We start from the raw sequence: 72089 nt of genomic DNA on the forward strand, positions 1-72089 counted from the left end.
TACATTATCAATATGTTTAGTTCAATTGAGCACTGCTGGCTGTTCCTTGGGAATAATGACACTGGTTTGCATGACCACTGGCCTGCAAGTGTCATTTCCTTCACATTTTGCTGGATCTTCCAGCTCTCTTGTTTGTTCTTCAGCTGTTAACTCTGTGACTCAACACATTAAACATGTTCATTTAGTTTAATACTATTTTTTCAATCAAATACTTCCAGTTGTTTATTCATACCTACTTGACTTTATGTTTCTAATATTTTCATTTATCTTTGTAAGTACATAGAATATTTTTTTTGTGTGTACATAGGGTATTTTAATTTTATTTTATTATTTTTGTGTGGGTGGTACTGGGGATCAAATCCAGAAGCATTCTACCTTCAAGCTACATCCCTAGCTTGGTTTTATTCCTTATTTGGAAACAGGACTTCACTAGGTGGATGAGCGTTTCACTACTTTTTGAGGCTGTCCTTGAACCTGTAATCCTCCTGTCTTAGCTTCCCAAGTACCAGATTATAAGTGTCTGCCATCAAAGCCTTGTTCTTTGTGCTTCATTAATTCTATTTCCTTTTGTGCTATTTCTATTTTTTCTCTTTGTATCTTTTCTTCCTATGGTTCATTATCCTCAAATGTCTCATGATTTTCCTATTCTTCTGGACTAGGCATGTGTTGGTCAGTAGTATCTCCCTAGTAATTGGTTTGCTCTCCCAGACACTAGACTAAAACTCAGGGTAGAGACTTTCTTTTTTAATTTTAAATTTATTTATTTATTTTAAATTTTTTATTGGTGCATTATAGTCATACATTTTAATGGGAGGGTAGAGACTTTCTAACAGACCATTTATTTAATAATTTTTTAATCACCCTTCTTTTACAAATACAAGGAAGACTTGGTGTCTATTTCTAGAAAATGGGTATTGATTATGAATATCATAGTTGTTGATATAGCTTACGTTGTGGCTCAAAAGACTTGTAAAGTAAATGAGAACTAGAAAGGTACTACATAAAGAACATTGGGAAATCAAATTAAGCCAATTCTATTACTTTTTTATGACTTCTGCTCTGACAGTGGTTTTAAATAAATATATCCTACAAAAGTTACTACATATATTCTACATAAGTTACTAGAATGTGGCAAAAATTATTAACTTGATTTTATTATAAAATACTTAACAGAGGTTTAAAATTTATTTACATATCTTCCTAAATAGTTTCTATAGTCACTCCTAATTTTTAGGACAAACCAGAAAAAAAATTTTCTAGTCCACAATAAAAAAGTTTGTCTAATTAATAAACAAGCAAAAAAGCAAACCAGCAAACCCTACTAGTTAAAACAAAATTTATGAGTTACAATAAACTATGAAAATTGGTAAATTGGTTACCTGCCATGATATGACTTTTATAGAAAGAGGAAATGGAAACACAGGCAATTATGAATATTAGACATCAGACTAGGGCAACTATAGTAGTCAATTTTCTGTCCAGTAAGCAATGGTAATATTTGGTCACATGTGCCCCCATATCAAGGGTAAAATATCCACTTTAAAAGGGAGCAAATTTCATGGGACATTTACAGCCTAATGGTAAAGGACAATCTTGTAAGTGAACTAAAGTTTCAGAGCCGACTCTTCATAGCTATATGGGCTTGAACAAGTGGTTTCACCACTCTGTTTTTATTTTCTCATCTAGAAAACAGAATATACAACTGCATATACTCCTATAGGGATGCTGCGGGGATTCAAGCAATTTATGTAAAATACATGGCAAATTATTCCCATTCTCAAAATATCAGTGATTATTTTACTGAGTGAACAAGAATATCCAATGAGATGTATAGATATTTTAAGTAAAGTGGATTCAAGCAGCTCAAAGAAACATTTTATTTCCTTTAAAGCTATTGAGTAAACATTTAACTCAGGGTCAGTAGATAGAATGCAATTCGAAGTCAGTTTAGAGTTCTGAGCAGAGAAGTGATATGTTCAAAGTGAGCACACACAAATAGGCAGAAAATAGTTCAAAAAGCAAAATATCAACCACTATTATATGAAAAAACAGTTGATACCATAAGCCAGAAAGCATCTTCAGAATGTTTATTTTTTAAATATCATTTGATATAGCACAGAACCTAGAATTTATTCTTAAACCTAAAAACTGTGGCACTGCAGAAAGAAGATAATTTATGTTTTACAATAGGATATAACTTTTGATAATGGCAATTCAATATAAACTTATGTAAATCACAATAGTATAGATTCAGAATAATAATCAAAGAATTCTGAGTCTGGGCCAAAACAGGAATTCATTTTGCTAAGAGTTCCATGCATATTTTAAGTTAAGGAATAGCTTATGAGATTAATAATTGTGATACTGTGACATAAGAAATACATATTTTGTACTCCATCTTCACTTCCTTGCCAAACCTCCTGGTACCTGTAATTTCCTAAGTGACAAGAGTAAAAGGAGTACTTTTTGTGTATGTGTGATATTTTCAATTTTTCCCCCAGTTACTGAAATAGTCTCAGAACCATAAAGTTTAAAAGAATATTTTTTTGTCTTGTGTTATTCATAACAAGATCCTTTCAAACAAATCTAAATTTATTATATTAAGTTGTCCTGGAAATCCCCAAAAGGCAAATTACTGGCTGCCCAAAAGACAAACTCTGTGATTGGAGGTTTGCAGTGTTGAGCCCCACACTCCAGTCTCCACAAAGACAAAGAGGAGTTAGAGATTGACTTAATTACAAGTTACCAATAATTTATCAATCATTCCTGTGTAATGGGCTCCCTAAGATCCCAAAAGGATGGAGTCAGGGGAAACTTTGGGGTTGCAGAATACATCAAGGTACCAGAAGGTGCACCAGAGAGGGCAAGTAAGTCTGTGCCTCTTCCACTAGGCTTTGCCCTGTGTAGCTCTTTCATGTGATTATTTATAAGTAGAATCCTTATAAAAAATCAGTAATCACAATTGAATATTTCTTTGAATGTTTTGAGCTATTCTATAAAGTGATCACACCCAAGGAGAAGATCATGGGATTCCCCAGTCAGTCAGAAGTCAGAAGGGAGACAGAGACTTATGGTGGCACCTGGTATAGAGGTAGTCTTGATGACTTAACTTGTAGGATCTGATTCTAATTCCCTATACATAGCACCAGAATTTAGCTGAATTGTAGAACCCCCAGTTAGTGTTCACAGAGGCGTGGAGAATGCTTAGTATTGAATACACACACACACACACACACACACACACACACACACACACACACTTGGTGTCAAAAATGTTCTGTGTAAGAGTGAAGAGAAAAACAGAGAGATTTTTCTTCTAAAATCTAATAATGTTAATATTTGAGTGAGAACAAAGTAAAAAATAATAATGTGAGCCAATTTTGTGTGGAGGGGAATAGGAACAATAATATTTGCATCCTAATCTATGAAGTCATAAAAATGCTATTGCATAGCAAGATTTTATTATATAATTTTGTCTTTTAGTAGCAATAGAATTAATGTTGCTAACATGACCACTAAAATGGGAAGATTATTCTAGATCTTTTGGGTGAGTCCTATATAATCATGTACATTTTAAAAGCTAAAAACCTTTCTATGGTGGGTCAGAGAGATGAATAGAGAAGGACTCAGCCTGATGCTGGGGGCCTTGAGAATGAAGAAGGAAGCTGAAGCCAAGAAATATGGTGACCTCTAAAAATCTAGAAACTCTTAATGGACAGTCATCAAAAAAATAGAACTTCAGTTGTATTAGTCAGCATTCTCACAGCCATAATCTAAATAACTGATCAGAGAAAGGAAGACTTATTGGCTCACAGCTTCCTTGGAGATTTCTGGGTCCAGTCCTTGTGAGTTCCGGGACCACAGCTCTCAGGGCATGGTGGCAGGAAGCAGAGAGGGAGCACAAGACTTTGCTCCTCACATCATGGAGACCAGAATAAACAGAGAGCTAGGGGAGGAGGAACCATATATAGTCCTACCATATGATCCAGCTGTACCACTCCTGAGTATCTTTCCAAAGGGACTGAAATCGGAATATTATAATAATATATGTATATCCATGTTTATAGCAGCATTATTCACAATAGCCAAATCATGGAACCAACTTAGCTGTCCATCAACAGACAAATGAATTACAAAATTATGGGATACACACACAATGAAATTCTACTTAACAATAAAGAAGAACAAAATTATATAATTTGAAGGGAAATGGATGGACTTGGAGAACATTATATTAAATGAGATTAGCTAGTCACAAAAAGTGAAGGGCCATCTATTTTCTCTCATATGAGGAAACTAGAGAGTAATCAGGATACTAGAAGCCTTTAGATAATAGAGGAGAAACTACAGTGGAGTAGAGGTGGGGAGTGGAGGAGAGTGGGAGAGTCAGTGAAAGGACTACTTTCATTGACATTCTGTACATATGTGAGAATACCAATGTCAATCTCAATACCCTGTATGGGGAAGGTGGAAGTAGGGAGGGAGCCAGGGTAAAGCCAACCACCTGTTGTGAGCATGTATGTCACTATCGCTATTAATTACATCATGGTGCAAAACCATAATGTACTAATAAAAGTACAAAAAATTCTCAAGGTGGTAGCCCCAAAGACACCTTTCCCAGTCACATTCTACTAGCCCAGGCCAACAACCAGATAAATCAATCATGATGCATTTATTTACTGCTGAGATGAAAAAACTCACAATTTTACTATTTAAACTCTGAATATTGATAAATAAGCCTTTTAGGAGATATTCTATTATCTAACTATAACATCAATCCTAAGACCACAGGGAGCAAGATTTTGCCAACAACCCAAATGAGCAAGGAAATAAGAAATGCAGACCTGACAACACCTTGAATTTAGCCTGATGAGAACATGTGGTATTTCTGATCTACAAAAATAAAAATAATAAATTTATGTTGCGTTAAACCATTAAAGTTGTTACAGCTACAGTAAAAAAATAAATAAAACTAGGATAAGAGAGAATTTTGAAAGACAACTAGCTAAACAATGAAACTCTCAAATTTTTTTTCTTTTAACAATTTTTTATTGAACATAAATAGTATACATTTAAACTATATTTGGTGCCCCCGCCCCCGTTTTCCCTTCCCCCCTCCCACCAATGGTTGTCCAGGTTAACAATGTATTATTCATAATTTTACACATGTTCAGGTGTAGACCCTCATTAATCAAGATCAGCCTTCCTCCTCTCCTAGATAGTTTCCATTCAAACTTAGCTAGTATTTCCCCTCCAATATCTGGAGTCCCACTGGTATCCTTTGTGTTTCCTAGTTTGGGCATATTAGAGGAAACATATGTATCTTCTCCTTCTGTGCTTGGCTGATCTCACTTAACATAATGTTCTCTAGGGCTTTCCATCTTCTTGCAAGTGATATAATTTTGTTCTTCTTTATGGCTGAATAGAATTCCATTGTGTGTATTTCCCACAGTTTTGCTATCCATTCATCTGTTGATGGTGATCTGGGTTAGTTCCATATTTTGGCTATTACAAATTGTGCTGCTATGAACATAGGTATGCATATGTTGCTGTAGTTCTCTGAATTCAACCCCTTTGGAAAGATACCTAGGAGAGGTATAGCTGGATCATATGGCGGATCTATTCCCACCTTTCATAGGAATCTCCACACAGATCTCCATAGTGGTTGAACTAGTTTGCATTCCCACCAACAGTGTAAAAGAGTTCCTCTTTCCCCACATCCTCGCCAGCATTTGTTGTTTGATTTCTTTATGCTTGCCACCCTGACTGGGGTTAGATGGAATCTCAGTGTAAAAACTCTCAAATTTTATTACAAACATATAGTTGGTAAAACAAATGGCAGAGGTTTATGCTAGGTCCTACAAATAATCTCAGAACAGATGCTAACATTTCTGTTCTTAGGCAGACTCTTCCTCTTCCATGAATACTACCAGGAAGTTAGTCCATACAGAAGGAATTTACTGTAATCATGTTTTAGGAGGTGGATATGTCAAGGACACAAAGACAGAGGGGAAGAAGAGCTGTCAGGTATTCAAAGCCTTGTATGACTCACTGCCAACTTTTTCAGATGTAAAATTATATATATATATATATATATATATATATATATATATATATATATTTTTTTTTTTTTTTTTTGTAGTACTGGGGTTCCTGGAAGCCCTTCTACCTCCGGGCTACACTCCCAGAGGCCTATTTTGTACTTTTTTATTTTTGGAAACAGGGTCTCTTAAGCCAGCGGGGATGGCTCCGAACCAGCACGATTCTCTTGTCTCTGCCTCTCAAGCGCGGGGATTACAAGCGTGCGCCACCACGCCCGGCCGAGATGTAAAATATTTAAGAGGTTTAATTTCTACATATTCTAACCATTCACCAAATAGCAACTGCCACCTGATTCACATCCAAATGCCAAACCAATAATTTTTATTCTACTATGTGATATGCAGAGAATTTTCTCCAAGCTCCATACTGGGTTATATTGGGTACATTACAATGGCTTATCCTAACCATGGCCCAAATTAGTGCATCATGGATGATCAAGAAATTCAGGTAAAGCTAAGAGAGTATCGCCTTTTCTTGGCAATGGGGCTAGTTCAGGTTATGGCACCCTGAGGCTTGTTCTTGGAAGTACTGGGACACATGCAGTTCTTCCTATTTTTGTGGTATAGAAAATGATCTGGAACTATAGCCCTTGCTGTGGAGAAGAAAGTCACATGAGAACAAAACTTCCCAAACTAAAAGTTGAAGACAAAGATCATGTAAAACACAGATCTGGAGGTCTAGTGAAAAAGGAAAACAGAAATGATCCTCCATTCGGTCCTACCTCTACACTAGTTAGTGGCATGAGCCAGAAAATCTCCCATTTCTTATTTGAGTCATTTAGGGCAAACAGTCTCAAATTTCCAACTAACTGGACTAGTTGACTCTAGTGCTCCAGAAAGGCCACAACTTTCTAAGGAAATGATAGAGGATCTAATCTTCCCCCATTTGAGGAGAGACAGGGACTCCCAATAAGGTTATATTGCTGGTACTAGTTCATGTAACTTGGGGTTGAATACATATAAATGTATATTAGCCACGCACAGATTTTCAATTAACTAAAATAACTTTATAAAATAATATAACCCAATCTTTTATAACACCAATTATTTTGAATGCAGCCCAATTTCCTCATGACAACCTGAGTAGATAATCGGCTAAGCTCTGTCCCATAAAACTTCAAGATAATAAACAAATATTGTTGAAGTCACGCTATCTGTGGTCATAACATAGCCACAGAAAGCAAATATAGCGGGGCCTCTGGCCCGACCCTGGGCAGGTGGGCAGGCGCTGGCGGGGCACCCTTCAGCGACCCCCTCCCAACCCGGAAGGACCCTGTGGTCCGGGCCTCTGGCCCCAAACCTGGGCGGGTGGGCAGGCGCTGGCAGGGAACCCTTCGGCGACCCCCTCCCCACCTGGAAGGACCCTGTGGTCTGGGCCTCTGGCCCCGACCCTGGGCGGGTGGGCAGGCACTGGTGGGGCACCCCTAGGCGACCCCCTTTCCACCCAAAAGGACCCTGTAAAAAAGGAAAAGAAAAAGAAAAAAGGAAAATATCAGAGAGGGGTTAAGGAGGCCGTAGCAGATGCCAGGATACTGGAGATAGAGACAAAACTTATCCAAATGAACTGGAATAATTTGAAAAATTCCCCGCTAAGGAGGACTGCTTCTCTACATTGTTAAGAATCTTGGACATCACCTGTAAGGAGAGAGACTTTAGTGGAGACCAAGGAGAAAGCTGGTGCTGAAAGCAGTCTCCACATTGGCGGTGGAGACTTGTATTCAGGAGAAGCAGAAATCGGAGCCTACCAAGCTTTTATATATATATATTTTTTTTTTTGAGAAATTACACCAAAGGTTGAATGCTACCATCACGCATGCTTAGGAATGCTGGACAACATTCAGAGTGGAAAAAGAGCTTGGGAAAGATTTGAAATGGTGGAGGCAGTGGCAATGGCAGTGCCCAGTACTCAGGGGAGGCAGAGATCTGATGCATTACACCTGGAACCTTTGAAGTAATGACCCCAGAGGCAGAATGCCACCACCACGCACCCTCAAGAACGTGGGACAAATAGTTGGGTGAAGAGGGTGCTCGGATTAGAACCTGCCAAGGGGTAAGGCCAGCGACGGACACAGCAAAGCTGGGATTGGAGCCTATTGTGAGGCAAGGCCAGTGCTGGAGCCTCTGAGGCCGGGATCAGAGCCTACTGAGGGGTCAGGCTGGTGCTGGGGCCAGAGAAACCGGAATCAGATCATGCCGTGAGGCAAGGCCAGTGCTGGGGCCTTCGAGGACGGGATCGGAGTCTGCCGAGGGGTTAGGCTGGTGCCAGGGCCAACAAGGCCGGGATCGGAGCCTGCCGTGAGGCAAGGCCGGTGCTGGGGCCTCCGAGGCTGGGATTGGAGTCTGCTGAGGGGTCAGGCTGGTGCCGGGGACAGCGTGGCCGGGATCGGATCATGCTGTGCCGTGAGGCAAGGCCGATGCTGGAGCTTCCGAGGCTGGGATCAGAGCCTGCTGAGGGGTTAGGCCGATGCTGGGGCCAGCAGCCAGCATCAGTGCCTTCCATGAGGCAAGGCTGCTATTGAGGCCTCTGAGGCCTGGATCGGAGCCTGCCTAGGGGTTAGGCCAGTGCTGGGCTAGCAAGGCTGGGATCGGAGCCTGCCATGAGGCAAGGCCGGTGCTGGGGCCTCCGAGGTGGGGATCGGAGCCTGCTGAGGGGTTAGGCTGGTGCCAGGGCCAGCGTGGCCAGTATTGGAGCCTGCCGTGAGGCAAGGCTGGCGCTGGGCCCTCCGAGACTGGGATCAGAGCCTGCTGAGGGATTAGGCCAGTGCCAGGACCAGCGGCCAGCATCGTAGCCTTCCATGAGGCAAGGCCGTTATTGAGGCCTCCGAGGCCAGGATCGGAGCCTGCCGAGGGGTTAGGCCGGTGCCAGGGCCAGCGAGGCTGGGATCGGAGCCTGCCGCAAGGCAAGGCCAGTGCCAGGGTCTCAGAGGCTGTGATCGGAGCCTGCTGAGGGGTTAAGCTAGTGCTGGGGCCAGCGGCCGGCATCAGAGCCTTCTGTGAGGCAAGGCCGCTACTGAGGCCTCCGAGGCCTGAATCGGAACCTGCCGAGGGTTTAGGCTGATGCCAGGGCCATCGGCTAACATCAGAGCCTGCCATGAGGAAGGCCAGTGCTGGGGCCTCCGAGGCCAGGATCAGAGCCAGCTGAGGGGTTAGGCCAGTGAAGGGGCCAGCAAGACCAGAACCAGGGCCTCCCATGAGGCAAGGCCGCTGCTTGAGCCAGCGAGGTCTGGATCAGTCCACCGGGTAGCCAGGCTACAGCTGGGGCCATCAAGAGTAGGATCAGTATTTTCCATGTGGCATGCACAGAGAAATATCGCAGAAAATTAAAGACAGATGCTTCCCCTAATCAGCAATAACTAGGAGGAAAGGGGCTACAGGAAGTGGTCGAGCTATAGAAAGGGCCCTATAGTGAAGCAATTAAGGTGACCAATCAGAGGGTATGGAATAGAGGAGGATGGAGCCTCTTTAAAACCCAGGAGGTACATAAACAAATGTATCAAAGTTAATCACCAAACAAGCATGGGATCGAGGGAGTGGGGGGAATGGAATGGGTACTGGATGAGGGCTAATTAGATGATGTGTGCTTGTATATCCTCTCAAGTCTTGTATTCCAATGTTATGTATGATTATAATTCACCAATAAAAATAAAAATAAAAATAAAAGAAAGCAAATATAGCAATTGGTGGAATAAGATTTCTAGTACATACTTGATCTTGTCTGTACTGTCATTGCTGGAATTCCCATAGTTTCCTTTAGTCATAACTGATGGCAGAAAATATGATTTTGATCATACAATAATCATCAGAGTCTTTGGCTTTATTATATTATTTCTGTGGGAAAATTTGCCTTCCTTTGTCATAAACTAGTAAATTTTGTTTATCTGCTTTACTTTCTAGCAAGAATGGTTGTAGGATCCAGTATGCTACCTTCATTTATAGTGTTCTGATCTGTCTTTTTCCTGGGACTTCAAGTGTTATTTAACCTGCCATGAAGAGAGGAAGAATGTTTTAAAAACTGCCTGAGCCAGGGAGAGTTACTTTTTAGTGGAAGTGCAAGAGTAGAATAAACCTACCACTGCACAGAATATGGGATATGATACCTGTAGGACTTATCTAAAATAGCTAAAGGACAGCAATACTTAAGACATCAATTTCCAAGGTAATTCTGGTCTTATCAAAACAAAACTTATTTCTCTTTATTTTTCTTCTCTTTCCTTAACAATATGTACTGAAGAAGTTGGCACAATGAGGAATTAAGAAGAGAGCAAAAGGAAAAAGAGAATGGAAGAAAAGGAAATGAAAGGAAGGGAGGATCTGAGGAAAGTTAAATAATGCCTACTCATGCCATCCACTGTGCTTAATATTTTACATGAACAATTCTATCTAATTATTGTTAACTGAGTATGATTTTTTTCATTTTACAGGAAAAACCCACAGGCTGAAAAAGGCTGACTTAACTATCATGAGAATAAGTGTTTCCACAGAGATTTCTATGCGTTTTTTTTTTACATTAAGTCATGTTCTAAATTGTTTTCATTGGATGTGTTGTTATGTTATTGGCTTTTTTTATTTTAGGCAATTATCATATGTGATGAGATTATTATGCATGTTTCTCAGAAATCCTTATTAAATTCCAAGAAAGAAAATGTATTAAACTACAAATATTAATAAGCATAATTATCTAATTTTTAGAGAAAAAGTATTTAAAGTGCTGAAGCATAATGAATGTGGTAGCTGTAATAAGTTAACCAATTTTAAAAGCATAATTTTTCCATTATTTTCTTTCTAAACTGAGGCTAAAAATCATTATGACAGGCTCCAAGTTCTCTGCTTGGCACCTACTATTAGATATTTACCACAAAACTCAAGCTGTAAATGGTATCCTTGTAGGTAAAGATAAAACTCAGAAAAATATGACAATTTATCTTATTGTATAAGTTTGTTCTACTAAAACATCCATATGAATAGACCATTCAGTGTTATAGTTCCACTGCAACATGAGAGAAAAAAAGGAATTTATTTTAATATAAGGGAATGAAGATATTTTAACTGAAAAAGGTGGCTATAGAGTTGGACTTGAGCTTCAGTAAATGGAGAGAAAATTCTCTAGAACAAACAAAAATAGTCAATACGTGTAATCTTCCTAAAGAAATTTGAAGGGAAAAGAGGCAAGGGCATAGGACCTCTCATTCTGGTTTCAAGGGAACTTTTGCCATCCAGGAACAACAACAAAAAAAAAGTCCTGCACTTCAACTACTGCTGAGAAGACATCTGCCTCAGTGGCAAAGTTCCCAGGATCAAACTCAAATCTGTCTGTTTCTGCCTTTCCTTATTGCTGTCTCCTGGCTATGTCCCTCTTTCTCTCTGTTTCTTCATCTATACAATGAGAGTGATGATACCTACTGGTGGCATGGCTTTGAACATTGAAAAGACAATGCTGCCCACTAACTTAGAACAGTGGGTGACCTATGATAAACAATAAATGGTGGTTGTCATTTGGTCCTATTATCAGAATTCATATAGCATAGCAAAGCAGTGACATGCTTGGGATCTAGAGCCAGGCAACTTAGGTTCAAATCCCATTTCCCTACTATGTATTAGATATGTGTTAGATCTTGGGAAATGTATAGTCTTAAAACTCCATGCCTCACTTTTCTTCTCTTTAAAAGGAAGATAATAGTAAGCACTTCATAAGGTTTTGATGAGTATTAAGAAACTTAATAAACTATGAAGGACAATTCTTGAACTACTGGTAATTGTTATATTTTAAAAATTAATAAGGAATTCTAAGAATAAAATTTGACCCTTATCTCTCACCATATATAAAATTTAACTTAAAATGGATAAGATATTTAAATGTAAGGCCCAAAACTATTTTGAAAAAACACTAGAAATAGAGAAATAGGGAAACAGGTTCACAATGTTGGTCTGGGCAATGATTTTCTGTATTTTCTGTACATGATCCTGAAAAGCACAGACAAAAATAGATGAAAGGAATTATATCAAACTAAAAAGCTTCTGTACAACAAAGGAAAACAATATAAAGGATGGGAGAAAACTAATTGCAACTGTACATGTAAAGGGGTTAATATCCAAAATATGTAAGGAACTCAACTCAATATCAAGTCCACAACCCAATTTAAAAATGGGAAAAAATCTTAACAGACGTTTTTCTAAAGAAGAAATACAGATGGCCCAAAGATATATAAAAAATATTTAACATCACCATTCATCAGGGAAATGAAAATCAAAGCCACTTACTCTAATAAGAATGTGTATTACCAAAAAAATAATAATGGTGAGACTGTTGATGGGAATGTAAACGAGTACAGTCATTCTGGAAGACAGTATGAAAGTTCTTCAAAAAACTGAAAACGTTGAAAACTGCTAAATGATCCAGTTGTCTCACTACCACATTCATATGCAAAGGAAAAGAAATCAGTGTGTTCTGACATCTGTACTCCTGTTTATGATAGCGCTATCCACAATAGCCAACATATAGAATTAACCTAAGTATCTATCAACAGATGGATGGACAAAAAATAAACTATTCAGCTATTAAAAAATAAAGGATAGCCTGTCACTTGTAAAAACTCAGATGAACGTGGAGGAGATTATGTTAAGCAAAATAAAAAGGCACAGAAAGACATACACCACACAATTTCTTTCATATGTGGAATCTAAAAAAAGTGATCTTAAAGAAATAGAGAGTAGAAAGGTGATTACCAGACGCTGGAGTGAAGGTTTTGAGGAGATGTGGGTTAGAAATATGTATTTATACTTATGAGAAATAAGCTCAAGAGATCTATTGTAGAGCATAGTGACTACAGTGAATATTAACATACGGTCTTTTTAAAAAATGTTGAGAGTGGTTGTTTAGTGTTTTAACTATGAAACAGGTAGCTACATGAGGCAATGCATTTGTTAACTAGCTAGATTCAGTCATTCCTCAATGTATACATGGTGTTCATCATATCCCACCAGTGAATACATATAGTTTTATATGTCAATTTTCTTTAAATAGAAAAACTGCAAAGAAACCTAAAAATTCTAAAAACAAATAAATAAATGAGTAATCCAAGTTAGAACCATCTAGCACCACCTAAGAGTGACACTAACAGGTCTGCTTTAATGAAATAGCTCCAAATACAAGTGTATTTAAGACTGTACCTTCTTTGAAGAAGATACACAAGACCTGACCCTAACTTTACTCTGACACTACCCTAACTTTACTTCAGCCCCATTTTATTTTTTTGTTTTGAAATAGAATATCACTAGGTGGATGAGAGTCTCACTACTTGCTGAGGCTGTCCTTGAACCAGTGATCCTCCTGTCTCAGCACGTGAAAGCTTTGTTCTAAGGCCAGGTCTAGAAATACTTCCTGATAATATTCCATTGCCCATACTTGACAATGCGGTCCTAATCCAACAGTGCAAAAGAAGCTGAGAATTGTAGTTTCCCAAAAAAGACATAACTTTACTAAATACCTGAACAGTCTCTGCAGTATTTTGTTCACTCTGCACTTAGCTCCTTGTGAACAGTGACTGATTTATCAATCTTACCAACATATTGCCAACAATAATCATGGATCAATAAATAATGATTAAGTAAATAAATAAGAAAGATCATCCCTTCTTGTTTCTGATAGCTTACTCTCTGGGCTATAACTTATTAAAAATCTCCAGAAATGTGCTTATTTGTATTTTGCTTTAATAGAATAGATAATTCTCTTCTTTAGAATCATCTATTAGAATTAGAAGCCGTTTTCGTGGCTTCGCAGGCTGGGATCAGGGCCATCTCCCCTTGGCTAGTCTATGAATCAGGGCTGTCGCAGTTGGTGAAGTCAAGCCAGAAACACAGTAGCCACCGGGTGCTATAGGCCAGAGAAGCATCAGCAGTGTGTGAGAAGGTGGGCTAGGGCAAAGAGTGAAGGATTCTCAACCATCATCTGGGAGAGAAAATTCTGATGGGTAAGTAGTAGAGGTCACAGAACCTACAATTATCCTGATATCAAAAAATAATAACTAGAAAGGATACAAGGCATTCACTAGATGGAAAATGTGACCTAGTCAAAATAATGTTCCTTAATAATGGCTATTGATCTCTTAGGGTGAAACCCCATTATACTTCATTTAATCTCCAAATCTCCAATCCAGAACAGAATCACTCCCAGAATATGTTGGCAGAGTCACACACTTTCTTGTTTAGCAGTATTTTTCTTTTTCTTGCTTGCCATCCAAAAAGGGCATGAAGTATCCTCTACTACTGTCTTCAAGTCTAGCCCACTACTTCACATTACATATGTACCATGAGTACAGATTGTGATATAAAACAAAGCTGAGGCTGAAATCTTTGTCTTCAAGTAATGTGTCAGCTGATCATAGAGAGAGAGAAGGTACTAGATAATATAATAAATAACTAGGCCACAAGCCTAGTACATAAGTACCTAAGTGTATAAGTCAGGGTGAACCTCAGTGTCCTAGTCAACAAAATGAAAGTATTGATTCAGATGATTTCTCAGTCTAAGAATCTAGAATACTTCGTTCTGTGCTTGATAAATTATGATTCAGCATTTCAGAGTCCTGTTTGGTACAACACAATCAAAAGAGCTTACCAATGAACAAATGAGAAAATTTTCTACTAAGGATAATGGAATATGTGCCTATTAATTTGGTAGCTTTTCTTTTTTACCTATTGGAGCCTTTTTAAAAATATATATATATTTTTAAAAACTCTCTTGTCCATGATTCAGAACCTCTGAATACACAAAGTGTTAAGTGGGTCCCACAGGCTGGATGTCACTTGATGGTCTGTTTATGCCTGTCCTGAGTGCCAAACGGACAACTCGATGACTGGTTACCTCTCTCATCCCTTATGAGATTACCTCACATTCATGGGAGGTTTTATCTTCTATCCTGTAAATGTTTATAAGTGTGAATTGCTTTTATTATTTTCAAATAGGATCGATCGTTAAAGTCAAGCAGACCTGGGTTTGAATCCAAAACATACAGCTTTCCAACTCTATGACCTCTCTTGAGCAAGGGGTTTTAGAATATGTATATAGCTAATACAGACTGGGTACAAATTTTCTGGGATAATATATATAGGGAATCTCCAATATGGTAGGCACCCAAACCACAGAAGTTGAGTTTATTTGTTTGTAAATGTCATTAGAAAAAAAAAAAAACCTATAGGTTGTGACAGATATCAAAGGGATTTGGTTAGGGAGATGACAGAATGTAACCCAAGCCTTAAATGTTTGAATTCACAGAGAAGTGGGAGAACATGCCTCAGTCAGGAAGAATGAGGAAAGAAAGGCAGACAAGTAGAAGGTAGAGTGATGCATTGTTTGAAAATAGGGAAATAAGCAACCCTGGTACAAGTAAAGCTCCATGTACGGGCAGGGGCAGGGACAGGATACTTTGCCTCCTGTCTCAGGTATACCTTACACATTCCATAAGGAAAAGTATCATTAGCTATATTTTGCATGCAATGAAATAAAAGTTTGAGTCTAAGGCTATATGGTTTATATATGACATAGACTTTGGAAATACATCTACCTGACTCTTTCCTTTTTTCTATCATCAACCTACCCCCACCCCCAAAGACTGTCTTTAAATGATCTTGTTAGACATTACTGCTTGTATTTTACTCTGATCAGAGTTCTGAAGGGATGCTAGAGACTGTTTCATTACAGATTCTAGCCCTGCAAATTATATTAGTTCTAACTTGTCCAGGATATGTGACTGCTTAAGGGTAGGGAGTCTTCTGACTTCAGTCATTACTTAATCTTTCCCTCCATGCCTGTGTCTCCTTAAATTGTACATGATGTTTGTTAGATTACTATTTTGAAGGATAAAGAGTTAATGCCCCCACTTAGCATAGCACCTATATTCTTCAGGTCCTTTCTGGAGATGCTGCTATATCTCACTTATCAAGTAGCTTTAGTGTTTGTAAAAATAAAAGTGTTCCAGGTAAAACAATATGTGCAGGGAGATAGATCAGCCAGCACAAGGCTATGTGCTGTAACCATGGAGATTGTTTTATAATTTATATTTAAGAGATACGGTTTTTTAAAATCCTTCTCAAGAGGTCCGTATCCTTGACTAATGCCAACAGTGTCTCTCCTCTCCTCCAGCCAATGAAATGCAGCAGTTTTAATTGAGTACCACCCTCCTCCCCCATCCTCCTACTTCAAGCTCTCATCGTTTCCAGCTTGGATTTTATTTTCAGCCTTTTTGACCTCATTTCACTGCTTTCTGTCACCAATACCCTATTCCAAAATGTACTTCTCTCTATCGTTGCCTTACATCAGGGATAATATATATAAGGAATCATTTAATATATAAGGAATCATTTAAAGACAGTCTTTGGGGGTGGGGGTAGGTTGATGATAGAAAAAAGGAAAGAGTCAGGTAGATGTATTTCCAAAGTCTATATCATATATAAACCATATAGCCTTAGACTCAAACTTTTATTTCAAACTTTACATCAGGCAAAGTCCACCTAGATCAAATCCTTTCTTAAGTTATTCCAGTAGCCCTTCATAGTCCCCAGAGTCATATCACATTTCTTAGTTTGCTGCAGAAAATGTTCCTTACTCTTCTCTCCAACTTCAATCCAAACCACTCTCCTAATTTCCAGGGCCATGGCTACAGCAATCTGTCCTTCTCCTTCTCCACCACCTCACTTTGCTTTGCATTCCTGTACTTCGAACATACATCTATGCCTTTAAGTAATGCCCTTCTTCCCTGAACCTCCTGGGCACTTCACCAGGGCCCTTAAAATCCAATATCTTCTCCGAGGTCAAGAGTCAATGTCCGTACATTGGTGATTACAGGAAGACTCTGTTGACCACCTCCCCAATTCTGTTGAATTCGGTTTCCTAAAAATGTCCCCATTCCCATATGCTAACCTCAATCACCGCTCCTGGTATACTGAGCTGTGACATATTTGAGGATGTAAGCTGTGCTTTTATCTCTGCATTTTCAGAGCATGCTTGACACAACGAGGCACTAATATTTTCTATGTTGAATGGATCAACGAATGGATAAATGGTTAAATGAATTGGTAAATATGGATGGAACCATTTTGAAAGGTGGAAATTCACATAGAAATGCATAAACTAACCTGTAAGACCTGCCTCTAAGAGGAAGGAGGCCTAGCATTGTACTTTTGTGCTAAAAATGAAAAGTGAGAAGTTTATTGCTTATCAAAACTTTTGTAAGCCTACATCTGTCACGTGTCAATCATTGTAATGGTAAAAGGATGTTAGCATCATATGCAACACTACTCTAAGAAGACCATGCACAGCCCACAACCTGTCTTTGTTGAGTTGTTGTATTAGAAAATAACCTGATGAAAAATTATTTTTTCTGTAAAATCTGAATAGCAACCTTCTCATTTAAAATAATTTCGCTTAAAGAAATAAATCTGTGTAATGATGTTTTCACAATTTTATACTATTAGAGGCCTTTGGTTTTTATTACCTTCCCCCACCTCCATGCTTTAAGCTCTGCACAATGCAGGGCTAGATGCATGCCAATGGTAGCATATGTGCTGCTAAATCCAACATATGGGAAGAGGTGAAAGAGGAACTTTAAAAATGATCAATTTATCATTTTTAGAAATTTTTTAGATGGGAGCTTTGGCACCTCACTTTTGACATTCATGAAAAGCGCGCCTACAAAGCTATATCTGTAAGTGCTAAGGGTATAACTCAAACTGAAGGGGCAAAGGACCCATTCAGGAGCTTAACTGTTTTCAATCTGTGATGGACAAACGCCGGCAAGGGAAGAGAGAAGAATGATGGACAAAGGTAGAGCTGGCCCCTAATCTTGGTAAAGCCATGCACAAAAGACTTCCTTGAGTTGTTCAAGATATTTTCATTGAGCAGTACCACAAGAGTCCAAATGAGCCATTGGCCAGGCTCCAAGAGTAATCCTTCTCTCATTACCACCATCTCTCATAAAACACTGGCCTGGCTTCAGGAGCCGTTTCCTTCTCTCCACTGCCACTGTCTTTGAAATCTGAGGCCTTGTTTGCTAATACACAAAATATGTCAAGGATATTGCTACACCCCATGTTAATTTAATTAAGGGTTTTAATGAAGCAGAAAATTAATCAAAAGGTTGTCAGGAGAATATGTCAAAATCATTCTTTACCAACTTCAACACACTGTTCTATGAGCCTTCAGCTGTTTCTGGCAGCTTCTTTTATGGAAATACTGAAACAGACTGGATGGAACAAAAACAGAAGCCTTCCACAAAGGACAAAGGGAAGTCCATTTTCTTTGCCTGTAAAAATGGTTTTGCAAAGTTTATTTCTTTTCAGGCTAAGAGTGAGAAATAACCCATGGTGTTTTAAAGAACAGGTAAATAAGGATTTCTAATAAATATAAGTCATGCTAGTTACTGTTTTTTCTCCTCAGAAATCCTTTTAGGATGCCCTCTGTTTTAGTTTTTCACTTTCTGCATGCCGAACCTACCCCCACTTGTTAAGGAAAACTATTTTACTATCAACATTGTTGCTTCCTCTTGATCAAAAGAGAACTGTATTAACATTCCATAGAATCCCCATTTCAAGGCTAAATACATATTTTTCTCTTTGAAAAAATTGAAAGCACAACTCATCTTTCTACAGTATAGTTCTACAAATTTTAATACACATTTACAGCCATGCAACTACCACCACAAGAAAGATATTAAATAGTTCTGTCATGTCCCCAAATGTCCCCCATCTCTTTGCAGTTAATCCTGATAGCCACCTTGTCAGGAAGTGACACCAGTGTTTTACATTCCTTTGTTTTTTCTTTTTTTTTTAAACTGTGCATGTATGTCTCCACCATCTTTTATCCCATCAAGATATATGACTACAGTGTACCAATAAAAAAGAAAGAAAGAAAGAAAGAAAGAAAGAAAGAAAGAAAGAAAGAAAGAAAAGATATCATGTAAATTGGATAAAATAATATGTAACCTGCTGAACCTGACTTCTTTCACCAAGCATAACATTTGAGGGATACTCGTATAGCTTCTTCATTTGTATTGCTGGATCGTGTTCTATGGAGACACTACAATCTGTTTATCCTTTTTGCAACTAAGACATTTAACTTAGTTGGTGGTTTTTATATGAATATAGGTTTTCATCGCACTTCAGCAAATACCTTCAAACAGGTTTGCTGGGATGTGTGAAAAGCATAAAGTTAACTGCATAACATGTTGCAGAACTGTTTTCTGAAGTGGCTATACTTTTTTTACAATCTCAACAATGGACTCTCATCAGTACTTGGAATTTTTAGAATTCTAGAATTGTATCTTTTCCAGTATGTATGGACTGGTATCGCCCTTTTTGGTTTTCATTTACATTTCCCTAGTCATTAATGATATAAAGCCTTTTTATATTCTTACATCAATATAATTTTTGTGGTTGGCTTAGTTTTACCAAACTGCTATTTAACAAAATATCACAGACTAGGAAGCTTATAAAAAACACAAATAATATTTTTTTTTACAATTCTGGAAGCTAGAAAACCCAAGGTTAAAAAGCTAGCAGATGTTTTATCTGGTACGGGCCCCCTTTCTGGCTCTTAGATGGTTACTTTCTCACTGTAACATCACATAAGAGGGGCAAATATGTCTCTGAGGTGCCTTAGAAGGGCACTAATCCCATTAGTGAAGGCTCCATCCTCATGAACCCATAACCTTTCAAAGGTTTTATGTCCAGTAACATCATGCTGAGAAGGATTCAAAATATGAATTTGCGAGAGATGTAAACAGCCTATAGAACAATGTTTGTTCAGATCATGTCATCTGCAAATTGGGAGTGTCTTAATCTTTCTGCTTAGTCTCTATGCCATTACTTCTATATCTCATTCTACTACAATAAGACCTCCAGTACCATGTATAATAAAGGCAGTGAAATCAAATATTCTTATGTTTCTTGATCACAGGGTAAAAAGCATGCAGACATTCCACATTAAATATATTATTTCTTTTGGGCTTTTTGTAGATGCTATAGATCAGGTTAAGGAAGTTTTGTTCTATTCCTACTTTTTTTTTTTTTGGTGGTACTGGGGTTCCTGGAAACCTGTCTACCTCTAGGATACACTCCCAGACCTATTTTTATATTTTTATTTGGAAACAGGGTCTCTTAAGCCAGCAAGGCTGGCTTTGAACCTGCATGATCCTCCTGTCTCCTCCTCCCAAGTACGGGGATTACAAACATGAGCCACCACGCCCGGCTGTTCTATTCGTACTTTGCTGAGCAATTCTCACAGATATGGATGTTGAATTATATTAAATGATTTTTCTGCATCTCTAGAGATTTTCATATAAGTTTTTCTTTATCTGTTAATATAAATTATATTGATTGGTTTTGGAATATGAAATAAGTGTTACATACCCGAGGTAAACTTTACCTAGTTATGAAGTTAGCTTTTCTATGTATTGCCAAGTTCATTTTGTTAAGAATTTTCCATGCGCTCGTGCTTCTGAAATATTGGTATAATACCTGTGCCTGGTTTTGGTATGATTGGTAATAATGGTCTCATAGAATGTGTTGGAAAATGTCCCAAACTCTTCATTTTTTAGAATATTTTATGTAGACTTTTTATTATATATTGTTTCAATATTTGATCAAATTTACCCATAAAGCCAACAGTACCTGAATTTTCTTTCTGGAATAGTTATAGCAAAAAACTCAAACTGTCTACTAGATATAGCAATGGTCACATCATCTCATTCTTCTTGAATGAGCTTTTGTGGTTTAGGGAAATTCAAGGTATTTGATAGTTTTATATAAGTTGTTGAATTTTTAGAGATAAAGTTTAAAACAATCCTTAATTGTTCCTTTAATGTTCATAATCTCTGTAATGTTAACCTCTTTTTCATTCCCAATGTTGTTAATTTGCCTTTTTTTAAATTGGTGCATTGCAGTCATATATCTTATAGGGATAGAAGGTGATAGAGACGTACATGCACAGACCACTCAGTTAGCCCTTACCCAGTTCCTGCCCTATTCCATCCTCCTCCCTCCTCCTCATGCTTGCTTAGTGATTAACTTTGATATTTTTGTTAAAGTAAATCATGTGCATTAGAGAATGTCCCTCTTCCCTCTCCTATCCCCTCAGTTAGGTCACTTTATTTGCTCATCTATGTAATCTACTTCATCTAGAGTTCCTCCTATGACCCATTTCTCCCTATCTTTCACATATTAGGCAGAGAATCTGATTTCTTAATTTTTGCGACTAACTAATCTCACTTACCATAATGTCCTCCAGTTTCCCTATAAATGATATAATTGTATTTTTCTTTATAGCTGAGTAAAATTCTATTGTGTACATATCCCATACTTTTGTAATCCATTCATCTGTTGATCGACATCTTGCCTGGCTTCATAGTTTGGCAATAGTGAATTGTGCAGCTATTAACATAGATATTAACATAGATATGCAAATATTAATTTGTTAGTTTTGTTTCCTTTCTTTTGGGTAGATACTCATAAGTGGTATTGCTGGATCATATGGTAAGTTCATTTTCATTCTTCTAAGGATCCTCCATATTGTTTTCCAAAGCGGTTGCATTAATATACAATCCCACCAACAATGTATTAAAGTTCCAACTTCTCCACATCTTCACTGGAATTTGTTGTTGTTTGTGTTTTAAATGATTGCCATGCTAGTTGGAGTTAGGAAAAATCTCAGGGTAGTTTTGATTTGCATCTCTCTGATTGCTAGTGATGTTGAGCATTTTTTCATGCATTAATGGCCATTTGAATTTCTTCCTTCATAAAGTGTCTATGTAGTTCACTTGCCCATTTTTATTGGGTTATTTATTTTCTTAGTGCTGTTTCTTGAGTTCTCTGTATATTCTAGATATTAGTCCTCTATTGGAGGAGTAGGTGGCAAAAATCTTCTCCCATTCTGTTGGCTCTCGATTAAGGTTCTTGATAGTTTCTTTGCTGTACAGAAGCTCTTCAGTTTCATGCAATCTCACATATTAATTTGACTTTTAGTTTCTTGTGCCTTTAGGGTCTTTTTGAGAAAGTTTTTATCCATGTCTATATGTTGCAGTGTTTGACCTATGCCTTCTTCAAGGAGCCTCGAGGTCTCTGGTCTAATTTCTAAGTCTGTGATCCATCTTGAATTAACTCTTGTGCAGGATGAGAAAATAGGGTTTCTTTCCATTTTTCTGCACATGCCTAACCAGTTTTCCAACACCATTTGTTGAGCAGGCTATCTTTTTTCCACTGTGTTTTTGGCCCCTTTGTCAAAACTCAATCACCTGTAAATATGTGGATTTGTTTCTAAGTATTCTATTCTGTTCCATTGATCTATGTATCTGTTTTTGTGTTAGTATCATCCTGTTTTTATTACTATGGCTTTGTAGTATAGTTTAAAGTCAGGTATTTGTGATTTCTCCTGCATGTTTTTTGTTTCTGAGAACTACTTTGGCTATTCTGGTTTTTTTTTGTTCCAAAATAATCTAAAGACTGATTTTTCTATGTCTGTGAGGAATGATCTTGGTAACTTAATGGGTATCACATTGAATCTATAGATCATTTCTGGAAGTATGCCCATTTTGATGCTGTTTATTCTGCCTATCCATGAACATGAAAGATCTTTCCATTTTCTAAGGTTTTCTTTGACTTCTTTTTTCAAATTTTTATAATTTTCTTTGTAGAGGTCTTTTGCCTCCTTGGGTAAGTTTATTCCTATGTATTTTATTTTTTGTGAAAAATCCTGAGTGGAAGTGTTTTCTGGATTTCTTTTTCAGTGAATTTATGTTTGGTATACAAAAATGCTTCCAATTTTTAAGATTCATTTTGTATCCAGACACTTTGCTAAATTTATTGATAAATTCTATAAGCCTTTTGGTTGAGTTTGTTGTGTCTTCTAAGCATAGTATCATGTCCTTTGAAAATAGTGAAAGTTAAAGTTCTTCTTTTCTTATTTGTACTCCTTTAATTTCTTTTTCTTGCCTTAACACTTTGGCTATAATCTCAAGTACTATATTGATGAGAAGTGGTAAAAATGGACATCATTGTCTTGTTGTTGTTTTAAGGGAAAATTCTCAAAGTTTTTCCCCATTTAATATGATGTTGGCTGTGGGTCTATTGTAGATTTCCTTTATGATGTTGAGGCATGTTCCTTCTATTTTAATACTCTGCAGTGCTTTTAGCATAAATGGATGTTGGATTTTGTCAAATGCTTTTTCAGCATCTATTGAAATGATCATGTGATTTTTGTCTTCAAACTTGTGTGACTTCCAATATTTTTTTCTTTTATTTACTTCAATGTATTCTATTTTTGAGTAGTCTTATTTTAACTGAATATGTGGTTTAGTATTTATCTGAACATTTGGATGTGGTACCTTCTGGGGATTTCTGTAGTGCTCTGGCCCATAAGATTTCTCTGTACCACCATTTCTTCTCTGAATTCTGCACACTGTCTCTTTACGTTGAGCTTCTCAGTTCTCTCTCTGTGTTCTTGACATGATCTCCAATAAGCTTGGGCCACCTGAAAGCTTATGGATGTTTCTTCTATCTCTCACTGTCATGTTTATGCATTGTTTGTTTACCAATGTCTAAAAATTGTTAACTTGTACATTTTTAATTTTAGTTAGTTAGATTTGGGAGGACAAATCTGGTATCTTTACTCTGTCTTGTCAGAAAGAGGGATTTTATAAATTGGTTTTGAATAAAAGATGGATGAATAAAATACAGTCAGCAAAACTTATAAAGAAGAAAATAGAATAAAGCGTAATGCTGGTAATTTAAATGAGAGAGCTTATGAAACAAAAACCATGTCAACTTACCTAGCATGACATACTAGTCAGCTTTCCATTACTATAACAAAATACATGGAATAAATAACTTAAAAAGTGAAGGCTTTTAAGTTAGGCTCACAATTATAGAAGTTCAAGTCCATTGTCCAGTGGACCCATTGCTCTTAGTTAGGCCTCTGGTGAGTTGCTCTATGGAAATGGTAGGGAACACATGGAAGAGCAAACTGCTCACCTTACAGCCAGGAAACAAAAGGGGAACAGGAAGAAGCCAGGGTCCTAGTACCCCATTCAAGTGCATGCCTTCAGTGAACTAATGATTCACTATACTCCTCGCCTTCTAAAGGCCCATAGCACGTCCAAACAGCACCATGATAGGAACTAAACCTTTAACACATGGACCTTTGAGAGTTACTCAATATCCAAACTTCAGCACGCAGTGCAAGTATAAGGTGTTCACTCAACAAATGGTAGTTTAATTCCATTTATCTCTAATTGTCTGTGTACTGACTACAGACTTAGTGAGCTAAACATTCATCTGTTTTGCCTCAAGTAAAGTAGGAAATTCCATCACAGCTGTAAGAATACATTCATGCTCTGAAGACACAAGAGAGCTTAGTCTATTTTATTCTTCATTCCCTGTTATAATCTGGCCAAGAAAATTGCTAAAGTAGAAAGAAATACAAGCCACGGGTTAAGTTAGAAGATGAGCTCAAAGAAGGTTTCATAGATTTGTGGGTTTATCATGATGATGGCCTAATATCATCAAGCAAAATCTTATCAAGGCTATGTGTTATATAGCATCTATGGCAGCTTTCACACTGTGACACCAAAATTGAGCATGTCAGATAGAGACCATATGACTTCCAATACTAAAAATACATTACTTGCAAAATTTGCCAATCCTAATATCAACTAAGATATTATCTCAATCTTAATTTCCCCACCACATCCACCTTGATTACTTCAATGGCCTATATCCACACATTAGTTTGTGCATTTTTCAAGTATAGAAAGCCTTTCTCAATTATTTACTGAGTCTATTTTTCTCCTGCTTCACATCCCACTTCAGGTATCCTATTCCTCTGTCAGCCTTCTCCGGTATTCCAGGATGGGCCTAGGGCTTCCATTAATACCTGTACATCTCACTGTACCTGTCACATTATATTAAAAGACCATTTATATTCTAGTCTACTTTTGTAAATGTTGAGATTCATGTGGGTAGGAATTGTGACATGATCATCAAGCTCTGGTACATTGCTAGAAACATAATAGCCTCCCAAAAAGATGTGGCTTGTGCTGAAAATTACCATTGTGAATAAGCTTTAATAGATCTACTCAAACCCACTCCCATAGTTCATTATTGTGTTATTACAATAATAGAATGTCCACTGCTTCCATGGGATAAAGTATAGGTAATCTTCCCTATCCCTTTAGTATTCAAATATCTGGGAGCTGTCCACTGTCTTGGGTTCTGAGATTCTCATAAATATTCTATCAGGTTGTTGTAAATGCTATTCATATTTCATAAATGAGAAAACTAAGGCTTTGAGAAACTTACAAACTTTCCCAAGATCACACAGCTAACAATTAATTGATATAGGAAGAATAATCAAGTCCAAAAAGCTCCAAGGATCCTAGTTTTGCACTACCTCATACATTCAGATACAGGTTTAAATGTCAATATATCTTTCTGACCATGACTGCAGGGATACAGTTCTCACCAAAAAACTTACAGTAACACAAAACCAGGACAACAACAGCCTTTTAGAGTAAGATTACACTTTCTTGCTCAAAAAGCACTTTCTTTTTTTTTTCTTTTAAATTTTTTTATTGGTGCATTATATTCATACAACATATTGGAGTAAAAAAAACTTGTATGTACAAATATGTACTCATCACTGATTTAACCCCTACCCAGTTCCCACCCCATTCTCTCCCCGTCCCTCCCTCTCTTGCTTGGCTTAGTGATTGACTTCAATATGTTTAAGTACATTGTGTGTTTTAGAGATTTTCCTCTTCCCCTGCTCCTTTCTCCTCCTTTAGGTTGTCTTGTTTGCTCCTCTATAGGATTTCCTCTTTCAAGAGTTCCTCCTATGACCCATTTCTCCCTAACTCTCACATGTTAGGGAAAGCATCTGATTTCAAAAAGCACTTTCTTACACATTTTCTTTTCTCACAACTTGAGACTCCACTGAGCTCCTGAGATTTTTTTCCTTCCAGGACTTAACTTCTTCCTTCATAGAGAGAGAGACAGAGACAGAGACAGACAGACAGACAGACAGACAGACACACACACACACACACACACACACACACACACACACACACACAGACAACAACAGAGACAGAGACACAGAAACAGAGAGCAAGAGACAGAGAGAGAGCTATTGCAACTAGTTTTTAAAGCTACCCAAGGGTAGGCCCCGATATGGGATTAAAGTGGCCCAAGGAAATCATTTTTTTTTTAGCCTTGTAGGTACACAGATAAATTTATGTTTAATATAATTCATTCATCATTTATATATTGTAATTAGGTCTTGAATAAAGATAGATATTATTATCTTCTTTGAACATTAAGATGTATTATAAACATAATATATAATGTAGTTCAAAAAAGTATAGGAAATAAAAGAAAACATCCTTGTCATTATTCATTTGCAAAGCAAATCTGATATACTAGTATCTTTGAACATCACAAAGTAGGAAATAATTTTTACCAAAAAAAAGAACGAGACTAATGACATCAGGAGTATTAAAGTAAATAGAAAATTAAGGTTTTCATTCTTCTCAATCCTTAGTTTTCCTTAAGATGAGATGGAATATAATTTAAGTTGCTCACTATCATACATCTTAATTTATAGACCTCTTATGTTTTGTTTCTAAGAATTAATGTTTGTATTTAATATCATACTGTCATTATCTTGTTTCCTCTATACTGAAAGAAGTTGCCTGTTATTTGCAGGTGTAGAGGGCCAGCTGGAAACACAATTCCCTTCTCTCCTTCCCTCCTCTCCCTGATCAGTGGTTATTACACATAATTACATGGAAGCATGTATTAGACTTTATTATAATGCATGACAGTGTACTTTAAGTAAATTAGAAATTTGCATATCAATTCAGGGGAAAAACTAAAATGCCATTCAGGACCTTTTATTTATATTTGGAGCATTTCTAGTTTTTAGGGAATGGCTTCTTATCTCAGGTGGGTAATCAAGTGTAAAATTTGAAAGCAAGATAAAGCGAGGGTGAAGGGGGAGGAACTCTGAATCCTGTGCTGCTTTTCTCCCTCTTTCTTCTTCCCTGCCTTAGGAACCAGCTGGGCATATGGTTCCTTAGTAACCAAGCAAGTCATGCATCAGTGACCTGGGGCACCTAGCATTTACCTTAAAAGGTTTCACCGCCTATAGCCAATAGATAGCAAGCTGAAGATTTCATTAATTTTACAGCCAAAAAAAGTCAAGATCACCCAAAGCAGATATAGCCATGTCCCTTGGAGTGTCAAGAAATAACATGTCCCAGTTAACTCCATCGTGGCCCTGCCTGTGACTTTGGGTACAGTGCGCTTTATCTTTCTTGGCCCTAGAGGGAGTTGACCCAGGCTGAGGAATCGCTTGGAGACTTCTAGACCATGGATTCAGGCCCTGGATTGGGTCAGCTTAAAGGAGGGAGAGGAAAGGAGCCTTGTCTCCTCCAGAATTCTTTGTGTGGATGCCAAGCCACTCCTGATGGAAACATAAGTCTCTCAGCCCATTAAGATAATTTGTAAAAGTATATTTTTTTTCTTCCTTTGAAGAACACTAGGAGCATTGAGGGTGTCATCTTTCACCAAAGCTCCTCGCATTTCACTTTGCAATGGCTTTCTTTTGGTTTCATTATATTGTATGTTAATTATGGATTTATATATTCAATGACCAAGACAACTTTCATTTATTAAGTCTATACACAGCTAGTGGATGCTAATGAATTGAAAATCAAATATCTCAGATTTTTAATGAATTTCTGCAAAACAAAAAAGAATTTTATATAGTATACAAGTGTGATTTAAACTTTTTATCTTATAATGAATTTTTGGAAATTAAAGTGCTATAATACCAATAGTAAATATATATTTCCTTAAATTTATAAATATTACCTGGAGGGAAATACATCAAGTGATAATGTACATGTTTCTATCACATGGAACCTCATTATAATGTATAATTACAATGAACCAATTAAATATATTGCATATATACATATATTTTATAGAAGGACATAGAGGCCACAGTTGAATAGCTTTGGGTTTTTTGTTTATTTTTAAAGATTAAATCAATAATACTGCTATTTGCTTTTATAAGAAATTAGAGAAGAAAAACAAAATCCTTCATAAGTTCTTATTCCTATGAGCATTTTATAAATTATCCTGAGGAAAGAAAGCCAAGTTATTAGAACACTCCAGACCATGTACACCAGAACTTTTCCATATTATTGTAGGGCCATTCACCTGAAAAATTGTTATGCCATAAAAATATGGTCTGATAATCAAATGCTTTAATAAATGGAAATATTTGACTTGGGGGAAACTTTAAATCATGTTAGTTTTAAGACAATAGATATCTGTTCAGACCAGGAACTCTTGCTTTTAGATTGAACCTCTAAGAATTGCCTATACTAGACCCTTTTTGACCTAAGTAAAAAGCAATTTTTATAGTTTAACCTTAAAAATCAACCAGAAAATATTTTTGCTTCAACAACACAAAGAAGCAATATTTATTCATTTTGCTTGTACCTTCTTATTTCAAGTAGGACTTGAAAGTGATGTGACCTTATCTTTCCCTTAAAATTAAATATTAAAAATTAAGAAGAAAATGCAATTAGTATCCTTTTGTGTTATTGCTATTTTGCTTTTCTCTATTAGTTCTCATGCAAGGGTTTTCAGAATCATTTCCTCTGTTAAAATAAACTAGGTCACTTTAGAAAAAAAAATAGTTGTTTTTTCTAAAGTTGCTTGAAGGTCTTATGACCTAAGATTTCTAAGGTCTTATGAGTTGCCTTAAGGGAGGCAGCCACCAAATAACACAAAGCAAGTTCTACCTTATGAGACACAGAAATTGCCCCACAACAAAGAACTATGGCAGGTTTAGACAGTGAGAAACAGGCGAGGATACAATTGTCCATAGGATTATTTCCTGGAATTCACCAGTGTTAATACACCCAAATACCCCAAAGTGCTACAGACTCTGCCACATCACACATTTAAGAAGACAAATTTCAATTTTTCCAGGTCAAATGTTCCTAGAGAAGGTGATAAGTAAATCATGATAGTAAATCATGATAGATGAAGCTGTTCTTTGAGATGAAAAGTTGACTTCTAATTGGAAAGAGAACAGTTGCCCAACGTTAAGTCTCTCAGCACTTCAAGTTCTACACGAGGAACAATTGTTTTCACTAAGAGCAATGAATGTAAAAACTGGAAAATATCAATCAAGTAACTCTTTGCTTGTCGGGAATCCGGCCCGACAGCTGGCGGGGCTTGGGAGATGATGAGTACCGGACGACTCGAACACAAACCCACGAGCCGGGAGTCAAGTCAAGCAGGATCTCCCTTATTTCTCTCCAAGCAGTTCTTTATATAGTACCAAGCCACGAGAGGAATTTCCATGAGGAATAGCCTAGCCTATCCGGGATAAAGATCACTAGCACGTAGTTTACAGCCAATCCCAGGCCAGTACATGAGCCATTCATGTGTGCGGAAAGCTCCTTTAAAGGTAGAAAGGGAAAAACCGCTCAGTCTCCCCACCCATAGTGAATGGGGAAACCACGCCTTCCTAGCTTCCTCCAGGCGCCATCTTGACCGTTTTTTGCTGCATCACTTTACTTAAAGTTTTGCCTTAGGCCGTAGGCCGCTCAGGCCGAATCTTCTTAGGTGCTGTATAGACACACCCCATCATTTGCTAATGTGATTGTATGTATATATCAGCTATTTCTATAGAAAAGGTTTTTAATTATATATAACATAATTTTATATAAGTATATATGGGCATATATGTTTACCTTTATTGTAAAAACCTCAGAAAACAGATAAAAGAATTCCTAGAGGGCTGACCATACAAACTTGTTATGTAAAGATACTGAAACCAAACGTATTAATTTGGAATCAGAATCCAGTTCCCCAGCAATCATTCTACTATATTGCACCATACTTAGTAAACCCCAGTCACACTCAATAATACCAACTGACTTTAAACCAACTCAAGCTTTCCATCTTTCCACAGTCACAACCTGAAGAGGGTACCTGGGCAGAAGTTGAACGCTGGCTTCAGACACCCATTCTCTCCACTCTACCTTGTACCAGAAAGTTAAACAAGTGCAGTTGAATGCACTTTTATAGAAACTATTTTCCAGTTGGCTCTAAGTTATCTACTCATTTCTAGCTAATGAAACAAAAACAGATAGAGTTACTGAAATGTGTATAAAGCCTCCTTAGAAAGGAAATATATATTCTTTTTTTTCCCCTTTGTTTCTTCCTGTTTTCAGGAATGCTAATATGTTACCTGAAACCCTGACTGATAGCCACTTTGGACAAACAAGTACGCTGGTAGGATTGGCTGAAAAATAAGGCAGAAGAAGCCTGGGTCCCAACAACCAGGTAGCACGCTCCTCAGCTTTTCCCACAGCTAGTCATCTTTGGCTGAGAAAGAAAGTCCGTTTTTATGTGAGCCTTGCATTTTATGATTTTTTTCTAATCCTAGCTAATATAAATATATTCAAAGTATATTATCAAAAAAACCTTAGAACATTTTAATGAATGTGACTTATAATGAAAAAAAGATTGATTTAACCTGTGATTTTTTATCCTAAAGGGATTGAAACATTAATATAACTTTATATTGTGCTTCCAACTCCATTTCTACCCCTGGGTATAATAAATGTCTAAATCCTGACAAAGCACATCCAAGGGCAAGCCTTTTGATGAGAGGAAAGTAGAAAAATGCTCATTATTTTCTTTTCTGCATCTTACTTGAAAGCATCATAGTACTAATTCTGAAATTCAACTATTTATCAGATGCATGGAGGCTGAAGTAAAATAGATGTTTCAAATAATTTGTTGGTTTAGGTCTTGTATATGTGTACTGCATGCCAGCAGATCCCCACTCAATATCCTTTGATAGCCTCTTAAAAATGTCTGGTCAAACCTTATTTAAAAAATATTGTTTCAATCCTGGTGTTGTGCCACACGCTTGTAATCCCAACATTTGGGAGGCTGAGACAGGAGGATCACAGGTTTGCAGCCAGCCTCCGCTAATTAGTGAGGCCCTCTGCAACTTAGTGTTATCCTGTTTCAAAATAAAGAATAAAAAATGGGGCTGGGAGTGTAGCTTGGAGGTAGAATGTCCCTGGTTCTATCCCCAGTACTACTACTACTACTACTAATAATAATGATAATAATAATAATAATAATAATAAATAATAATAATAATAATAATAATGAATTAATAATAATAATAATGGTTCAAGGAAAAGCAAATGTCACATATTTCTCACTCTCCTCTGGTCCTCTGGTTTGGCTGTTTATCTCTAATTTTAATGAATGTCCCATCTACTTTTTTCTTTTATAATTAGCAGTTCTACTTTGAATTTTTAGCTCAGAAATTAATATCTCATGTGAGGACCAGATAATATAAGCTAATAATGTTATAAGTAATAATAATTTCACTTTTCCAGTGTGATTTCACATAAAATGTTCTGAGTACCTAATAAATTATAAATACAGGAATCACTTAACTTCCCACTGAAAGGCAGCTACTCTTGAGAGGAAATTCTCTATAGCATTGTGCAGCAGAGAAGAAAGTCTGCTGTGTCCGTGCACAATTGCTAGAGGAGTTTTAGGGAAGTAAAACCTAATTTCAAACTCAGCGGCACTAAAAGCTTTGAACAATCCCTTTAAAAAATCATCAAGGGATCTTTTAATCACCAGAAGTAGTCAGCTCTCTGTTTTGGGTCTCATCCAATCAAAGAAGAAACCTCAGCCATAGAACAGCACGCCAAATCATCAGGGGTTATAAAGTCAGCTCGACTTCATTAGCAACAATCTCTTTGCCAATGACTCTGTCAAGTAAGGAAAATGGAAGAGAAGATCAGACAGCAGGCAAAACTGCTACTTTTGAGTCTGAAAACGAGACTGTGAAAGATGCAGACTTTTGCTTCTTGTTCCCTGGTGTTCAGTCCAGACCCAAGATCTGTGAACTGACCCTCAATCCCAGCCACCCACCACGGAGGACTAGCATGCAGTGTTCTTTATGCCTGTCAACCTTTGGAGGCCAGGATCTGGAGAATGGCTTAATCCTCTCCAAAGCCTCCTGACTGTCCTTATAACAGGGGTGATAGTGTTCTTCTCTGAGCTGCCTGGGCTCTTTTTTTCATGCTGATAATATACTGTATGTCAGTCCTGCAGAACATGATTTTGAATCTTTCCCCTTTGATAAAAGATTTCTCCTTATGTACAGAGATTTTATTTTATTGTATTTCAGTCCTTAACAAAAGGCCTCTACAGCAAGTGTCCAGTGTTTTATTAAACTGTCTACTATCAACTCTGGCTTCTAAAATTACAGCTGCATCCGAGGGACCTCCCTGTGACCACAATTGCCCTCCACTCATTCTTCTGAAGACATCAGCCAGAGAGAACCTCTACAACTGAAGATCCTGCCATTAATATCCCCTTGCACACACACAGTGCATCTTTCTCTTCCACCCCACCTTCACCATCATGCTTGTTTAAAATCCCTTAACAACTTTCTATCCCCTCCCTTTGACTCGTGTTTGGCTTGGCGATTGACTTGGATAAATTTGTGAAGGTACATCTTGAACATTAGGGTGGTTCCTTTTTCCCCCCTCCCATTTTTCTCAGTTAGGTCTCCTTCTCTACTCATGTGAGGTTTCTCTTTCTTTGCTAAGAGTACCTCCTATGTATCACTTTCTCCCTAGCTTCCACATACTCTGGAGAACATTCAAATTTTCACTTTTTGTGACTGGCTAACCTCACTTAGCATAACGTTCTCCAGTTCCATTTATTTTCCTGCAAATGACATAATTTTATTTTACTTTATGGTTAAGTAGAATTCCATTGTGTGCATGTCCCATAGTTTTCTAATCCATTCCTCTGTTTATGGACATCTTGGCTGGTTCCATAGTTTGGCAATTGTGAATTGTGGGGCTATGGACATAGAATACATGCATTAGCTTCATAGTTTGGTTTCTATTCTTTTGGGTAGATACCCAGAAGTGGTATTGCTAGGTCATGTATTTACGTTCATCCCCATTCTTCTGAGGATCCTCCATACAGTTTTCCAAAGTGGTTGCAATAATTTGCAATCTCACCAACAATGTATTAGAGATTCCACTTCACATTCTCACCAGCATTTGTTGTTTGTATTTTTAATGATTGCTATTCTAATTTGGTTTAAATGAAATCTCAGGATAGTTTTGATTTTAATTTATCTAATTATTAGTGATATTGAACATTTTTTCACACATTTATTGGCCATTTGAATTTCTTCTTTTGTGAAGTGTATATTTAGTTCTCTTTCCAATTTTCTGATTGGGTTATTTGTTTTCTTAGTGCTGAGTTTCTTAAATTCTCTTTATATTCTAGATATTAGTCCTTTATCAGAAGAGTTGGTGGCAAAATTTTTCTCCCAGTTAGTCAGCTCTCTGTTGAGGTTCTTGATAGTTTCCTTTGCTGCACAGATGCTCTTCAGTTTAATGCAATTCCATGTATTGACCCTCTTTTTAATCTCTTGTGATTTGGGGTCTTGTTCAGAAAGGTTATACCCATGCCTTTGTGTTGAAGTGTTGGACCTATGCCCTCTTTAAGTAGCTGCAAGGTCTCTGTTCTAATTTCCAGGTCTTTGATCCATCTTGAATTGACCCTTGTGCAGGGTGAGAAAGTGGGGTTTATTTCCTTTTTTTTTTTTTTTTTTTTTTTTGCATATGGTTAACCAGTTTTGCAAGCACCATTTGTTGAAGAGGCTATCTTTTTCCAATGTGGTCTTTGGCCCCTTTGCCAAAAATCAAATAGCTATGAGTCTTCTATTGTTCTCCATTGTTTTCTGTGTCTGTTTTTGTTCCAGTACCATTCTGTTTTTATTACTGTGGCTTTGTAGTATAGTTTGAAGTCAGGTATTATGATGCCTCCTATGTAGTTCTTGTTACTTTGGATATTCTGGGTTTTTTTGTTTTTCCAAATAAATTTAAGGACTGATTTTTTTCAATGTCTTTGAAAACTGACCTTGATAGTTTAGTTGGTATCACATTGAAAATGTGAATCACCTTTGAATGAATGGCCATTTTGATTATATTTATTCTGCCTATCCTAGGACATGGAAGATCTTTTAATGTCCTAGGTCTTCTTTAATTTCTTTTTCCAATGTCTTATAATTTTTTTTGTAGAAGTCTTTTACCTCCTTGGTTAGGTTTATTTCTAAGTAATTTTTTTGTGGGATATTGTGAGTAGAAGTGTTCTCTGGATTTCTTTACAGTAGACTTATGGTTGGCATACAGTAAAGTTTCTGATTTAAGATTGATTTTGTATTTAGACACTGCTTAATTTGTTGATCAGTTCTATAAGCCTTTTGGTTGTGTTTGTTGGGTCTTCCAAGTATAATATCTTATCATCTGCAAATAGAGATAGTTTCAGTTCTTCTTTACTTATTTTTATTTTTATTTCCTTCTCTTGCTTTATTGCTCTGTCTAGAGTCTCAAGTACTATATTCAAAAAATGGTAATAATGGACAATCTTGTCTTGTTCCTGTTTTTAGAAAGAACTCTTGCAATTTTTTCCCATTTAATATGATGTTAGCTGTGGGACTATTGTACATTGCCTTTATGATATAGAAGAATGTTCCTTTTATTCTGATTCTCTGCAGTGCTTTTAGCATGAATGAGCATTGGATTTTGTCAAATACTTTTTCAGCATCTATTGAGATAATCATGTGATTTTTGTCTTTAATTGTGTTTTAGGTAATCTTTACTAAAAATGACCCCAAAAATAAGTCATTCAAGGGAAGCAATTTAGTTTATAGAAAAATTAATGGGTATTACATGAGACAAGTGAAATTTGAAGTGATGGGGACTGTCCAGGCTAAAATGTCTAGTGGAAAATTTTAGATTCACCCCAGGAACTCAAATGAGCTAGAGATGTAGATCAGAAATCCACTAGTGGCAATATGGTTCACTGGTTTATGGCCTTATATACAATGAAAAAGGTTAGGCCTCGATATAGTAACTCAATTTTCACCAGAGCAGAGCAACCTAATATAAAATGGCATCCTAGCAGTAAAAGTAAAAAAACACTGCTGTATGCCCAATAAAATACATAACAGATACTGACTTAATTTCATATACCTAACCAAAACAGAAAATTTAAAAAAAACATTCATTCAACACCATTTGCTGTCCTAAATTTTTATCACTTATTCAATATCTTGAGATGCCCAAGAGACAGTTGACTTTAGGGGTACAAATATGGAATTCCAGAGTTTTTAAATATACTACACACTAATTTCCTAATGTGTGCCAGCTATTTGTTTGGCATCTACTGAACTGTAATGAAGATGAGTTGTCTTGGAAATTTTGATTCTTTTACTTAAAAAGATTCCTTTACAAGTATCACAAAGTAAGATAATAGATTTTTGTACCCACCTAAGTCTGATAATAAAACTTAACTCTTTCCAATTATATGATAATATAGTGAATGAGTTCAACTAACTTACTGAAAGAAAATGGCATTAGAGAAGAAATTAAGACTTCACTATTATACATTTATAATACGGATTACTATAATGTAGTCTTTGTTTATCCATTATTTGTTATTTGATCCAACCACCAAAGATGTTATCATTGTTCCAATTTTACCCCCCCCCATAAAAAACTAATGCAGAGAAGTTAATGACTTGTCAATATCACAGATATGACAACTGGTAAGTCTGTGAGTCAAACTCCATACATATCCTTCTCTAAAATTGTTCAAGGTGTTACTTTCTGGGAGAATCAATGCCTCTTAAAAATTCAGTGGTTTCTCCCACCAGTACAAAAAAAAGGCTAACAAATCAAATGTTGACTTCGTGTATTAATAGTGTCGGGACAGCCAATTATATTGTGTCCACCATTCTAAAATTTCACTGAACTGACATTCTCCTGCTGCCTACTCAGCCCATCCATCAGCCTCATTCTGGCCCTTTAACTTCCATTGGACAAAGAATTATGAATTAAATCCAGAGTGCACAGCCACTGTTTCCTGCAGGAGAAGCACACACATGGCCATTTCATGGGTAGAGAGCATATACAAATGCACAAATCCCTATCCTCAGAAGGGTCCCATGCTTGGTTTCATTCTTTACTGACATTGTCTTGAAACTCTTAATCATTTAACAAGACACATTTTTATTTTGCATTGAGCCCAATAAATTATATTGCTAGTCTTGAGCTCACATAAATTCATTCTGACTTCTCTTCTGGCTTTTTCTTGAGTTATCTCTGTGATGATTTATTTAATTATGTTTCAGATAAAATATAGAGGAAAGAAGAGGGCTATATATGGGAGAGAGACTTAAATTAGTCAGATAGAATAGAGAAGACTTCTTAAGATAGTCAGAATAATTTTTTTAGGCTCTGAAGAATGAATGGATTCTAATTAGACAAGAGCTGAGAGAATTACACTCCAGGCAGAGTCTTGAAACAAAACTCATGGAGTGGATTTGCAGGAATAACAGAGGGCATTTAACACTGCAGAGGTCAGGACACGGTGAACAGGCAAGCAAATCAGGCTAGATCATAGAGGGACTGTGCATCATGTGAAAAACGTCCATCTTCATCCCCCAAAGTAAGAAATGGCTTTTGTAACATTTAAGTCAGGGGAGTAACAAGATAGAATATGTGTTGTGCAAGGTCACACTGAGCCCTCATTTCTTTAAAATTTGAGTAACCCTTTGGGCTACCTTGGCACTTTCCAATTTCACAGTTCTCTTTCTCACTGTTCTTCATGAGAACATGTCATCTTTCCACACTTAGAAGATGACATCATCTATTCTTTTTAAGAAGGTTGACACTCCCTAGCTTCATTATCTCCATCTTTCCTTCTCCTGACATTATACAATCCTCATAACTTTTAAAAGGTTTTGTGTCTACTCAGGCTTACCTTTTCCCCTTTTGTTTCCAGGAGATGGATCCTGTGCTTCTTCCCAAGCTAATCTCTTCAATGATGTTCTTCATATTACCCACTTCCATCCCTAGTGGTCCTCACTCCACATCCGTAGACACCATAAATGATCCTCCTCTCTCAGGCTTCTTAGCTCACACTCTGTCCAGTGGTTCTCGCTCCTCAGCCTGAAGTTATAGGTCTATGCTTTCAAGCAAAGCAAGAGGAAGCCCTTCTCTTAAATGACCATTCCCTTTTTACTTTTCCCTTAACAATCAATATTTTAAAACAGTGAAGTCACCCTCTCCACTGTAACTCTATGGCTTAGATTTGTATCTTTTCTTTGAATATGGTATTTATGATAGTTTTGATTTAGAATGTCTCCTTTCTCCTTACAGAAACTAGATAGCAATGTTGAAAACAGGGCTTAGATCTTAAGGAGAAGTCCCTGGAGGTAGCCTTGGGGATTATAAAATTCCTCATTCCCCTTCTCTGAGGCAGAAAGAGAACAAAAAAGTAAGGAGATTCAAAGACAAAAGCACACTTCCTAAGGCCACACCCCTAGGGACCCATCTTTTCCAGCCACACCTCACCTGTCTAGGTTACCACCCAGTAAATTCATTAAAACGCATTCACTGGTGAGATTATAATCCTCATAATATTTATTTTTTTAATATTTTGATGGTACAGGGGTTCTTGGAAACCCTTCTACCTCGGTCTACACTCCCAGACCCATTTTATATTTTTTTATTTGGAAACAGGGTCTCTTAAACCAGTGAGGCTGGCTTCGAACCAGCGTGATCCTCCTGTCTCTGCCTACCTAGTGCGGGGATTACAAGCATGCGCCACTACGCCTGGCGCTTAATCCTCATAATTTAATCATATCAACTCTGAACACTAATATATGACATTCTATATATAACCACAATAGTACCCAACTCTCTAACCTCCAGTTGTGTACATGTCTGGTTGATTTTTTGAAACTGAGTAAAAGCATTTAAAAATGAATCCATTGTTTCAGCATTTGAAAAACTTTTGCAGTCTTTAATCTCATAGTCTACACATTCCCTTTTGCTTCCAGATATATATGATCTGAAACTACAGCATGTGATGATGACCTTAGGAATGAATGGGCATGGGTAAAGAGGACATTTTAACATGAGCTCAGAATATGGCCTATGCCATCCACAGAAACTATATTGTAATTCTTTGCCTGTTTTCAAATTTATTCTTCTGGACAATTACATTTTCCATGGATGTAGCTATATCCACATTTTCATTTAATAAATGAAAGGTTAAACTTCAGCTTTCATTTCTAGTTCCAGAAGGATTAGCAAAAATTCAATTAAATCAGAAAATATTTTTTAAAAATAATAAGAAGAAATCCATGGGGTATACATTTAAACAAGAACACCAAAATAGTAAATTAAAGAAGAAAATTAATTTAATGATTGAAAATCTAACTAGAAACTAAAGCGCAAGAGTCATGAATTTTAGACAGTGTTCATTGTACGCAGCAATTGTTTTTCCCAGCATGCCTCAGAATAATATTATAGGTTTTGATGTTGCCTGGTCTCATCAACACAGCAAGTGTTACCAGAGCCAGTAAAGGTTGTCCTAAGAGTCAAATGAGAGGGACACTAAATAGTATAGCACTGAAATTCCAACGCTTCCATTTTTGCAAAATCCTACAGGCCTAAAACTAATCAGAGACAGAATTTAATAACCTTGACTCAAAATTAGGGTAATCTTTAACAGACTGTTATATCTTATTTCAATAACTACATAGCAATTAGGTGATTATTAGTGCCCAGTAAAATACACTATTAAGCACTAAGAAAAAAATATAGACGAATAATACATTGTGTTTTGCATGAAACTGTAACCAGAAGTATAATAATTATTATGTGCCATAATCTGTAGAATATAAATAACAGTGTAAAAACAGTTTGAGATAAAAACATTTTAAAAACCTCAATCTGGTCCAACTAGGTAGTATATGCCAGCTAAAATCAGAATGGTCAATTTGGGAAGGGAGAGAATAAAATGTTATAAAGAAATATATATATGTTTCCTGCCTCCAAGTTCTATGCACTGTACCTCTTGGATTATTCCTGCTGTCAAAACTCCAGCTTGAGTCATCAATGTGTCTTGTTTGGACTGGTACAGTGGTACAGTACTCTAGCAAACTCCTACGTATTTCCATTGGTCTTGGCCTCTATACACTCATGTACACTCTCCATACTGCCACTATAATTCTCTCTTTTTAAATTTTTTATTGGTGTATCATATTCATACATCATATTAGGGTAAAAAACTTGTTTGTACAGACATGAAGACATCACTGATTAACCCCTACCCAATTCCCACCCCATTCCCTCCCTATCCCTCCCTCCCTTGCTTGGCTTAGTGGTTGACTTCTATATGTTTAAGTACATTGTGTGTTTTAGAGATTTTCTTTCTTCCCCCCTCCTTTCTCCTCCTTTAGATTGTCTTGTTTGCTATAATTCTCTTTCTAAAGGAAAATGCTGATTATATCACTACCTAACTTAGAAACCCCTCATTGCTCCCACCACTTAAAGAATAAAGTTCGGTTTGCTTAGTGTGGCAGTCAAAACCCCTGACTAGTAACCTCTTCAGTCTCACTTTAAATAATCATCCTCATGTACATAATCTCTCCCTTATATATGCTGACATGATAGCACCCTTACGTATTCCAGCCATAATATACATTCTACTAGTTTTCACCCTGCTCTGCTCTTGACAGTTTCTGTTCAGGCAGCAGAGTAGAGTGCTTAGGAGCATGTGCTTAAGACTCTGTGCCCTTATCTACAGAGATATGTTCTAAGGCCCCTGAAGATGAAACCATGGGTAGCTTCAAACCCTACATGTATATATACTATTCTTTTTCCTATATATTACATACCTATGATTTGTAAATTGGGCACACTAAGATGTTAACAACTGTAACTATTAATAACACTGAATAATTAAAGCAATATAATATAATATAATATAATTCCTATCATCATTACTCTTATGCCTTGGGACCACTTTTAAGCACAATAATGGTTATGTGAGCACAAGCACTACAATAACTTGGCAGTAGATCTGATAACAAGAATGACTATTATGTAACTAATAGCAGAGTAGTGTATATAGCCTGTATACACTGGATAAAAGATTATTTACATCTCAGATAAATGAAGCAGGGCAACACAAGATTTTTTTGATGCTACTGAGATAGATTCACAATTTAAAACTTACTAAATGCTACTTTCTGGAACTTTAATATTTTTCAGTATATTATTGAGCACAAGTAACTGAAAGTGCAGAAAAGTGAAGCCACTGCAAAGGGAGATTAATGTATACAACTATTCATTTTTATTCCTTTTTTTAATTAACTTCTGCCATCTCTTATGTACTTGGCAAGTTTGTAATGATTGATTAAGACTCTAGTCTAATGATACTTTTCTGTCAGCTTCATTTCTTCCTCTTTCTCCTCACGCATTAAGCACTATATTTTCTCTTCTCATAATCAACTTACAACAACTCGCTTATTGAACACCTACTATGCAAATACCACAAATAAATCAAGCTGATATAATGGTTATTATTATGCATATAATAAGCCTAAGAATCAGCAAAGAAAATTGATGTTCCCCTTATCTAACCAGCAGGTAGAAGAATTCGAATTCAAAATAAGCCAAATTTGACCCACTGTATAACTTTTTTCCACACAAAATTGTTCCCCAATTTCAATATGTATTACTCAGCATTATACATAGATACTTATATATGGTTTCTCTTTCTTGACTGTGAGATTTATCTTATTTGTCTTTTAATCATGAGCAACTTGTATGAGACTCAGCACATTAGACATAATCAGTGTTTATAGTCTTCCAAAACCATTATTTGAGGAAGAGTTGTTTAAGAAAATATACTGCTAGCCATGATTACAATTTAAAAATTTTAGTGATACCTTTAAAAATATTTTTGAAATGTAAAATTAATTTTTAAAATAAATATAACCCAATATGCAATATTGTCATTTAACATGTAACCAATGTAAACAGTTAATGAGATATTCTGTATTTTCTCATAGTATTCAAAATCTCATGTGCCTTTTATGTTTACAACACATCTAAATTCAAAAATGACGACATTTTAAGTGCTCAGTAACCACATGTGACCAATATCTACTCTACTGATAGTGCAAAATGAAGGAAGAGATATAAATTACGAACATAAGACCAAAATAAAATTACACTCACTCTGTGGGGATTGACTTAAACAGGCTAAGTAGACAACACATAGTTTCAATCTCCCTGAGTATATAATAGCAGTCAGCTCTACATCACTATAATTAAATAACTAACACAAGCTATTTATGAAGTAAACAGGTTTATTTTACCCCACAATTCTGGAAATTCAAGTGCAATACCAGTGTGTGCATTGGTTTGAATATCTACTGAGGTACCATATCAACAACAATAGCACATGTCAGAGGAAGTGTGTGTGGCCCAGTGGAAGTACAGGCCAGCAGTAAGGACATGACCCCACTTATCTCGCACAGCCACTGATGAACACTTAGTTATATAAGTATGACTAGGAAAACACAATAGGCCTGCTCATGTCACACTGGCATGGGTATGTGCCATGTTGCCAAAAACCCTATATAAGGAAGGGGTCTGTAAAATAAAGCTGCTTTGTTCTCTTCCAGAAGGTGACTTCTGTGTTTTTCTCTCTGGGACTATCACTACTGAAACCACTGTGGCAAACACAGCTGACCTCTAACACTTGGCATAGTCAGCAGGATGAGGTAAGTGTACCTCATCCTGTGCCCCTCTGGAGGAACATCTCCAGAAGAAACAACCCACAGTGGAGGAGATATGCCCCCTGCCTCCTTGTGATTCCTAGTGGTGGAATATCTGGTGGCATGGACCCTGTCAGAGGATTGTGATGATACACTGAGCTGTCGCATGTCTGTACAGACAGCTGGATAGTTTATCAAGGGCTTTGTGGCTACCCCAATGGGCAGGACAAGACTGGTTGATTGGGCACTGTTTGTTATGTGTATGTTGGAAGACCTATGGAAATGGGGCCTCCATGAAGAAGCTACTATACATCATGTTCCCGTGCCAAAGCATCAGGGACTCTGGTATATTCTCACAACCATGCACATGGTCAAAGGTTTAGTTTTTGCCCACCCTATAGTGCAGGCTAACAAACAGCATACTGTAGCCACCTTTGAATGACTGTTGGCCACCTATGGTCAGCCCTTCGTAGTGGCAAGTGACAGAGGTACTCATTTTACAATCCAACAGGTACAGACCTCGGCTAAGAACTATGATACACATCGGCAGCTTCATGCGCTTTACTGGCCCCGACCAACTGGAATGATTGAATGTTTTAACAGACTCCTAAAAGAGAAGCTAAAGGCCCTAGCTTCCCCATTGGAAGAAGTGATGGACATAGTGTGACTTTTAAAAGAGCAACATTATCACACTGGGCAGGCCCCTTTTGATAAGGTAATAACAAGAACTCCCCATACTTTGAAGGTAATAGGAAGCCTTGATGAACTCCCATTGTGGTTGCAGCTAGAGGTAAGAGAAGGAGTTGTCTTACTTCCTGCATCTAAATCCTTAGCCCTGTTGTGTGCAGGCTTCTCAGTAGTTGTGGGTTGTACTCCTGGAGCCATGAGGCTTAAGACAGAAAACCTAGGTATGACTGGCACCTTGCATAGCTGGCTGGCCCTGACTGATACTGGGCATGATTTCTGAATGGGCAGAAGACACAATTTAGAAAGGCACACAGGTCATAAGAAATTGGCCTATTTCTCTATATTCCATAGAAGATGTTTCCAACCCATTACCTCCTACCCAGGGCACTTTGGTGTCATACCATCACCTTGAAGTGGCCACTATTCCAATCATTGTTCTCTTTCAAGATGAACATGTCACCTTTCCCAGAAGGAAAGGACTTACTTATGATGTTCTCTTAAACTTATCCTCCAGGTTAATAGCAGAGATATTCTGATTTCTTAGGTATACACCTTTGTAAGACTACAGTTTCCATTGCTGGTTCTACACAAAGCTTCCAATGGAAGCAACCAAAAATCTTCTATAAAGAATCTCCCCTGCTACTGCAGACAACTGGATTACCTTGCCATCTGGAGCCACCATAGCACAGAATTGGGTGAGCAATGCTGCATAATAGAGGACTTGTTACACCATGACTATAATAATGCCCCATTGGGATGCACTATAAAAATGGATTAACAGGAAAACACATTGAACATGTAAGCATAGCACCTTTTTGTAAAAAACCAATCTGTAACTAATCAGATTGCTGAATGATTACCCCCAAAGTTATGTCAAATGTCGCTCATTTACCAGATACCAAACAGTGGTAGGATAAGTGGAAACCAACAGGGACAATTACACTGATTTCCTCCCAGATGGCTATCATTGGATTTGTGGCCATTATGGCTGGCTGTGCCTCCCTGCTCATTGAACTGGTAGGCGTACTTGAGGAATGTCATACTTATATGGGCAAATACTCCTGACTCTTCTTCCTAAGCTTAATATTTGGGACTCCATATATCATCTCTGGAATCATGTGCACCAAGCCTCATGGTGATTTTATCTTTCACCTTTGTATGTTTAAGGGAGTGGTACTAAAGATATAGAACTACAGATAGAAGCCTTAACCCAATGTGCTGTCAAAGCTTTAAATACATCCTGTTGGGCTCTTTCCCTTTTAATGGATAAAATCACCCAGATGCAGAAGGTGATTTTATAGAACAGAATGGCATTGGATATGCTCACTGCTGCCCAGGGAGGAATGTGTGATCTCCTCCATGTATAGTGCTGTGTATACATTCTAGACAATCAGCAATAGGCATAGCAAGACTTAGGGGAGATGGATGCAGAGATACAGGCTATACAGGAGTATCCACTTATGATCTGGTGGAACTCTGGGTTCCTTCTAGAGATGGACATTGATTATCTTAACAGTGTGGCTGGAGTACTAATAGCACCTGCTACAGCCTGTATTACTGTTGTGGTCTTTGGACTCAATGCAATGCTTTTGGGGTCAAGTCACATGCTGCCACCCTGTAGGCAATAGAGTGTGGATCTCAGAGGAGGTACAGGCCAGTGGTGATTGCATGACCTCATTCATCTCTCACAGCTGCAAGTGATCACTTAGTTATATAAGTATGCATAGGCAGAGGCAGTACACATGTACATAAAATGCTGGCATGGACATGCACCATTTTCCCTGGAGCCTTATATAAGGAACATGTCTGTAGAATAAAGCTGCTGTTGTATTCTCCAATGTTCTAATGTCTAATGCTTTTCTCTTCTGTGTGTTTTATTCATTCTGGGAATTTCACTTCTGATACCTCCTCCACAACCATAGCTGGCCTCTGACAGAGTACTTTCATCAAAGGCCAGGAAGGAGAGAGAAACTGAGATCTCACAATCTACTGGCCCTATGTGACCTAAGGACTTTCCACTGGGCACACAGCACCTCCAAGTACACTCCACTGAGGACAAAGCACATGGACTTCTGGGGACACTATCCATGTCCAAACCATGGCACCAAGTTCCTCTGCCACATTTAAATTTGCCTTTTTTTTCCTTGCTAGGTCACTGGAGCAGTTTTACAATCCTGTGAGATTCATGGTTACTTTAGCTCCTCACTTCTTTAGGCAAAAATCCACATGGGACAACTGAACAAATCTACTTTACTCCTAAGTAACTTTAATGGGCTTACCTACAGCATCAAGGAGCTCCCACTGCTTGTGGCTGGAGAGGGTTAAACACACTTGTGTGCATAGTCTTTGACTGAAACCTCTCATGGAATTTTTAACTTTGTCTTACATGTAAACTATCTGCCTATAAAACATCTCTACACATGAAATGTGTGTGTGCTGCTGTGATCATACCTACCATGTTAGTTAAGTGCTAAATCACTAAAATATACTCCCAGTGTCCTGCACACAAGATTTTAAAAAGAAGTTCATTTTAAAAAGATTTCATCTTTTGACATAACACAAGACTAAGTTTCTGATGGTTGTGCTTTGACTCATTGTTTGACACTCAGTAGACAGTTAAGGAATAAAGACTCTTAAGAAATTATGATGCTTGTAGAGTATATTCAATTGTAGGAGAGGTGACTGAGGGCAGGATTTATCACCAAAGTCTTCAAGGTTGAAATAGTAATGGAACTAGAAATAAAGTTATAAGTATTAGCAAAAAAAGATGAAGAACAGTTCAGGCTGAATCATGCCCAGAAAAGACTCTGGGGCAGAAAATTCTTTAAAAATACTTACATAACCTTTAGTTTATATAAATCATGGTCCTAAGAATTTTACAAAAGTTAATTCACTTGTGCTCCATGCACAAAACACCAAAGTCTCAATTTTGTTTATGAGGAAAAGTGTTTAAGTGTCTTAGAAATCTTTCCCTGCTGGAAAATAGCAGCACTAGTTTTGAACGCAGAGCTTCCATCACCAAGGCCCACATTCCTAACCACTAAGATATGCTGCCTCTTTATAGCAACCCTACATTTACAATTATGCTTTGATCTTAAATTATCTTGGTTCTTAATGAGATATTAAAGTGTTCTGGAATCTCAAAAGATTGTGAAGAAGCCCCAGTGACCTAACAGGGAAAGTAAAGGCATGATTTGAATGTGGCAGAGAAATTTGGTGCCATGGTTTAGATATGGATAGTATTCCCCAAAAGTTTATGTGCTAGTGTCTTTGTCCTCAGTGGAGTTTCCACAAATAAAAATAAAGAGATATAGGCTAGTTTTAATTCAAAATGTCACATAAAATATTGAGCTATATTAAGAGGCAAATATTTCTATGGAAGAGTAATTTTATACCCTAAGATCATCTCTTAGTTATTTTATAGTCTGGAGAGGCAGCTTCAGATGTTTTCACTCCACACTGTGTTTTTAGGGCTATGAATTCACTTTACTAGAAACTATCAAAAGTCAGGGCATGGTGGCACACACCTGTAATCCTAGTATTTGGGGGGCTGGGACAGAAGGATAATAAGTTAAAAGTGAGGCTCTAAGCAACTGAGCAAGAACTTTTTTCATATTTTATTTATATGTTGAACATACTAAAAATGCTGTACATTTAGATTGTGCTTTGTGCCCTCTCCCCCCTCCCAATAATGAGTTTCTAGGTTAACCATGCTAAATTTATACTATTACACATATTCATACGTAGCTCCTCCATTGAACAACCTCAGATTTCTTCCTCTCTTATCCTTCCATTCTAGCTTTGCTGAGATTTCCCCTTCATTATCTGGAGTCCCTCTGGTATTACCACTACTCCCTAGTTTGGGCATATTAGAGAAAACATATGTCCCTTCTCTTTCTGTGCTTGATTAATCTCACTTAACATAATGTTCTACGGTTCCTTCCATCTTCTTGCAAATGCTAATATTTTATTCTTCTTTATAGATGAATAGAATTCCATTGTGTGTATTTCCCTTAATTTTGTAATCCATTTATCTGTTGATGGAGACCTAGGTTGGTTCCATATTTTGGCTATTACAAACTGTGCTGCCGTGAAAATGGGTATGCATATGTTAACATAGTTCTCTTGATTTCAACCCCTTTGGAGATACCCAGGAGTGATATAGCTGGATCATATGGTAGATCTATTCCCAGTTTTCTAAGGAATCTCCACACTGATCTCCATAGTGGCTGGACTAGTTTGTACTACCACCAACAGTGTAAAAGAGTTCCTCTTTCCCCACATCCTCGCCAGCATTTGTTGTTGTTTGATTTTTTTCATGCTTGCCACTCTGATTGGGGTTAGATGGAATCTCAGTGTCATTTTGATTTGCATCTCCCTGATGGCTAGTGATATTGAACATCTTTTCATGTATCTATTGCCATTTGTATCTATTCTTTTGTGAAGTGTTTATTCAGCTCATTTGCCCATTTCTTGATTGCATTGTTTGTTTTGCTCATGTAGAGTCTTTTGAACTCGTTGTAGATTCTGAATATTAGCCCCCTATCAGAGTGGTGGCTGGTAAAGGTCTTCTCCCATTTACATTTCTGTAGTCTTCCTCTTCTACATTTCTGTAGGCTTCCTCTTTAGGTTCTTGATGGTTTCCTTTGATGAGAAGAAACTTTTTAGTTTGATGCCATCCCACTTGTTAATTTTGCTTTAATTTCCTGTGCTTTGGTAGTCTTTTTGAGAGTTACTGATTATGCCTATATGTTGGAGTGTTGAGCCTATGCCTTTCTCTAATAAATTCACAGTCTCTGGTCTAATTTCTAAGTCTGATCCATCTCAAGTTGATTCCTGTGCATGGTGAGAAATAAGTATTCAGATCCAACTTTCTACAAATGGATAGCCAGTTCTCCCAGCACCATTTGTTGAAAAGGCTGTCTTTTCTCCAGCATATGAGTTTGGCCCCTTTGTCAAAGATCATTTGACTTTTTTTGTAGGTTTGTAGGTTTGTTTCTGTATCTTCTATTCTGTTCCACTGGTCAGTCTCCCTATTGTTGTACCAATACCATGCTGTTTTTACTACTATTGCTCTATAGTAAAATTTGAAGCCTGGGATTGTTATGCCTCCTGCCTGGTTCTTGTTGCTGAGAATTGCTTTGGCTATTCTGGGTCTTTTCTTTCTCCATAAAAAAATTTATAACTGATTTTTCCAGGTCTATGAGAAATGCTGTTGGTATTTTAATGGGAATTGCATTGAATCTATAGATCACTTTTGGCAGAATGGCCATTTTGATTATATTAATTCTGCCTATCCATGAGCAAGGGAAATCTTTCCATCTTCCAAGGTCTTCTTCAATTTCTTTCTTTAATGTTATGTAGTTTTCTCTGTAGAGGTCTTTGACACCTTTGGTTAGGTTTATTCCTATGTATTTTATTGGTTTAGAGGTTATAGTAAATGGAATAGTTTTCTTTATTTCTTTCATTGTGGATTCATTGTTGGCATAAAGAAAAGCAACTGATTTCTTTAGGTTGATTTTGTATCCTGCAACTTTGCTGAATTGGTTAATCAGTTCCAGAAGTCTTTTTGTTGAGTTCATTGGATCTTCTAGATAAAGAATCATATCATCTGCAAATAAGGATAGTTTTAATTCCTCTCTTCCTATTTAAATTCCTTTGATTTCCTTCTCTTGTCTTATTGCTGTGGCAAGAGTCTCAAGGACTATATTGAAAAGGAGTGGTGATAGTAGGCATCCTTGTCTTGTTCCTGACTTTAAAAGGAATTCTTGAAGTTTTTCCCTATTCGATATGATGTTGGCTTTGGGTTTATTGTATATTGCCTTAATGATGTTGAAGTATGTTCCTTCTATTCCAATTTTCTGCAGTGTTTTTAACATAACTGGTTATTGGGTTTTGTGGAATCCTTTTTCAGCATCTATTGATATGATCATGTGGTTTTTGTTCTTAGTTCTATTTATGTGGTATTGATTTGCATATGTTGAAACACCCTGAGCAACACCTTTTTACAAGACAAAAAAATATAAAAGGAGCTGAGGGGCATAGCTTGGAGATAAAATGTCCCTGGATCAATCAGAGATGGGGGAGGGAGAAAGAAAGGAAGGAAGGAAGGAAGGAAGGAAGGAAGGAAGGAAGGATCTTTCTGTAATTGCCCACCACAGAGCATATGTAGCTCTAACACAGGAGCCACATCAGATGAAAAATTGTTTCTCAGTGAAACTTTAGGGACACTTTAGTGACAAAATAAACAGTTAAATAGGTTATTTATTTTATTTTCAAAAATGTTTGTGTTGTCATGTAAATAGAATCAAAATGTTTTCTTTTGTTTCATTTTCTTTCAGTGGCTACTTTGGTAGAATCAAGGAATAAGATAAATCAATATTCTTCAAAAAGTTACAGATTAGTTCATTTCAATTAAACTTAAAATAAAAATATTTGTCACTGATGTGCCAGGTTTTCTGCTAGGCAACAGGGAAAGCAAAATGAATAAAGCACAAATCCTCTCTCATGTAGCTTAGAATCTTGTAGATACACAAACAAAGAACTGTTAGGCTCTAAGAGAAACATACAAGAATTAGAAATAAATGCTATGAAAATACAAAGAAAGGCATATTAATTCTAGCAGACAGAAGAGGATGGGCATTTTTTATTAATAATTTTTCAAAGGCCTATTTTAAAATGTTCTAACTACAATAAAAAAATGATGTGTGTATATATATATATACATATACATATATATATAGATGATATATATGTATCATCAAAATTACATAATGGGTCATATATCTATCAATATCTATGTAGATAGATATTGATATGGACAAATAGATAGATGATAGATAGATAGATAGATAGATAGATGCCCCATTGAGTAATTTTCAAAGAAGGAAATAATGATTAATTTTTACCTAGGGAAGATAAGAAAAGCCTCAAGGAAACAGTGATTACTCTGAGCTGAAAGTTAATGAGTGCACAATGTTTTTGAGGAGACACTGTGGCATGGTCACTGTATGCACAAAAATCAACTTGTTACTCAATTTTTCATTACTGTGACAAAATACCTGAGAAAAACAACTTAAAGTAGAGAAGGTTGACTTTGGTACACAATTTCACAAAATGTATTCCATAGTTTGTTTGGCTCCATTGCTGTGAGCCTGTGGTGAGATGGAACATCATGGCAAATAATATATGAGGAAGTAAAGCTGCTCACTCCATTTCAAGTTGTAAGCAGAGACAGAAAGCAAGGATCCAGGACAAAATATACTCTTCAAGGACACATCCCTAGTGACCCACTTTCTCCAGATAAGTCCCACAACCTAAATTTTCCACTACCTTCCAATCTTGCCACCAGCTGAGGAGCAGGCCTTCTATATGAACCAAAGATAAAATCAGGGAGTAGTAACTACTTCACCTCTAAGGAGATATCAATGTTGTTTTTTTTTTTTTTTTGGCAGTCAGACTTGGAGGGCCAATTATTACATGTAATACTCAAACATTTATTGAGTATTATGCACCAACACCTTCATAAAAATAGGGCTATCATGCTTTGTAAGACATAGCTCCTCTTTCCAAATAACTTACACCTAGTAGCAGAACAACTGTAGAAATAAATAAATATCAGGGGTAGAGTATAAGATAAGTACCATTCAATTCAACATAGGAATAAAGGAAGAGTAGTATAAAGGTGCGATATTTAAACTAAGTCTTAAAGGATGAGTAGGCTTTCCTGGAGACAAAAAATAAAAAAGATTTCTTTAGATAAAGGGAACATGTGCAAAGATAAAATTACATAAACTATTATAAAATTTACTATAATACAAAATGTTATAGCACATTTCTGGAAAAGCTGGTGTCTAGCATTGCTTCAATAAGGAAATGGATACTCAAAAGACCCAAGAGATACAAGGGACTTTCACAAAAGAGAGCTTTATAAGAAATACATAAATATTGTGAATCTTGGTAGTGGACTCACTGAGGTGTTTTGTTTTGTATTGTTTGTTGTTGTTGTTGTTGTTGTTGTTGTTGTTATTGTGTGTGTGTGTGTGTGTGTGTGTGTGTGTGTGTGTGACTAAACCCAGGGTTTTATAACTCTGAACTACAACCCTAATTCCCTTATTTTATTTTGAAGCAGGGTCTTGTTGCTAAGTTGAACCTACAATCCCCCTGTCTCAGCCTTCCTAGTACTGGAATTACAGGCATGTGTCACCATGCCTGGCTTCACCAAGACTTTTAAGCAGGAAAGCAACCTGATTAAATTTGCCTCCAACCAAGACTGCAGATTGGAATGTGCTGGAGGAGGTAAGGCTCCACAGCCTGTTTGAAGAAGTGACACAAGCCTTAAACATGATCAAGTGTGAAGAAGACAACACAAGGTTTTGAATGGAGAATATGTCCAAGGACAGCCAATATGATGTAAGGAACATTTAGATTAGGTAAGGAGATTGATAAAAGGGTGGTTGATAAGGATAAAAATTAGTTTCTGGATTGATGAACAACAAGGACAACCATCACTAACATACAGCAGTCACTGTCTCAAAGAGAAAGATGATGACACGGGGAAGTGAAGATGGATGATGAAAAGCAGAAATACTATAAGGAGGGAGCAATCTATTCAGGTTTTGGATGACACCAATCTATCAAACAAATCTTCTATCTGCCCACATCCACCATTTACTTTGTGTTTCTTCTAAAATAAAAGAGCAATCAATCTTGACATGTACTCCAGTCCCCAGGCTTGGCTATCTCTCCTACCTGAAATGCTCATCACAAAAAGTAGTCAGATTAAAATAAATCAATCAGTTTGTGTCTGCCAAGTTAACATTTCTGTAGGAAGTTAATTGACACTGCCTCTGACACACTTGAAAGACAGATGAGAAGTGAGAGAAGATGGGACATGGCTGGCAGTTCATGACATAAACAATATGATGTTGTCCTCCCTCTATAAACAGATTGTCTGGACAACAGGTGATCCATGGGGCAAATCTTGGGGAAGGTCAGAGAGTTAATGGGTGTCCCAGGATGAAGTAGTGAGCTTTTAGTCACAACTGTCCTGGAAACTGCTGGGAAGCAAGTAGTCTCAGACACCAGCAGGAAAAAATTGGAGGAGACACCCTCCCTGGGCCTAGGGAAAAAGAGAGAAGCAAAGAAAGCTTGGTAGAGAACTGGGTCAGCAATCTCAGCTTACCTGACTTCAACATGTGGCCATAAGATGGCTGAGGAAGCCTTCAGAGTTTATCCTGTGTGCCCTGTAGCAAAAGTTCTAATTTGTCATCTTAAGGGCTGGCTTTAAGTCTGACTTTATAGATTCATTGCTTAAAGGACAACTATAAATAATATCTAGAGTACCTCTTAACCAAGTGGACAACTTGGTACAAGTTTACTAGTCATTCAAATCCTCTAGCTGCTCATCACTACAGTGAGCTAACACCTGCCTAAATTTGCAGGACTGTTATTATGAATAAAGAAAGTGGCTTAATGGAATATGCTCACTGATAGTTGGTAAGTTTGGTGTAAAGGGGATCAGATGAAAGACAGAAGTTGTTCCCTAGCTCTACTTTGTCCTAAATTAGGGACTTATTATGTCCTTTTCAGGAAATGTCCTCTCTCCACAACTTAAGCCATACTTGACAACAGTGTGTAAAGAAATAAAAAATCCTTGACCTCTACACAGGACATATGCTTTGGTCCTGTCCTTGGTCTTTGGATTATGGATGATACACCTCTCCCTTGACCTTTGATCATGGAGGGAGATCATTGGCCTGCTCTGGCAAAATTACACTCTGAGTGGCCAACCATGGCCTTTTAGCTATACTGTTCAGTGACCTCAGAAAAAGAAATGGAAATCTCATGATAAACAAATTTTCCTTTTGTGCTTGTCCATGTATGGTGAAGAAAACAGCAGTGATAGCCACAAACATCTTTCACCCTGATTTAGTTAGCATTTTCACTGCTATGACCCTAAAAATCTGACAACCACAACTTAGAGGAAGGAAGAGTTATTTGACCACAATTCTGGAAATATCAGAGGTTGCGGTCTGTGCTAGGTTGGGTTAAATCTATGAAGCTCAGGGTATGATGTAGAGAGCCAAGAGAGAGCACAAGGGCTCTATTCTTATATCAGGAAAGCTAGGTGGAAACAGAGAGCTAGAGAGAAGGAGGCTCATAGATACATGTATATTCCCCAAAGCCACACCTCTAATGACCCACCTTCTCCAGTCATACTCTACCTTTCTAGGTTATAACATAATGCATCTATTACAATAGATTCTTCCATTGATGAGATCAAAACCCTCATGGTTTGATTATTTCATCTCTGAACATTAATATATGAGCATTTCAGGAGATATTCTATGTCAAACCCATAAAATATCCGACTCTTTAGGGTTTCATAATTCCAGCCCTAAGTTGGACAATTCTGGATAAAATAAGATCCTCTGTTCCTTAGTTTTTCCCACCTGTAAAGAAAATGTTGAAAAGATGTGAATTCATAGAGAGAAACCCCACATCCTGTAGAGAAACTGCTTTTAACTTCACCTGGCTATTTCAATGGGCTTCAGGGTACATATGGCTCAACAATCCTTGTGCTAAGCCTTTGAGTGCTAGGGGGAGCCTGGTGACAGCAACATGTGGGTCCTCACTTTCAAAGAATGAGGGGAGCTAATATTTGCTAAATATCTATGCTGGTTCCAGACTTTATAATAGACACTTAACAGATTATATCTCACTTGAGGTGGTGCAAATAAAATACTCTGATAGAGAATCAGAGATGTTATGTGAACCAAAATCAAATGTCTAGTAGATTGTAAGTATTGAATTGTTTACTTATTTTTGGGGGGTATTGGTTTTTATTATGAAGTTAAAATCTTTGCAGAAATCTAGGCTGATTTAACACTAAGCAGAAGAAATATTTCATTTTATGTAGTCTGTTCTTTCAAAATTCTTAAAATTCGCATTTATCCTGACAGCAAACTCATTACAGAGGTAATATCCAGAGAAGGTGGCTTAAAGTTAGGCTCAGTATTACTTCAATGCCTTCATAAAGAAGGGGGGAATAAAACTTCAAAGTGTCATGGTATGATTGGCTTTTTTTTTCAAGAATAATGAGTCAATAAATGTTCTGTTAGTGAATGCTGGAGTCCTGTGAGAATAAACTTACAGAATGACAAAAATTCCCCTAACCAACACTACTGCTTGCAGTTGTATCCCACTGCAAGACAAAGCCAGCATCCCATAGTGTGGGTCTTTCTATTGTCAAGACACAATGAACCTCCAGGAGTAAAGAATAAGCACATTGGGATCACATAAATCCAGGCTCAAATGTGGCTTTGTTAATCATGGTGGGACTGCAGAGCAATTTTTCACCAGAACATACGCCCAGAATAGCAGAAACAGTGTCAGTCTTCCTCGCTGCTCTAGCCTAGAAGTGGGAGGGGTGCCTGGTATATAGTAGGAGGAAATGGTGTGTTAAATGAACATCTTTAAATTATTTGGCCATATAATATCTCTCAATAAATGGGATTTAAAATGTATACAGAACTCTGAATTTAAAATTTCCATACAGTTAAGATAATCAGTGTTAGCATTAAAGAGACTTTGGAGACCATGTCTCTTTGTAGCCTGAAGAAACCATAGCCCAACTTTGGACAATGACTTGCTTGATTGACCCAGCTACCACTTGTATCTGAAATTCCTCAAATGTTTTTACTATTTGATTATATTAAAGCTCAAAACATCTTAAACATTGTTGTTTTAGTAATAAGATACAATTCATCACAAAGCCTCAATTTTATCATCTGCCTGCTCAATAGATAGAAAGCCAAAACCAAAGTTCCGTGGACCTCTCTCCACACATACACCAACAAGGAAGATGCCAAAGTTGTCAAGAAGTCACACAATAACAACAGTACTGAAGTTGGATCCACAACAGAAAATAATCCATTACACACACCCTCTTGGGTAACAGTGAACTGTAGAAGCCTGTGGGTGCGTCATGAAGTTCTCAGGGGTAAAAGAAGCTCCTGCATTTGTAAGAAGACAGGAATACCTGGATCCCAAGCAGAGTACATGTGCAGAGTGGCTGTGTTTAATACAGGTTACAAAGAAAAAATATGTCATGGAATAAATCAAAGTACCCTCTGCACAGAGATTGCTAGGACAAACAAAAAAATGTTAATAACTGAAAACCTAAGCCACATGGTTTATATTCAGTTTCATAAACAAATTCATGGTCGTTGTGTTCTCAGGAAGATGTAAGCAAATCATGCGGTGATTTAAATTGTGACCTTTCACCAGCCATAGATGCAAACCTTTTGAGTGCTAGAGAGAGCTCCTTTCTCATTCTCAGTATCTCTCAACAACATAAAGCGTAACCAGGAATGTTGTTTTACTCATTGCACTAAGGAGATTTCCAAGATAAATATGTACTTGATTTTCTCTTTCATAATACTCGTTAAGCATTAAAAGACACAATGTCTTAATCCACAGCTTGGCTAAAAAAATATTTCAGCCACATTCTAATATGTCCCAAGAAATACAATAGTTTGCCAATGCTCCCCTCCAATAGGCTTCTACTCTCAAAAGAACAGCATAAACTAGAGGCTGATTGGCTCATAGATTCAACAGTAGCTTCTGCCAAGCTGGTTACTGAGAACAGCATTATACCTAGCCTCCTGGAATGAGCTTGGCTCCCACGATGAATTTCTCGAGGTCATAAAAGAGCAACCCAAGTTAGCACTTGCTGCGGCTTGGATATGGTTTGGCCCCTGCCCAAGGTTAATGTGCTAGAAGCTTGATTCTCAATATAATTGTGTTGAAAGGCAGCGGGACCTTTAATAGATGGGTCTTACTGAGTGCTGACTGGGTCATGACCACCCTCAGAAGTGGCTAATACCAACCTCACAAAAATGGATTAGATCTCAGCAGGGCACGTTGTAATTGAAAAGTGATCCCAGCCCTTCTCCACTCTTTTGCTTCCTCTCTGGCCATGTAATCTCTTCCAAATGCATTGCTCCCATGCTCACACACTGCTGTGGTGACATGCATCATTACATTAGACAGTAAGAAGGTCCTTGCAAGAGGCCAATCACATGGGGCCACCCAGTCTTGGACTTTCAGTGCTCAAAACTGAGCTAATTAACCTCTTTTCTTTATATGTCACCGAGCATCAGGTGTTTTTTTTTTTTTATAGTAACACAAAGTGGATTATTTCCAGCTAGTTTATTTGTTAAATCGACTAGAAAGCTAAATCCTCTGCATCTCCCCTATCACTAAATGATCCCTAGAATCTCATTTTACATTTAATTATTGTGACTTCTTTCTTTGTGGCAGCTCCATAGCAAGATAGCTGAACTCCAAAAGAAGACCCAAGTTCTATTCAAGTAGTCTTTAGGGTGACTTCTGAGAAGATGGCGATCGAGAAAAGCAGGGCTTAAGAGCCCCGCTAACAACCAATCTCCATTACCACAAAATCAGCGCCTTTCATAGCCAGAAAACACCATCACCAGAGAAACAAAAAAATCACCAGGCTCCAGAGAGGAGGGGGACTCAGAACAGAGCTCAGAGCCACAAAGGAGATACGCAAGCCTCATGCCCGAGGACACGGCAGCAGCGCCTTACTGCCGGCGGCAGCGGTGAGTTCACCGGACGGCTACGGCTACAGACCAACACACTCAACAGCCCACCAGGCTCCAGAGAGAAGTGGCGGACAGCGAGCTGAGGGACTCAGAGCAGAGCTCAAAACCAGAGAAGAAATACCCCAGCCTCATGGCCGAGGGCGTGGCAGCAATGCCATATTGCCACTGGTGGCAGCAGCAGCGAATTCACCTAGTCCACTACAGCTCCATCTGCGTACTAAACAAAAGTGAGTCAAATTGCGGGCTACAGAGAAGAAATCCCAGTACTGCACTCCCAGGGACTTAACCCAGTGGGGGAGTGGTGGTGGCAGAGATATCACACCATAGGAGAATGCCCCACCTGGCACCCCCCATAGTCTAAAGCAGCCTCTATCGAATCCCTGGGTCTGAGATTCTGTGATACAACCCAGTAAAGGAGTAGTGGGACCTGAGATACCACAGACGCGAGATCCAGAGCACCTTAAGTGAAGTCATAGCGACCCAAGGGAAGAACCCAGAGAAGGCACAAACATCCGAAATCATGGGAAAGAGGAATAACAATGGAGCAATGAATGCCCACAACCCCACAACATCAGAACCCATAGAACAGAAATTCAGAGATTTCTAGAAGATCCAAACAGGAAAATAACTGTAGAAATAATAGAGGTGTTTTGAAAAGAATTCAGAGAGAGCCAAAAAGAGATAAAGGATGCAATTAATGAAGTAAAGGCCTCAATTCAAAGTAAAAACAACCAATTAGACCACATGGAGAATAGAATCTTGCTCTTAGAAGATGATCAATCCAAAAAATGAACGCATAGTTTCTAATCTAGAAATAAAAATCCGACAGCAGGAATCTGACACTGAAGAAATATGGGTCCATTTTAAGGGAACTAACCTAAGAATAATTGAAATAGAGGAGGGAAAAGAAGGTGAAACCAAAGGGATCAACAATCTCTTCAAGGAAGTAATAGCAGAAAATTTTCCAAACATAGAGCAAGACATCGATACACAGGTCCAGGAAACTTATAGAACTCCCTTTAGACAGGATCGGAGAAGAGGATCCCCACGCCACATAATTGTCAAAATGACCAATGTGGAAGCCAAGCAGAGAATCTTAAAGGCAACAAAAACAAAGGGACAAGTGACATTCAGAGGCAAACCAATTAGAATCACTCCAGACTTCCCAAACCAAGTCATGAGAGCCAGAAGGGCTTGGAGTAACATATTCCAAACTCTGAGAGAAAACAACTTCCAGCCAAAAGTTTCCTACCCAGCAAAACTTTCTATCAAATTAGATGGAGAAATAAGAAGCTTCTGTGACAAACAGAAACTGAAGGAATTTATGTCTTCAAAACCAGCACTAGAGAAAATACTCAAAGAGATTAACTACAAAGAAGAAATAGGTAACACACACCAGAACCAGAGAAACAAGATTTTCCATCCAACAGACAATTAAGACTGATTATCTGTGGAGATTCATTATTTATGTTAGTCTTTTACCTATCTCTAAATGGTATTGTTTGCCTTTATTGTTGTTAATTTTTAGGATTTCTAGTTGGAATATTAATATACCTTCAGATATAGCATTTAGAAATATTTTCTTCCATTCAATCAGTAACTTTTAACTCTGTTTACATTGTCTTTGGATATACAATATTTTTTTTTATTTTTTAGGGAGTTTGTATACTCTTCTGTTGCCTGTGCCATTGAAATCATATCCAAAAAATCACTGCCAATTTCAATGTTTTGAGGTTTTATGACCCAGATTTTCTTCTAAAAGCTTATAGTCTTAAGATTTATATTTAGTTTTTTTTATCTATTTTGAGTTAATATTTGTATATGGTGTTAGGTAAGGGTCCAATTTTACTCTTTTTCATGTAATTATTATTTTTCAACAATATTTAGTTAAAAGATTATTATTTCCTCCACCAAATGTTTGTGGAAACCTTGTCAAAAATAACTTGACAGTATATGGAAGAATTTAGCTCTAGGCTTTTACTTAAATAACTCCAATGGTTTATATATCTGCCTTTATAACAGTACTATACTGTTTCAATTATTGTAGCTTTATATGGTTTGAAATCAGAAAATATATATCTTCTAGCTTTGTTCTTTTTCAAGATCGTTTTGGGTATCTAGAGTCCATATTCCATATTAGGATAGATTTTTTTCTGAAAAATAAATATATAAATATATGATAATTTCACCTAAAAAAAAGAAAAAATATTCTCTGGTAAGAAAGAAAGCAAAAAGAAATATTGGAATGTTATCTTTAAGTTATCAAAAGCTTAGTATCAGACAAATGAAACTGTTATGTGAGATTATCATTTTTAATTTTGGATAAATTGCTATAATACTAGATGTCGACCACTAAGCCAAGCATGGGAAGGAGGGATGGGGAGGGAATGGGGTGGGGATCGGGTGGGGGTTGACTGGGCGATGTGTACATGTATGTCTACAAAAGTTTTTTGTATCCCACTATGATGTATAAATACAGTGCACCAATAAAAAAGTTTTTTAAAAAGTAGTCTTTAGTACTCTAGCAAGTCCTTGAACTTCTAGGAGGCTATGGCAAGCTTATTTTCATGGTTATATCAAAAAAGCAAGAGAGGAGAGCATCGTTTCTAATCTTCAAAGGTCTCTTGAGGCATAGACATAAAATGGGTACATTGTTACTACCATATTCTTATGGAAATAAAGCCCACCCAAATAAGAACAAGCAAAGATTCCTTATTCAGGGCTTAATAAGGATATCCCTTATATAATAAGGAGAGGAAGGCAGTCATACTCAATTACACTTGACAGATATTCAAAGGCAGGCATAGAAGTGGGTCACTTTATTATGGAAAAAAGTGATGTTTTAGCTGCCGGATTGGAGGCTGCTGGCTTTGGAAAACTATAGGTAGGCCAGTTAGAAACAGTAAACTATATATTGATGGGTTAGGGAATATACTTAGCTTTCTAAAATTGGTCCAAATTCCAATATGGGGACAAAAATTAGGAAATAATGTATCAGTTATTAAACAAGCCATGACCATTTTAGGCTGATTGTTATAGATATTGTTGTTTGGCTTCCCAGACTTGCTGCTACAGGTTGTGAGTCAGAGTTCTATTTTATATGAATAATCTGAACATTGTCCATGTTTATATAGTTTGTCCTTAATTCTTGTGGAAAAGTAAATAACAACATTTTTCCTCTTCATGGTTGGGGAAATATATTTCACATTTTTTGTTTGGTGGTACTGGGGTTCCTGGAAACCCTTCTACCTCCAGGCTACACTCCCAGACCTATTTTATATTTTATTTGGAAACAGGGTCTCTTAAGCCATCAAGGCTGGTTTCAAACCTGCATGATCCTCCCAAGTGCAGGGATTACAAGCATGCACCCACCATGCCCGGGTACTTCATATTTTAATAAGCAGGGCTGCAAAGTCACATTGCAAAGAATGCATATACAGCAATGCCTTTAACTAGGGTCATTAAGGCAATCAATCTACAGAAGCTCCCTGGATGTACTAAGAGACTAGATATGAATTATAAGGAAAGAGTAGAGATGAAGACGATTTCAAGTGCCTTTTCTCTAAGTAACTGGAAGAATGGAGTTGTAAGAAAAAGAAGACAGAGTAGAGCTAACAGTCCCATTTTGGATTTGATACCTTGAAAAAACATTAGATATCTAAGTGGAGGTAACAACTAGATATACAAGTCAAGTAGACATCAGGATTTAAAAAAGTGCTTATTTGGAATAGAATTACTCAAAGGAAAGGAATATAAATCTTGAAGATTAGAGACAAGCAGCCAAGAAAACTAAGAAATGCCATTGTAAGATCCAAGAAATGGTACCTTCCCAGAAACAAAAGAAAGAAAGTACATGATCACTCTGATCAGTTTGGGCCAAACATAGAAAAAATGAGAGAACTGATCAGTAGATTTGACAACAAGGATGCCATTATTGGTCTTAATACTGGTGACCTTCTAAGATTTTTTTCTAGACCATGTACTTTCCTCTATCTTTCTCTATAATCTAGTAAGCTAATATCGCCTCCTTCCTAGAAGATCACAGTGGACTTCTGATTAGCTTCTCCACAACTCTCTTTGCCTGATTCTCAACCACTGTTCATCCTGCAGTACATTGAATCTTAGCTACCACTGCACAATTAAATCCTTATAATTTTCATAGTAGTCTCAGAACAAAATCCAACCTCTTAATATGATTCATATACACATGCTCACTGTCTGTATCTTCAGCCCTCTCATTCTATTCCTGCCACGCTGGCCTTCTCTTGATTCCTACAGTTCAATTCTTCCTTCTACCCAAAGCCTTTGCCCATATCATTTCTTCCTAAAACATTTCTCCAACCCCAACATGAGCTGTGTACATATATAAACACATACCCATGTGATTCTTCTTCTGATATGACTTGACAGCCTAAATTAATTCTTTGAAATACTCCATTCTCTGTATTCATTTCCATCAATCTACATCCCAAGTAGCCTATCTTGAACATGATCTTGGTATAACTTTTCAAAACTATCATGAATTATTGTTTTGTGCTCATTTGCCCCATATCTGTCTCCTCATAAATCTGTGGGCTTTTTGAAGGCTACCACATCTCTTGACTAAAAACAAGAGATTTATTTTAAATTTTTAAAATAAATGAATAACCAGCAGATAAATTCTGAGATACATCTATTTTCCTCTTTTTACAGATAAGGAAACTGAGACTCAGTGAAGTCAAGACCTTTTACCAGAAATATAACCCAGGTTTGTTTCATTCTCACACTCCATATTTTCTTTTTTTTTTTTTTTTTTTTTTATATATATATTTTTTTATTTTATTGGTGCACTGTATTCATACATCATAGTGGGATACAAACTTTTGTAGACATACATGCACACTTTTCCCAGTCAGCCCCCACCCGATCCCCACCCCATTCTCTCCCCATCCCTCCCTCCCATGCTTGGCTTAGTGGTTGACATCTAGTATTATAGCAATTTATCCAAAATTAAAAATGATAATCTCACATAACAGTTTCATTTGTCTGATACCAAGCTTTTGATGACTTAAAGATAACATTTCAATATTTCTTTTTGCTTTCTTTCTTACCAGAGAATATTTTTTTCTTTTTTTTAGGTGAAACTATCATATATTTATTTTTCAGAAAAAAATCTATCCTGATATGGAATATGGACTCTAGATACCCAAAACAATCTCGAAGCAAAAACAAAGCTAGAAGATGTATATTTTCTGATTTCAAACCATATAAAGCTACAATAATTGAAACAGTGTAGTACTGTTCTAAAGGCAGATATATAGACCATTGGAGTTAAATACAAGCCTAGAGCTAACTTCTTCCCTATATTGTCAAGTTATTTTTGACAAGGTTTCCACGAAGATTTGGTGGTGGAAATAATAATCTTTTAACTAAATATTGTTGAAAAATAATAATTACATGGAAAAGAATAAAATTGGACCCTTACCTAATCCCACATACAAGTATTAACTCAAACTAGATAAAAGACCTAAATATAAATCTTAAGACTATAAACTTTTAGGAGAAAATCTGGGTCATAAAATCTCACAACATTGAAATTGGCAGTGATTTCTTGGATATGATTTCAATGGCACAGGCAACAGAAGAATATACAAACTCCCTAAAAAATAAAAGAAAATATTGTATATCCAAAGACAATGTAAACAGAGTTAAAAGTTACTAATAGAATTGGATAAAATATTTCCAAATGCTATATCTGAAGGTATATTAATATTCCAACTAGAAATCCTAAAAATTAACAACAATAAAGGCAAACAATACAATTTAGAGATAGGTAAAAGACTAACATAAATAATGAATCTCCACAGATAACCAATCTTAGTTGTCTGTTGGATGGAAACTCTTGTTTCTCTGGTTCTGGTGAGTGTTACCTATTTCTTCTTTGTAGTTAATCTCTTTGAGTATTTTCTCTAGCGCTGGTTTTGAAGACATAAATTCCTTCAGTTTCTGTTTGTCATGGAAGCTTCTTATTTCTCCATCTAATTTGATAGAAAGTTTTGCTGGATAGGAAATTTTTGGCTGGAAGTTGTTTTCTTTCAGAGTTTGGAATATGTTACTCCAAGCCCTTCTGGCTCTCATGACTTGGTTTGGGAAGTCTGGAGTGATTCTAATTGGTTTGCCTCTGAATGTCACTTGGCCCTTTGTTTTTGTTGCCTTTAAGATTCTCTGCTTGGCTTCCACATTGGTCATTTTGACAATTATATGGCGTGGGGATCCTCTTCTCGGATCCTGTCTAAAGGGAGTTCTATAAGTTTCCTGGATCTGTGTATCAACCTCTTGCTCTATATTTGGAAAATTTTCTGCTATTACTTCCTTGAAGAGATTGTTGATCCCTTTGGTATCACTTTCTTTTCCCTCCTCTATTCCAATTATTCTTAGGTTAGCTCTCTTAAGATGGGCCCATATTTCTTCAATGTCAGATTCCTGCTGTTGGATATCTTTTTCTAGATTAGAAACTATGCATTCATTTTTGGATTGCTCATCTTCTAAGAGCGAGATTCTGTTCTCCATGTGGTCTAATCGGTTGTTTGTGCTTTGAATTGAGGCCTTTACTTCATTAATTGCATCCTTTATCTCTTTTTGGCGCTCTCTGAGTTCTTTTCGAAGCACCTCTATTATTTCTACAGTTATTTTCCTGATTTGATCTTCTAGAAATCTCTGATTTTCTGTTTTATCAGGTTCTGATGTTGTGGGGTTGTGCACATTCATTACTCCAGTGTTATTCCCCTTTCCCATGATTTCGGAGGTTTGTGCCTTCTCTGGGTTCTTCCCTTGGATCACTATGGCTTCACTTAAGGTGCTCTGGATCTCGAGTCTGTATTATCTCAGACCCTACTACTCCTTTACTGGGTTGTATCACAGAGTCTCCGACCCAGGGAGTCGATAGAGGCTGCTTTAAACTATGGGGGGTGCCAGGTTGCACGCTCTCCTATGGTGTGATATCTCTGCCACCACCACTCCCTCACTGGGTCAAGTCCCAGGAGGCACAATACTGGGATTTCTCCTCTGTGGCCCGCAATTTGACTCACTGTTCTTGAGTACGTAGATGTAGCTGTACTGGACTCGGTGAATTCACTGCTGCTGCCGCCGCCGGTGGCAATATGGCGCCTCTGCCACGCCCTCGGCCATGAGGCTGGCGTATTTTTTCTTCTCTGGTTTTGATTTCCACTCTGAATCCCTGCAGCGTGTGCTGAGCTCAGCCACTGGGAGCTTTAAATGCTGTCTGCGCCGAAAGATCCCGCCTGGCTGTTCCGCATCGGCTCACCTCGGCTTGCTGTAGCCGTCCGCTGAGTTCGCCGCTGCTGCCGGCAGTATGGCGCTGCTGCCGCGTCCTCGGGCGCGTGTGTCTCCTCTGTGGCCCTGAGCTCTGTTCTCAGTCCGCTTTCTCTCTGGAGCCTGGTGGTTTTTTTGTTTTTCTGGTGATGGTGTTTTCTGGCTATGAAAGGCGCTCCTTTTGTGGTAATGGAGATTGGTTGTTAGCGGGACTCTTAAGCCCCGCTTTTCTCGGTCGCCATCTTCCCGGAAGTCCTAAAAGAATATATCCATATTTTCTTATATGTATGTGTTTTCCCTACTCGCTAGAGTTTCTTAAGGGCAGAGTTTATTATTATTCATCTCTGAGTTAAAGCCTGTTCCTGGGTTGTTGATACTACTCTGTAGGAATATTGATTGAATTGAGTTGTACATCATTGAATTGCATAGATTTGAGCTGAACTGAGCAAACATGCAGACCTTGTAAAAATATGTTTAGGTTTAACTTAGGAATTTTGTATTCAGTTTATAATAGCAACTTCTGCCTTGCCCTCCTTTTATTGCTATGGTTTCTGTTCTCTGGGGAGACAGTAATTTGCATTCACACTTGCAATCAGTTGGTTCTGGCAGAGGTTACATCCTGCCCTTTCTCGCTCACCTTAAGCACTATTTGTGTTTGTCTGATGGAGAGAGAATTCAGCCCATTATGAAGCAATAGAAATTGTGTGAACGCTTTCAGCTCAAGAGCCTGGGTCCTCATGGGAAGTAGGGCTCTCAAGCTCCTGCAGACTGCAGACCACTTTGTGAAATAGAGGATGCCCACAAACCGCCAACTGCCCTCAGTCCCACATGGGACTGCCCCAAATGAAAACCACACCCTAGCAAATGGAAAGGCTAGTACTGCCTCTGATGGGCTACAGACTAGACAGTGCCTGCTTTTATTAAATATTATAAACAAATAATTGAACAGTACCCCAAACCAAACCATAGTTGCTATCATACAATAAACAAGCATTAATGCTACAGCCCACAGACCACCTAGTTCTCCAACTGTGGATTACCAGGTGGTATCCAACAAGATTTTAAGCATACCCTAATTAAGGCAGTGATAGTATTGATTAAAAATAATAAATATTAGTGTTAAAATTAACTTTTACTGTGGAAAAGCTTAGAAAGCAGTCCACATTAGCTGTTTCAGAACCACACAATAGACCTAAGGAATATGGCAGGTATTGTTATAACCATCCCATTATAGGTGAAGGAACAAAAGTGTTGGGTGCTAGCTCAAATACTTCATGGTCATGACATGACAAAGCAAGGTCTCATGCCCACAACTTCAAACTCTATACCCCACACACTAAAAGATAAATAACCAGCACTCATTTACTGAGTCATCTTGTTGGTTTGGGGATATGATGTAATGAATTACTGCCTCCAATTTTTCTCTCTCTGTTTTAGAGTTATACATTTGGATGTTTTATTATATAATCTTATAATTCCTCCCCTAATGGATGGATTATAATTCCCTGTTCCCTGAGTTTAGCTGAACCTGTGATTTGCTTTGACCTATGAAACATTAGTAGATATAAGGTAAGCCGTGGCTTTACCGGACGTACAATAGCTTCACTGGATTTCTTGAATGCCTATCACTCATCATGAAAAGACCCCAAGGATTTGGTAGAATGGGATTGAGAAGGCATCTGCAATTGATGGGTACAACATACATTGAGGAGCCAAATGCATATGGACCCATACAGGTCCACCTAAAGTCAGTTAAATGCCAATCAACCCACAGACCCATGAGTAAAAAATATAAATGGTGTCATAGCAAATGAGTTTGGGGTTATTTTTATGCAGTATTAGTATAGCAATAATTGGATAGTCTGGGGACAATATCTAATTTTATGAGGTAATTCAGCCAAATGGTGATAGAGCTTTCACTGCTTTCAGAGAAATAAGCCTATACTTTGCAGTCACAACTATATATAACTAGCACTCAAATTCTAGTCCCAACATATCTTAGCTGTGCGACTTTGAGACAATTACCTAACAACTCAGGTCTTGTTTTCTTGACCAGCAAATAAAGATAATGATACTTATTTTATAGAGTTTCTATGTAGACTAAATGAGATATTTTATGTCAACAACTAAAAAAAATTAAAACTACAATTTTCTGTAATTCTTAGTTTGCTTCTCAGATCTTAAGTTAAACTTATATTGTTATTTGTTTTTATGGAGGTAAACAGCATCAAAAGAATTATCCAAAATAAGTACATGCAATTGATTTTGAAAAGGAAAGGATTATATTCTGTTGGTTGTCAAAATATTAATACATGGAAACACATGGCCTACATTCATTGTATTAAATATTATGAAAAAATATGTGCTAAAACAAAACATTTGTGTGATATAACATCAGATATTATATAAAATTTTTTAAATACACAAACTTTTTTCAGGAACTACCTCCAAAATTTACCTAAAGCCATAATTTTTATTTTTCATAATCCCATGGGTCAGTAGAACAGAGTGGCTGATGGTAGGGTTCACCCAGGTGTCTGCAGTCAACAGTGGTTTGGATAAGTGGTTCTCAGATGAACTTACATGGCTGGGAGTTTATTTTGGACAGCTTGGACTCAGCTCTACTCTATGTGGCACATTGTCTAGTGGCCTAGCCTGGGCATTTCCTTATAACCAAGACAGGCAACAATAAAGTGGAAATCTCTAAGTGTTTATTCAAGTTTCTGCTTATATCATATTCACTACTGTCTCATGGCCAATTCCTGATTCTAAATGGGAGTGGAAGTAAGGGAAAACCTGAATAGAGCCTCTAGCTTGGTCTCTTCTAGTTGCTTGCTTTCATCACTGATGTTAGAGGGAACTTAGCTAAAACAACAAAGTAGTCGACTCTCCAGTAGCATTGCTATAGATAACACATTGGACACATGGTCATGGTGATAACAGTTGTGCATATTGTTTTTGTAGGAATTTGTAGGTAGTCTTGACTAATTCAAACCAATTGAAGCAGTTGATCCTTTGGCCTGCATAAGTAAGTCTCTGATGGGTGACTTTTGGACATCAAAATCCACCTATCTATCATTTTCACACCATTTTATAAGCATGCATTCTATGAAGAGCTGTGAAGGTTGATGGTACATGCACAAACCGTTTATTACTTCCCCCATCCTCATCACCAATCAATTTTTTCTATGCCTCAGAACACCCTGCTTCTGTATCCCATAAGTACCCCCAAACTCTGTCTTCAGAAAGATTTGAGACTTACTCTCTCCAATCTCCATGCATGGGCTCCTTGCAAATAAACTATCTTTTGCAAAATTCCTCATTTTGGTAATTGATATATTGTGTGGCAGGGTTTGTTAACAGGAGGGAATTACGGGGTTATAAAGTAAAAGGCATATATGCAAAGAAGCCTCTAATTGGGATGATCAATGACACTAACTTCCACAGATTAGAAGTCAATAACCTTAATGGCAATTATCTAGAGGGAAGACATATGGGGGCACCTCTGCTGAGGTCCCTAGAGATCCCCTGATTGCTGCCTTCCCAAGACTTAAATATTCAGTCCTTGTTTTAACTATATGAGATAGTTCAGAATCCTTCTAACAAGTCCCCTTTTCTTCTTAAGGACAGAGTTTCAGTTATCTGCCACCTAAAACATTCATGATCATCATCCTCATCATTATCATCACTATCATCTACACTCTCCTTTCACTATCATACAACATTTTGTCAGTTTCATACCCAAGTATTCCTCATATTCATCCCGTTTTACCAAGATTAGACCCACTGCCTCCATTTGGAAACTTTCAGCATCTCCACCCTGAACCATTACAAAAGAATTTCTGGACCAGAATATTAAGCCACTGGGCCTGAACCCCACTGTAAGTTGTCTTCTGGTCTTTAGTATTCCTTGCCTCCACTATTTGGTTTATTTATTGCACTAGGCAATGTCCAACTATCCGAATTTACCTTACCTACTATCCAAATGTACCTTACCTTTTAATAGAAGAAGTTGGTGACATTCTATGAAATTTAGTGAGATTTAAGAAGATGAGGTGCAGGGTTTTTTTCAAAGCTATTGATTTTTGTAAAGAAATAGTACCACTATATTTTACTTAGCATTCTATTTGGAACTATCTAGACTCTATGTGTATGGAATGTAAAAATAAATCAGTAAAAATAATGGCAAAATGTATTTTTTTAGAAATGTCCCATCCATAATGTTATCAGTAAAGAAGATGTTATAGTTTTACATTAAAAGTGTACTTCATCTGTCCAGCCCTATAATAGTGCTATGTCAATAATACAGGGATCTGTTTACATGCAGGAATTTTAAATCAACATTAAAATTTAGAAGGGGACAAGAATAAAAGGAATCATCTACCAACTGAAGAGGGATCATAACAGTTTGTGTATGTCAGGAAATATTCTGACCCAGTCTTTGTATAGTTAGCTAAGATATGATACTTGAAATTTTCCAGTTTATATGTTTAAATAAGAGTTTCTTGGGAACTGGCAGTTATATGACTAATTGAGCCATACAGTATAGAGGAAATAGTCTTTCCCCTAAGCAAATTAAGGTAACTATAGAGTATTTCTGATGTCTTTACAAAACACAGTTCCTACCTCCACAATCTTATCTTTATTTGGCTCTTTTCTGTTTATGTTATTGTTATTATCATTGTTGCTTTTGTTTTTATTCTGAGACTGCATGAACTAAAAGCAGGGGCTGTCTAAATAGGTTTCCAGACCAAATCTCATCCACTCCCTATTTTTATAAACACAGTCTTATTGGAACACAGTAGCACTCATTTGTATGTTGTTGGTGACTAGATTTGTTCTACCTCAGCACAATGGGTAGTTACAACAGACACCACCTGGCCCCCAAATACTGAAACATTCACTATAATTCTTTTTTCAAAATGTTTGCTGACCCTGGTATAAAGGAAAGAGAATTAGACTGGGTCAGAAAATATGGATTAACCAAAGTTCTGCTGATATTAAAAGTATGTCATTGAGAAAATTAATTATCTTCTCAGAGCCTGGCTTTTCTTCTTGTTAAACAAGACCAATAACCCCAGCCTCCTGGAGATTTAATGAGAATTAAACAAATATGCAAAAAGCTCAGCACAAAATAGACCTCACAAATATTAATTGTTACATCCTCTGTCTTCACTCACCCCCCTTCTCTTGAGCTAAACAACTCCAACCTACAAAACATGAAGATTATTTCACAAAAATTCACTTACAATTATGGATTAAAGACTCAGACATTTTATAAATCCTAAATGGGTATAATTTTCATTTTTACTTCCTTCACCTTCTCCTGAAGCAACCTAAAGGGCTAGAGCAAATAGCACATCTGCTAGTTTGAGTCAGACATCATCTTTTAATGTGAGAACAATTCAGCACATTGAAAAGGCTAGTGTGGTTCTAAGTTATTTAAGATCAATGCAATTTCAGATCCACAAAACGTTGGGTTTTGGTCCTACCTGAGGTTCTGCATTCACAAATTTGTATTAAAGCTTGACGATCCAATTATAAATTGTGCCTCCCACAGATATTCTCTAAAGAATGTCAAATTCCCTAGTCACAGAGTCCTTGGCATCCTTGAACTCTTTTTGCAATCCCTTTCATAGGCCTTCTTGTGATTCTGATTGTCAAACAGATTTTCAAAAAATTGCCACAGTTTTCAAGTTCAAGTTTTAATTATCCAAATCCCTCACCATTACCCCAAAAGTATATTCTCTGTTTTCTAGACACAGTTCATATATTTTTAATCCATGGATTCTAATTCCTCCTCATAGGCATAAAGCTAAACTCTAGCTCTGGGGTAGGGAAAAGTATTCTAGAAACCCAGGCCAGAACTTATCTATAGGCATCTGTGCCAAAATTAAGATGAGTTATTACAGAAGTGTCATCCAGCTAGGGTTAAAACAAACTGTAGTTAAATAGTGTTAGGTTTTGATAGAGAATGCCACCCCCCCAAAAAAAAAAACTCACGTGTTGACAATACAGCAATGTTCAGAGGTGAAAGAATTCAATCATGAGAACTCTAACCTCATCAGTGGGTAAGTTCATTTGATGGATTCATAATATCAATGGACTTACTAGGTGGTAACTGTAGGCAGGTAAGGTCCCTGGGGAGGTGGACATAACTGTATCTGTCTCTGGTCCTTTCCTCTTTCTCTTTCTCTGCTTCCTGGCTGCCCTAAGTTCAGCATCTTTCCTCTAGCACACCCTGCTTGGAGCCAGATAATCACACACTGAATCATGAGCCTGAATAAATCTTTCTTCCCCTAAACTGTTTTGGCAGGTATTTTGGTCAAAATGACGAAAAGGTGACCAAAAGATATATTATCCAAGAGAGCCTTAATCCAAAAAGAAGAAGCAAGAGAAGAGTATTGAGTAGAAAAAGTCCAGGGGAGAGGTAATAATAACGATGATTAGTTTCTATGTACTTTCTTTGGACTGGGAAGTATGCTAAAGACATTAGTAGGATAACTATGATTTTGATGATGATTTGCCAAACAGCCCTGACAATGATATAAAAGGTAACTTTAGGAGTCATTTCAATATCCAGCCTACGTTTCCATCCCTGAGATGCCTGTCATTAAATGCAATTACATTATTGCATCAAATGCTTTCTGTATACTTTGCTTCATTTAATCTCTGCAACAACCCTCTGAGGTAGGTTTTGTTCCAAGTCAAGAACTCTCTTATCAGAGAGGTTAAATAATTTACCCATGTTTACATAGCCATGAAGGAACCAGCACTCAAACTCAGAGCATCCTTGTTATGTGTTTTTCTACCATTCCACCATGGCTCCTCTTAATTTCTTTTTAGTGAATACCTTTTAGAACAGAGAAAGATGAAAATCTTTTACAGTTTGCAATATCCCAGCCATACAGAAGCAATTTCCTGGGAATGAAATGGAAGATTACAGGAGAAAAGAGAGCTCTTTGAAGCCACGAGAGGACCATTTAATAAACTGTTGGGTGAACCTCAGAAATGGGAAAGGCAATGATCAATTCTGAAATGACAACAATGTGAACGGGTCCAAAATCCCTCTAAAAGGGCAGCTTCCTTGAGAAGAGAGGTGCTGGTACAGGGATGAGCTAGTTAATAGTTAACCCAGTTTCTGATAAGAATATTGAGTCTGAAGTCAGTGCTTCCAGCTTTAATGATTATCCTTCATTCAGTCGGCCTCTTCATCTTTTCGTGAAGCTTTATTTGGGTTTGAACATACCCATAATAATTAACAACCCAAATTTTAAAATCACCCAGTTATTTATTCACTGTGAAAAGAAAGTTGCTCATGGGGTGATCTATATGAGATTATAAAAGTAATAGTTGGAGCCAGAAAAGAGGACAGAGTGAAAAACCTATGTGTTTATCATCTTTGGCCATACACTGCTGTATTTTAGAGCAACTTGGCCTAGGAAGAAAAGAAGACTTTGTAATCCATATGACATGAGTTTAAATCATTCTCTGTCACTCACTAGCTATATTTCCACAGACTATGGGCAGTTACAGGATTGGTCTCTTAGATTAGAATGATATCATCTATGTTGATGTATTATAGGGATTTATAAGAAAGTATTTTTAGAGGACCCAGCACACTGTGCATGACACATACTGGGTGTTCTGTAAAGGTCAGTTCTTTCTTCTACCTCCAGTTGTGATCAGTTCACTTTGCAAATTTGCTCTTAGAATCTCAATTCACAGAAACCTCTTCATTGTAAGCAATTTAGGATAGTTAATTTTGGATATACCCAACACAAAGTACAAACCTCTATGTATTAGGTGATTAGGAGACAGAATATAAATTTTAGCTGAGGTTTAAACATTAATTATTAAAAGAAGATTATAAGGTAGAACTTCAAAAGTCATCTGGAAACCACAAGACAAAATAACACCACTGGGGCTTTCCTAACATTTCACAATATTGGGGGAGATGTTAAACAATTTCTTTTCCCAAGAACTGTGCAATGACCATTTACACTGTGGCTAAGAAACAGTAATGTGATACATATGCTTATCAACTCTGCCTCTGTGGGTTCCTGAGACAGGACTTTTCACAACCACTTCACATAATGTTTAATAGACACTTAGTTGAACTATGGAAGGATTCTGATACATAAGGATCAGGGGAGTCTGCACAAACTATTTGAAGACCCTGAAACTATAACATTAAATATAGTAAAGGGTTGAGGTTTCCATGATGGGGTTACTAATATTAGGGCCACCTAAAACTAGTTCTAACAGATTGTTCTAACAAATAAATAGAGGAGAAAAAAGTACGATGATGGGATCAGCTGCAGGCGACTCTGCTACATGTGTTTATCATTTTGCTAGAACCATGAGGCCGGCCCTGGAAGTTTCCTTGGTATGCGACAGAGAGGTACAAGAGAGAAGGTAGAAACCTGCAGGATTTCTTGAGGACTAAATTCAAAACTATTCACATAGTTAAGTCCAAAGTCAAAGAGCTGGCTTATGTTGAATGTCACTACCACAAGAGTGTACTGTAAAAGTCATGGAAAGAGGGTAAGTAGGGAATGGGGGCCACTGATGTAATTTATCACAGAG

The sequence above is a fragment of the Muscardinus avellanarius genome (assembly GCF_963383645.1).
Source record: "Muscardinus avellanarius genome assembly, chromosome: 6".
Lineage (NCBI taxonomy): Eukaryota > Metazoa > Chordata > Mammalia > Rodentia > Gliridae > Muscardinus > Muscardinus avellanarius.